The sequence below is a fragment of the Gobius niger genome (assembly GCF_951799975.1).
Source record: "Gobius niger genome assembly, chromosome: 9".
NCBI lineage: Eukaryota > Metazoa > Chordata > Actinopteri > Gobiiformes > Gobiidae > Gobius > Gobius niger.
This window is the reverse complement of record NC_136860.1, coordinates 21,064,964-21,125,911: the sequence shown is the minus strand read 5'-3', so window position 1 is coordinate 21,125,911 and position 60,948 is coordinate 21,064,964. Positions and strand designations below refer to the sequence as shown.

At 42.2% G+C, this 60,948-nt stretch overlaps 4 protein-coding genes across 7 annotated transcripts; all 4 read left to right on the top strand.

Annotated features, from left to right (window-relative positions):
* Positions 1-1,616: 1,616 nt before the first annotated feature.
* bcor (BCL6 corepressor) lies at positions 1,617-27,435 on the top strand. Of its 2 annotated transcripts, XM_079562424.1 has the most exons (14): positions 1,617-2,381; positions 9,352-9,427; positions 9,518-12,601; positions 14,104-14,160; positions 14,611-14,776; positions 16,080-16,394; positions 17,433-17,705; positions 18,727-19,037; positions 19,840-20,118; positions 24,227-24,393; positions 24,557-24,702; positions 26,043-26,120; positions 26,213-26,363; positions 26,442-27,435. In XM_079562424.1, exons 2-14 carry the CDS (start codon positions 9,425-9,427, stop codon positions 26,767-26,769), a joined length of 5,358 nt encoding a protein of 1,785 aa, XP_079418550.1. In that variant the 5' UTR covers positions 1,617-2,381; positions 9,352-9,424; the 3' UTR covers positions 26,770-27,435. The 2 variants fall into 2 exon arrangements, with proteins under 2 accessions (XP_079418550.1, XP_079418551.1); XM_079562425.1 differs by lacking the exon at positions 14,104-14,160 and having other exon boundaries at positions 1,618-2,381; positions 26,442-27,434.
* Positions 27,436-29,492: 2,057 nt separating this feature from the next.
* Positions 29,493-31,651, top strand: atp6ap2 (ATPase H+ transporting accessory protein 2). The gene is made up of 8 exons (XM_079562428.1): positions 29,493-29,643; positions 29,781-29,909; positions 30,010-30,105; positions 30,177-30,314; positions 30,392-30,445; positions 30,523-30,672; positions 30,742-30,861; positions 30,971-31,651. Exons 1-8 carry the CDS (start codon positions 29,623-29,625, stop codon positions 31,163-31,165), a joined length of 903 nt encoding a protein of 300 aa, XP_079418554.1. The 5' UTR covers positions 29,493-29,622; the 3' UTR covers positions 31,166-31,651.
* Positions 31,652-36,955: 5,304 nt separating this feature from the next.
* LOC306967409 (sentrin-specific protease 7) lies at positions 36,956-44,511 on the top strand. 3 transcript variants are annotated; one of them, XM_079562426.1, is made up of 23 exons: positions 36,956-37,118; positions 37,667-37,747; positions 37,886-37,945; positions 38,031-38,146; positions 39,450-39,668; positions 39,751-39,860; positions 39,944-40,044; positions 40,133-40,397; positions 40,484-40,596; positions 40,672-40,788; positions 40,881-40,914; positions 41,198-41,425; positions 41,716-42,116; positions 42,325-42,446; positions 42,718-42,834; positions 42,919-43,035; positions 43,123-43,218; positions 43,303-43,445; positions 43,519-43,574; positions 43,651-43,694; positions 43,775-43,843; positions 43,913-44,063; positions 44,150-44,511. In XM_079562426.1, exons 2-23 carry the CDS (start codon positions 37,691-37,693, stop codon positions 44,285-44,287), a joined length of 2,874 nt encoding a protein of 957 aa, XP_079418552.1. In that variant the 5' UTR covers positions 36,956-37,118; positions 37,667-37,690; the 3' UTR covers positions 44,288-44,511. The 3 variants fall into 3 exon arrangements, 2 of the variants coding, with proteins under 2 accessions (XP_079418552.1, XP_079418553.1); XR_013793187.1 differs by lacking the exon at positions 44,150-44,511 and having other exon boundaries at positions 43,303-43,456; positions 43,529-43,574; positions 43,913-43,949; XM_079562427.1 differs by lacking the exon at positions 37,886-37,945.
* Positions 44,512-45,873: 1,362 nt separating this feature from the next.
* On the top strand, positions 45,874-58,545 carry impg2a (interphotoreceptor matrix proteoglycan 2a). Its single transcript, XM_079562654.1, has 21 exons — positions 45,874-45,989; positions 47,191-47,357; positions 47,432-47,457; positions 47,551-47,583; positions 48,062-48,105; positions 48,351-48,415; positions 48,492-48,647; positions 49,163-49,221; positions 49,323-49,343; positions 50,469-50,677; positions 51,200-51,243; positions 52,170-52,338; positions 52,820-53,646; positions 53,873-54,127; positions 54,276-54,495; positions 55,055-55,265; positions 55,606-55,794; positions 56,575-56,776; positions 56,995-57,074; positions 57,163-57,225; positions 57,335-58,545. Exons 1-20 carry the CDS (start codon positions 45,944-45,946, stop codon positions 57,203-57,205), a joined length of 3,066 nt encoding a protein of 1,021 aa, XP_079418780.1. The 5' UTR covers positions 45,874-45,943; the 3' UTR covers positions 57,206-57,225; positions 57,335-58,545.
* The last annotated feature ends 2,403 nt before the right edge of the window (positions 58,546-60,948 follow it).

Below are 60,948 nucleotides of genomic sequence, written 5' to 3'. Positions count from 1 at the left end.
GTGTAAATAAATGCTATTCATTATAGGTCTGCATCGCGGCAGAGGTGCACAAGTAGTACTTCATTTCATGAGAAAGTACTGATCCTTGTGTTGTAACACTCCAATAAGCAAACATTGCTTGGTCAAATGATAACCAAAGTTTCAAAGGAAAAGTACTAATATAACTAATTATGAAATTCTACTAACTGTTAACAATAAACATTGTGTTTTACTCTGATACTCCTCACCACTGCCTACCTTACTGTAAACCTTACTGAAAACAGTGTTTTCTCAAACTGTAGATTGTTTTTTCTTTACCTGAAAGGCAGAAGTGGTGAGTCTGAACATATTAACAAAAATGGGGATTATCACCACTGTGGCAGTTACAACACTGAACCAAAAGAAATGTGGACAAGGCAGCGAAAGCTAAAAAAGACAGCAATAAAACGAATTGCTTCAAGAAATCAAACATTAACTCACATGCAGAAACAATAGATAATTTGTGTTATTTACTTCACCGCCTATTTAAAATAAAGCTTTACTACTTTGTTTCATTGTTTGATATACTTTCTTCATTTCCAAGATATTCTGTTTGGTCAAATCAGCAATATTTGGGAAGCCCTGTAAGCCAGCTGCAGTTGGGCTATTTGGTAATACAATAGATTGGATTTAGGCTACATGCATGTAAGGCTAAATTGTTGAGAAGTGTTAACATGATGGGGCAACAGAGAAGATGAGTTTCTTTCACCCAGTTTCAGTGAAGTGTTCTTTACATCTTACTATAGCTCTTGTGCCCTGTTTTGCCACGTTTCGTCATACATTAGATTTCATTGGCTTTGTCTTATTCAGTCAACTCGTTTTGTTACAATATTCACTGATCAAAACCACCACAGAATATATTGGAATAAAGTTTTATCAAGTGCAATGTCAACGTTACTTTTGGTACAATCAACGAGAGAGCAGTCCATCTCAAAGACTAAGGGAGTCTTAAAGAATAATGATTCTCGTGTATAACATGGTATTTTGGTTTGAAAATAACAAAATGTACAGGATATAACGTGGACTGTAGGTTGCAATGACTTTTAGCCCCACATATCGCCAATCTTACACGTACCCAGGCAGGCAAGCGCACGATATACGGCCTTACACCTCGGGCTGATATTCATAGCCGCCTATTTCACTGACATGGGAGCTTTAACAGATGTGCTCCAGCCTTGAGCTACCTCTCCCCCTCGCTTCTCCTTCGCATAACCTCCGAACGATTTACCTTATCTGTTTGTAAAAGACTGGCCTACAGATACAGTATAGGCTATAATAAAGGATAAATAGCCTACATAAAATAATAATAATAAACAAATAGCCTAGTAGATGCAACACTGAAAAAAACTTCATAATGCTTATGAACTTCCACAATCATTACATTTCATAGACTGACTATCTGTGTTTAAGTCCTACTATTCACATTTTCACATTTTTATCATTCTCAAACTTTGTTTGCCGATTCCTGTTCTGAGTCTCAGCCGCGGCGCGGTGCTTGCCTCTCTCCGTCTCTCGCTCGATCGCTGTATGTGTGTTTCTATGTGTGCGAGTACTCGCATGCACTTTCCGTGCACGAGCTGGAGGCTTATGGTAATTGCGGTCTCCCGACTGGCCTTCTGGGTAGAGTCTGCGCGAGTGGGAGTGGAAGCGAGTCGCTCTGTCTCAGACAGCGTTCATCCATTCTGTGTACGGCACTCCCCAAACAGCTCTGCGCGTCCTGACTGTGAAACGGGGGGATTTGCTCGAAGGGTCATTACTTTTTATGAGGCACGTAACGTCTACACGGAACCAGGTTCGGAATAATCTTTGGACGAGGTGCGGAATCCGCTGTTTATGAGGATATGGAGTGACTACGCGCGGGAGCGAGGGGCTTTTTCTGAGGACGGCGTGCTCAGTTCGAACCCAACATGGCGCTGCTGCGAGGTACGGCCAGGCTGAATTAATTTTTTCCGCGATTCGTCCGACCTTGCGATTTATAGGCTATTCTTCCAGAGGATGATCCACATTTTCACAGACCGAAGCAAACTCTCCTTTTGGACGTAATTGCGTGGTCATTTTTTGGTTTCTGCTCTTGTGCCAGAACACTTTTGTTGTTTTTGGAAGTGACACTAGTAGCATAATGAAAAGTGTTAATAGTCCCAACCAGAGTTGGTGCAAGACAAACAGCTTTAATTTGTGTTGTTTTGTGACAAGTGTATGACCTGTTAGACACTTTTCACTGCTTTTGTGTGAGGCGCAGAGAGGACGGTAAACAGCGTCTACGCACGGTCCGTTGCCCCCGTAGTGTTAAGTTGGCAAAACAGGGAAAAGACGTCAAACGACACAGAACGGACACTCGAGGACAGCGACTTTCAACTACAGAGGTGAGTTTTGTAAACAATTTCAATATATGTTGTCTTTGTGTGTCAAACAAAGGGCCGTTTTAGCGGTTCTGTAGCGTGTGCAGCCTATAGGCTATTGAACCATCCTCGGTACGTGCGCACAGAGTCGCGGAGATGAACGGCCACTTCTAATAATAGCGCATAGGGTGGTCTTTGTGCATTTCGGCGGGGCAGTGGCATGCGCTTGATAAATAACTTCGTTCACATAACGATCCCGTTACTGCGCGTGGTCCTCCCTCTGTTGAAATGTTAACTCTTGTCCTGTCAGATTCACGCCAAGGTTTTAGGGCTATTTGGGAAGAAAACCTCTGCCCACACATTAGCGAGCGGGAGCGTGCAGAGAATATTCCTCTATCGTGTGGTGATCTTTGCCGCTGTCTCCGTGTCTGTCTGTGTGGCGACAGGGCGCGCGAGAGAGGCTGGAGTGTAGGAGGGGATTGTGTGTCTCTGATAGGAGTGTGTGGGCTGTGTTCGTGCGCGCACACGGAGCTTCTGCGCTAAACAAGGTTACGGAATCCAAGCCTCGCCCTGCCAAAGGAAAGCGGAGCGGCGGCGCTGCTCCGCTTTTGCGCTGTTCCGTTTAATAAGAGGGCATCCCCAATTGTGCATTGGCGCGTGACTCTCGAGCTTTGTTTGAAGATAGTGGACTCTTATCAAAGGTGTGTGTGTCACCCTCCTGTCTACTTGAAGGAAAGCGCTCTGGCACATTGCCAATCCCGCTGCTGTCAGCTCAGGCGGTAATCCTGATCAACTTCGAAGGGGATCGCCTCTATTTCGATTTTGTAGATTGGCTATTGTAGGCACACATATGTGTAAAATTAAAATTGTTGCTGTCCATCGGCCCTTATATAGAGAGATATATACATATATATATAAAAGGTTGTTATGCAATGACACTGTTAATTGGCTAATTGACAGTCCAGAACTTTACTAATACCACGCCAAACCTATTCATGAATGTAATGTGAAGACCATTCTTGCCGCTGTTTCGTCGTTCGTACTTGGTAGCCAGTCTTTATGCTCCGTCTTTCCGAGCTGTGCGCTACTCTTTCTGTGTAGCACAGGGGAAACGTCTACTGCCGAGCTGCGCTCGGAGAATCCACGTAGAGCTTGTTAAGGCTCCCCTCCCCCTCTGCATCTGACACGCGATGTTTTTTTCCCCCCCACTCCTTTGGAGAAAGTGAATCACAAGACTTGAACACAGCTTAATCAAGTGATTAACTATATTATCCTATAAGTATTATTCTTCAACATGCTGTTTACTTTAATTTTATTGCGTTAAATATGCCACTTTTATATGTTTTAGGGCAGTAGGAGATATGCACAAAGGAGTTCCATGTAGGCTCCATCATTAAAACAATGGCTATGGAGAGACACAAAATGTTCTTCAACGATCTCTCATGATGACAGTGACGCTTCCCGTCCCGTCAAGCAGAGTTGTCTTCTCAGACACTACCCCGATCCAGTGCAAAGCTTGGCAGACATTTGCGAACGCGCGCTCTGGGCGATCGATGTACGTGCTATACTTGGTGGCCCGCGCTCTGACACTGACAATCTCCGAGGGAATCGAAATGCTTATTTTTTCCGTTTTACGGTCCATGACTAAAACTTACTGGCTATGGCTTGCAGGACGACACATTCTTCCAGTAGCCTAGAACTTTTTTCAAGTAACAGGCATTAAAAGTCAAATTGCCCACACAGTTAAAATAAATAAATAAATAAATCTTGATGTTGAACGGATCTGCGATCAGTTAAGGCTGAAAAGACTATGGACCGCGCTTTGCGCATCAGCTGTCGGTGTAGCCTTCTTCGGAATAAACGTGGGTCACAGAAAGTTTATCTAGCTGAAACTTAACTTCAGATGATGTGTTTTTTTGGGAATAGCCTATTAAGCTCTGCAATACATCTCCCAATAGGCCCATCATTTGTTTGTATTGGCAGACTGATTTACAGAGGGGGGGTTGCACCTGAAGGTACCACCAGCTGTGGACCTGCTGAGTGATATTGTCATGCTGAGTGAGGTGTGACAGTGGATGTGTCAGTGGGGCTCCGGTGGGGCAGTTTGGAACTGCGCAGCGTTTAAGAAATCAGCCACAGCGACTGCCTTCAAAATCCATTAACCTGCTGTTTGTCCGCTTTTTAACATGTGACGTTTGGGGGACGCAAGGCGAAAACCAGAGCGCTCATTAAATCGGGAGACCGCCTTGACACAGCAAAGCGTTGTAATTTTTGAAAAGTGACAACGGAGGATTGTAGATGATGATAAAGTGTCCTTTCGGATAATGCGAAGTATTTTTGCCATCTTCACTTCTTCCTCGCGCCTGAAAATGAAATAAAACAACAGGATTGCTGCCGGCACTGCGCTCAGTGGCAATGTGCGCATGAACAAAAGCCTCGGAACGACAGAGAGAAGCCGAGGAGAGATCGGTTTTCCAGGCGCTGCGCAGCTCCCCGAGGAGACGTCACGGTTTGATTGAAGCTATGCTCCGCGCTGGCCTCTTGGGACCTCGCGATGAAACGAGAATGTTCCCCCTCCCCTTCCCTCCTTCACACCACCCAGCGTCTCCCTCGCTCCCTCTCTGCGCTGAACAAAGCTTTTTGTTTCGACTGGAGCGCACAGATCACTTTCACCGGATACGTGCGGCCGTTGAGCGCTTCCCTGGCGCACAGATGACCTCTGCTCCTTTATGCATCACTTCTTTGTATTGATGGATATAAGTTGGACATTTCAGAATCTAAAAGTATTGAAGAATTAATTACCATAACGTCACTAAAACAGTCTGCCTCAGGCTACCAAACTGAAGCTCCCTGACCTCTGTGTTGGCTCTTTGAAAGATTGATAAAGCAACAGAATAATGACACAGTCTCTTCCGCACAGTCTTATTTTTAGGTAGGTAGGTAGGCCATTTACCCACAAATATGCCGCACACCGTGAAACTTCTCTATTTTAGGTTGTGTTATTTTAATGGTTTGAGTTGCAACATATCAATACCAAAACTGATAAATGCTGGAGTCCATGAGTCAGAAATATACACTTAACAGAGTAGGCAATACCTTTAACATTAAAACAGCTGCAGGCAAAGTAAGTAGGCTATCTGCTAATTAAGAGTTGGCTGTGGGCTATGTCAGCTGTAGCACCTGTTTAAAGTGCATTTTTCCTATAGTTTACAGCCTGTAGACTTTTCAGTCAATACAAATCCAGTCCTGAAGATTAGGACTCAGTGGGCAATGGCAAAAGAGAAGGCTATTAGCATACATTATGAGACGAGGGGAGTGATGTTTGTCCTTGAGTTTTCATAGGCATGGTTAGGCATCTCTCTTGAACTGTTCCTGTGGTTCTTTGGCTTGTTTCAGTCCTGGTCACATCTGGACTTGAGATGACCACCTCAAAAAGAAGTGAAAGTGGGACAAGCTGTAAAATATGTTGGGGTGGACTTGGGAGATGCAAGTGTTTTGGCCACCATGGAACCTTCTATATTTCCTGTTTAACACAAAAAGCATGGAGGGGGGGGGGGGGGGTTAACAATGTCAATCCAGCCTGATAAAACAACGGCAGTTACCTCACTTGGTTTCACTGAAATTGCTGATTTGATCTAAAACACAAAACATTCCCATCCCGAAAATTATTGCCATTATTGTACACTTTATGCAAGAGGTATGTAAATATTTATATTGCCTAGGCAACACTGAGAGTATGAAATTGTCTGATTCTGTGGGATGGGTTAACTTAATAGTCAGTTCTTTTGTAGACGCAGTTTTATCAATTACTGGTTCATGTATTACTGGTTCATCCATCACAGTTGAGTATTTTCAGTGATCCTGATGAAATGGATCTTTGGTTCCATAAGGTTGCACAGTCCTGCTAAAGTTGTAAGGCATGAAGCGATTCCCGACCTATAGTGAAGTAAAGAAAGTTAACTGGATAGCCGAGGCGAGGGGACATATGTGCGTCACCCTTCGATTACAATCAGTTACTTGGTGCCATAAAGAGCCATTTAGTTCTCATTTGGCTTGGAATGAATAGAGGCTGTTCAGCTGCGCCACCCGGGTCCCCGTGACAGCGTCAAGAGAAGAGGGAGGGATGGGGGGTCCTCACAATATTGCTGTTGTTGCTGAGGGATGTGATTGAAGCACGCGCCTACTTGTGCGCGTCTGTGCAGTGGCCAGGGAGGACGCAGAATCCTTGTGTGCACAGCTCGTACGCTCCTGTGTGATCTGCAAGAGACGCTAGCGCTCTTCAGTGCCGAGCTCTGCCACCTGCATTCAGTATGTCAAAGAGATACGGTCTTTGTAGGTTAAATTATAACTTTGAAGAAGTTCAGTGATTTTGTCAAGTTAGGCAACTTGTGTATTTGTGACCTGTGGTCGCAACAATGCCTCATAGTAGAGAAGTAGTCAAAGGTCAGCAGTTCAATCACAGCATGCAGTCGGAGTGTCCTTGGGCAAGACACTTCTTCCACCATACCTACATGTAGCCTATTATTTGAAATTTGTTGAAGTTTACTTTTATTTTAAATTCCCTGTATTTATCCCCATTAGCTTCAACAGTGCGTAGTGTCCTGTGACTGTCACTCGTGTTCCTTTGGCGCGCTCCCTCTTATAATGCCAGTTGTTAATGGCTTGAGGCTGCAGCGCTTTCTAACATTTTCCCTCTGCGCGGGCGTTCTTTCCCATATCGAGAGTTATTCGTCTTACAGCGCTCCTCTCCATCACACACATCTCTCCCACTCCCTTGTTCGTGCAGTTTGTGCGCGCATGCATTTAATCCATGTTTATCCCCATCCCACCCCAGTCGCTGCGGAGATTATCCTGCGTCACACTGCATTTTTTTGAGCTGATCGGAGCTATGTGCATCAGAGGGTTTGGCAAAGCTCCAGGGACAAAGAGTGAGGCCCTCCGCTAATACACAGTGAGAGCTGTGCATTTCTCTGTAGCCTAGCCTACAAGACCGAAGCATTAGTCCAAAACTGTTTTAGTCTCGACTCTGACACACAGTTTATTCTCGTATGACATATATATGTCATATCGTGCAAATGCTAATGTTGCTAACGTGGTCCAACCACTTAGACTTCCTAAGCCTGCTGCTTTAACTGACTTATTTGTCGCGCAAACAAACTCCAACAGTGTGTACGAGCCTATGGGCATTAACAGTGTTTCTGTCAACCATGTGTTTTTTTCTTTTTTAACTCACAAATAAGAACATTTAATGCGTATAATTCTGAAATGACACATCACATATAGAAATTAGCAGTGACACAAATTCCTCATCCTTTTTGTTTAGGGTAGGCATAATCTTATCATTGGCCTGCTGCCTACTCAATTCATCTATTACTAGCATAGTGGCCTTGTATAATCCTTTAAAGATTTGCCATGCTGCAACATTTGAACACTTTAGGTTAGTGTATGTGCTATCCTAATCTACGTTTAGTTGACTGTATATATAGCAATAAGTAATTTGGAAAATGCTGTCGATTTGTTTGGAAAGCACAGGAAGCATAATTTTCAGGGTTTTAGTCCTGTCAAATGCGGTTGATGTTGAAAGCAGACTGGCCCCATGGCTGGCTCCGGAGAGCTGGGGGGAAGGGAGCACTTGGCTAGGGAGGGCCCCGTAGCAAGCTGATTAATGGGCCTGGGGTCACAGCAACAAAACTGGCGCGGAAGTGAGGCAGAGGCGTTTCTCTGCTATGATCGAGCAGCGCTGGTTCACTAGTACGCACTGAGCTGAGGCAGCGCACTTTTACTATTTAAAGGTTTTTCCCTGCCATCCCCCACTAAACTCCCACTCCATTCCTGTCTAAAACCACAACTGGCTTACTAAATTACGTTGTACAATGACAAAATACAAAATATAAAGACTTAAGAATTACCTTCCTATACTTTCAGCTTATTTTTTAAACAAATTGGCATCCATCCATGTTTTATGTTAATTTTCCTTGTTAGACATTGAAAGTTAAAAACAGTTCAACTGGACATTTTTTACATAGTTGCCCTATGTTACGCGAGTCATCCAACTCACTTCTTCAAAGGGCCAAAGATGTTAAGTCCCATCAGATGTTATATTGGGTTTGGTGTTGTAGATTGCACAGTCACCAGGCAAGACATTTGGACATATTTAGACAACTATGTAAAAAATGTCCAGTTGAAATGCTTTTCAATGCTTTCAATGTTGCATCTACCTGGATGAGATCAATGTTCATAAGAATTTTACTTATTAGATTTGCAACAGTTTGTTTCTTTGTCTGGTGCACATGACAAAACCTGTCTGAATTTCTGTGTTTGAATTTAATTGAAGAACATGCAAACTCCACTCAGAAAGGCCCCGTCCAGGTGGGAAGCTGTGACGCACGAGCGCTAACTGCTGTGCCACTGTGTGTAGCTTCAATATTTATAGTGTTTACACGTCTTGTTTTGAATCAATGGTTCAAAATGTATAATTTAACATTGCCAACTAAATACCTATATTTGAGGGCCTTTTTTTTTTAAATTAAAAACATTTCTGAAAGTTTTTGTTGTTTGATTTGTACTTGTTGATGGTGGGCGGTAAATGGGCTCACACTAAAATGGTCTCTGATGTTTAATCTGCATTTGCTCCGCTGACTGAGGCGAGCACCGAGTAGGTCAAAGAGGGCAGAAAAAACAGTGTGCAGGGAACGTGACTGAATAGATGCGCCTCCACAATGCCTGTCTAGTCCACGGGGCGGGCAGGACTGGGATCTTGGTGAATAGGGAGAAGGTTGTTGAGCGCTGGTGACAGACTTGAGGGAGGGGAGCCCACTGAGTGCTTTCATCTCCACTGACTACTTCAATGAACTTGTATGTGTGAGCGGAAGGGCAGACGACCATAACGCTCTTTGTACTGTTACAAATGTTCCCTTATATTCATTAATATGATCGCAAACCACAAGGGTAACCTTTAAGTGCCAAGATATTAACTATTTGCTTCTCTCCTCAGGGCAACATCTGTTCGTGATGTCGAGACAGAAAAAAACCTGTAACTAAGACAAGGAAACCATACTGCTTATACCATGGCAAGTCATAACTTATTTTCATGTTTTCCTTAATTTTGTTTATTCTGTGAATATTTTCCTATAATCTATGCATTGTATAATTTGTTTTAGGTGGATGCAAGGTTAACACCCCTGGCTGCTATGGGGCTCGACCGTGGCGCCTTGATGCATGATGGTCTCCGCCTTCACAGTGGAGTAGTGTATCCAGGGATCAGAGCGCTGCCTGCTGACAAGAGTCGAGACACACCTGCTCTACCGCTTGGTTACAGCAGGGACGGGCTCCCTGAGCTTATGTACAAGTCTGATAACACACTGGACAGTCGTAAGTCTACAAATGGATATCTTGGCCTCTACAAGGGCAACCCTCCAAGTCTCCACAAGACTGTGATGGTTCCTGGCGCTGATGGGATGGGGTTGGAATGCAGAGTAGGACCTGGGGAAAAGCCAAATGAACTGGGCTTGGCAGGTGCAGGTGGCAGCTACCTACGCTTGCCTTGGCTCAGTCCCTACCCTGAAGCCAGCATGTACCCGTTCATGGAATCCTCCAAGTTTGCAGCTCTGAACATGTACAAAGCCTCTTTACTGAGCCAACCCAACCCCTATCTTTCCCAACACCTGGCCTATCCCTCGCTCTGTGCTGCACAGGGAGGCAACGTGACTTCAGCTGCAGCCCCTTCCTCAACAGAGAGGCTCTACTACATGCCACCATACCCCCCCTCCCCCATCTCTTCCCCCATGGGGGCCCCGCCGATGAGGATTCCTGCAGTCAGTGTCGCTCCCACATCACTGGCACACTGCCAGGACAAGGGGCTGGGTGTTGCACCGCCCTATCCACCCCAGCTTCACCAACTTTCCCCTCTTCCACAACACCACCAGGGTGCTCCAGACAGGGACAGGTCCCCAAACAGGAGCAACAGACCGAGTAGACCTCCCTCTAGGAAGAGTTCTAACAACAGCAGCACTTCAAACAATAGCAACACAGTTAGTGGAAGTGAAAATTGTCTAGCGACATCAGATTGCTCTCCACATGCTCCGTCTCGTCTTTCTCAACCTCCTGGTTTAACTGACAATTCTTCGGATTTACAAAGGCCTGTTGCTAGAGTAGGACAGCTGACAGTCTCAACCACTGACTCAGTCTCTGCTTCTTCTGCCCAGACCGTTTCTCTTCCTTTTTCTGTAACCAGCATTGCATCAGATCAGTCCTCTCCTGCTCGGCCAAGTCCTCACAAACCAAGGCAAAGAGATGAACTCAGAAGTCTGCCGTCTGAAAAAAGATCTAGTAGGTCACCTTCCAAACCCAATGGGGAAAGGCCAGCTCTGTTAACCAAAGATGCAGCTGAAAAGCCCCTGGACTTGTCTGGACGAATGCTGGAGTTTGGGCTTCCTCCAAATGGCTTCCCAGTTAAAATGGAGACCCTGGCATCAAGTGCACATGGTTATGGTTTGCCTCATAGCCGGGAGCTTCTAAAAGACAATATATCCCAGTCCCCTTCTTCACATGCTCACTCTGTGGTCAGCAGCACTTCTTCAAAGGTCTCTGAGAGGCCAGAAATGATTAGCACTTTACATTCATCTTGGGTAGTACCGAGTTCCTCTCCGCACACTTCAGCCGTGCCCACTTCTCCAAGGCCATATACTGAGCTGGGTTCTTCACATGACAAAAGCTCCTCTCCTGTAATCAAAACCAAAAGTCTAGAGAGGTCTGCCGCCCAGGAGCGTAGCTCTTCCTGCCCAAAGATGGGGGAGACCAATCGCACAGTTTCCTCCTCTCAAAATACAAACTCTTCTCATGGCTCCAGACCTCTCTCTCCAAAGCCAAGTAGTGAGTGGATCAAACAGACTCCCAACCAATATGACCTAATTGGACACCACAGAGAGGGCGGTGATAAATCCATACAAGCTGTAAAGAGGAGTGTGCCATCTCCAGAAGTTCTGTCATACAAGAGACCTTGTTTAGAAAATGGCCATCCCTCAGGACACTTGTTCCTTCCTCAAAATGAGGCTTATCTGAACCCCAGCTTGACATACACCAATAGATACCTCCACTACCCTATACCTGAGAGTATGGCACTGCATTCCCTTTCTCTTACAGGGAAAGGCCCAGTGTACCCCCATCCTGTATTGCTTGGAGGGAATAGTCTTTATCCAACACATCTGGGACCTAAACATCCTTTGCCCTACCATAACATTCCAGCTGGATCAGGAGGCGAATATCTTACATTTAACTCGCAAGAGATGACTCATCCCTTAATGCAGCCTCGTTCAGAAAAACTCCCAGAACGGGCCGATTCAAAGAGCAGAGTCCAGGAAAAGCCTCGCTCAGCTGCTGAGTGTGGTCACCAACAGCGTAAGAATGATAAAGACACAAATGAAACACACCCAGCAAGGTCTGTAAGAGAAATGGGCACTGAAGAACAGCAGTGCAATCAACGCAAAGCTCTGCCTGTTACATCCAGAGAAAACATTGTTTGCATTGACCTTGTCCACTCAGACACTGATATTGATAATGAGCCCTCCACAATTGTGCACCAGCACTCCTCCACTGAGTCTGTGACTAAGCATGACCAAAATCAGTGCTGTGAAAGTAATATTGGCTCTACAAAGACTGACTGTGACCACAATCCTGTTTCTCAGTCTTATTCAGACCCATTTGGAAAAGGTGCCTCTCCTAAACCAAGCCAATCTGAAAAACTGTCTGAAAACTCATTTGAGCCAACAAATGTTGCTCAGGACGCATGTCTTAAGTCACCTAGCGCTCCTGAGCAGGATGCCCAAGCACTAGACAGTATGGAGGAAAACTGCTCCAGCCCTGAGCCTGATGACCAAGATCAGAGCACACTGCGCTGTGCGCGCACATCGGGCGAGTGGAGCTCCAGAAAAGACAAGGGGCTTCAGAGCAGAGGTCATGCCTTTCCTCTCTGTATCGACGGGAGGAACGACTTGGACCATGAAAACTCTGCTGCTGAAAAAATGTTTGAGAAAGAAGACAGTATTGTGGATCTTGGCGAGTCTCAAGAAGAAATCGAGGAAGAGGAAGATGAGGGTAATCACGCATCTTCTAAAAACTGTCGAAGATCCAGCCTGGCAAAGAGAATTGCCAATTCTTCAGGCTATGTTGGAGATCGCTTCAAATGTGTGACCACTGAGCTGTATGCGGATTCCAGCAAATTGAGCCGTGAGCAAAGAGCATTACAGGTAAGGCCATTTCCATTGTCTCTTTGATACAATAACAAGACTGAGGTTGGTGCTGGGGTGTCGAGTCTGTAACGGATTAGGTCCAGGTGTTTTATTCTGACATTAGAAACCTCTTGTTAGTTCTAATGTTGACACACACACACACACACACACACACACACAAAACTATCTCAGCAAAGTCCCTTTTCTCCCTGGCTGCATTAGTTAATACGAAACTTTCGCATGAACTCATTCTCCATTCATAACACATAGAATAGTTCTGTCATGCTACTGTCCTAGCTAGCAGCTTGACCTTTCCCCTTGATCCATAATTGTCTTGGAGCTAGTGTGAGGTCGGTCGAGGGCCTCTCCCAGGGATGGCAGATCAAAGGTTAACCAGCGCTGCCATCTCTGTATGTTGATTAGTGAACAGTCATTGTAAAGGTTATTTCTGAGCATGCATGTGTGTGTGTCTGTGCGTGCCTGTCCCTGTGCAACTGCCTTGGGGCTAAGCCATGTGCTGAGTGTGCTGCTATAGTCTTTGAGCATGACTGGGGTTAGCCTCACGTATCATACTGCCTTTGGCTATGTTTAACCCCAAGGTGCATTTCAGCAAAGGGGCCATACTGTACTTAAAAAAAAAAATCTACTCAATTTAGGGGTTTTCTTGAGGTGTCTGCATGGCCCCATTTGCTGGCAGAGGTGGGTAGTGTAACCAAAATATTCGCTCAAGTAAGTGTATCGTTGCTTGACTGTAATTTTACACAATTGAAGTATAATATATTAGACCATAAGAAATGGATAAATTGATTAAAAAACATATTTTCTTACAATAAGGTACTTTACTTTCATATTTACTAGTGTAAAGTGTAACCATATATTTTACCCAAGAGTATTCATGCTTTAAAATATTCAAGAAGTAAAAGTAGAGTGATAAAACTGCTCTGGGAAGCACAAGAAATACTCGATGAAATGTACTTGAGTAAATATAACTGAGTACTGCCTACCTCTGTTTGCTGGACACTATTCACTAACACAACTAATTTCCCCCACCAACCTTAGTTTTTTAACCCACATTCGACTGTATGGCTATTGCAGGGATACTTATCCAGTCCAGTGTGTATAATAACATTCCTCAATGCTAAAGCTAATGGAAAAACATGTTGTGTGTGTGGCACCTGCTCAGAGGCAGATATGTTACTAGGTCGCACATGTTTCTTTGTTGTAACCACACATCGCTAACTGTGAATATGATATTTCAATGTGCGAAAGAACAGCTGTAGCTCAGAACTATTTGCAGCTGTATATCATGATGACGTGGTAATTGGACAGCTGAAATTGACTACTTGATAACTGCTATTCAGATCCTACTTTTACACATTTAACACATCGAGCCCCTGGGGAATTACATTGTGATTTGCTTTATTGTTTTGTAATGTTGTAACAAAAATATGTGGGTTAATAAACACATAGAAAAAGAAATGATGGACAGATATATTGAGCCCCCCATTCTAATTGCTTAGATGGAAGTCTTATCACAAGAGGGGAGTAATGTAAGTCAACCTGCAGCTAACTGGGAGGTCAGTTCTTTACATTTCTTATCATATCTGCCTCTGATGCCTCTCTCTGTCCCTCTGTATCACTGTACACTACTTCTCTTGCCCCCTACTTTTTTTCTCTTTCATTTCCTATTTGTGTTGTCAAGCTTAGATCTTTTAATTGTTTGATGCAAGAACAGATAAGGCAAGATTTGAGCCCCAGAGCGCATGGACTCACTGTGGTTGCTGTAGTTAACCTCTTAATGCTATGCTTTCAACTATCTGTCTCACCTTGTGTCCTGTGTGTGTTGTGAATGTTGGGGTCTGTTCTATATTTGTTATAATTTGAGCATAATGTCACATATAATTTGTTTGCTTCTGTAGCTGTTTTGGCTAGATTGAGGTTTAAAGAGGTGTTTGCTTGTGGCATGTGCACGCGATGAGTGGTTTTCATGATTTTCCCCTATGCATTTGTCGTGTGTGTGCGTGCAGCGAGCCATGATGCGGTTTTCAGAGCTGGAGCTGAAGGAGAAGGAGGGCGGCGGTGTTTGTGTGTCTGCCACAGCAGCGGCAGCAGGACGCGAGCTGGCAGACGGCCAGCTCAGAGAGCAAGTGCTGGAGCCCAGCCAAGGCAGCACCAAGCAGGGGGAGAGAGACGGTGAGCGGCAAACTACACACGCACTACGTAGACAAAAGGAGCACGGACTACATAGCTTCAGAGTCAGACAATCCTAAGGCAGGATCTCGAAAAGACATATTGCCTAGACAGACTTTTCACAAGCCAAGTGAGAAGGCTACTATTTTGTAAAAGCCATTTACGCGCCTTTGTACAGAGACTGTTGGCAAAGGTGGGAGGATAGGCAGAGAGCCACAGCAGGGAAAATGTGATGGTCAAAGCCGTTCAGCGCCTTATAACCGAAAGGTTGGTGGTTCGAATCCAGCTCTCGCAGGTGCACACTGTCCCTTCACCCACTTCCAGTAACTGCGTACGCTGGTGTATGAGTTAGAGTGTGACTGGGTAATTGGTTCTTTGGTGGAGAAAAAAAGCACTTTGAGTGACTGCGTAATGTAGATAGGAAAACGCTATATAAATTGAAACCATTTACCATAGTGTTGAAAAAAACGAATGGGAAGACAGCAAGTGGAGAAAGAAGAGACGTGATGGTTAGTGACTCTGGCTCCGAGCCCAGCAGTGTGTTGGAGCGAGACCGTGGCTGACGTGTAAGCCTAATTTTGGCAAGGACAGACACACGAGCACTTGGAAAAGGAGGGAATGCCACGGAATGGCACTGTGAAAGCAGCCACACTGTCACCATGCAGTTAATTAGCCAAGGGTCCTGTGGCATTTTGAATCCTCAATTATCCATTATCATTTAACAGAATTCACCTTTTTCTCTTTTTTTTTGCTTTAAAGTGTTTGATATGAATGGGTTTCAGCCACCTGACATTTTTTAGTTGTTGGTGCCATTTGAGGACTTTTGACCTAAAATATTTCATTTTGAATTCCTATTTGCAGCGGTCCTCATGTTTTAACACATTGGACCTTGGGCTCATATTCTTAAAACAATTCTGAAAATGGCGCCATTGTTTCTGGTTTTCTTCGTAGGCAACGAAAAGGGCCAGCACTGTCTGCCATAAGCAGTAAACAATAAAACCAAGGACTATAGAAAATGACATGTTTCTGTATAGGAGTTATTGGAAGGGTTCTTTTTGCAAAATTGTGAGTGGTTGGACTTTTATTCACACTAGAAAAGCTTTATCCCATCAAAGTTTAACTGCCCGACTTAAAAGTGGTCTGGCTTTAAATGGGCATTTTTTTTCCTTTGTCAATCAGCCATCCTTTTTTACATCCACCCTTGCTTTGTTTAGTTTATTTTTTGTCTGCATTATTTATATTTTTATGAGCGGCATTTGTTTTTTTTGCCTATGAGCCCTCGTTAATGTTTCTCCATTCTGCGCAGGTTGCCATCCAGCTTTTGGTAGCAGAGTCCCAGTTTTCCAAAAACAGGGTGGACAGAGAGAGCCTTTATCCCCGGCACAAGTGAATCACGATGCAGCCAGAAGCACCAACCCCTCCAGTATTAAAGATGTGAACAAGAAGTTGACTAAGGATTCCGAGAACCACTGCGCTCCGCCCACTTTGACATTGGTAAAAGCGCATCACGAGGAGAGGTTCGGCCCAGCTAGAAAACGCCCCAAGACAGATCCAGAGGAGAGAGATGGCGATGAAGTGGAGCGAAGGTGTCATCCCGAGAAGAAACTCAAGATTTCTCCCGGTAGGCATTGGCCAACTTCCTGCTCATACCCGTCCCGTTTTGCCCTCCACTCATCCCGCTGTGTACGCGTTCTTTCAATTATACCCACTTGCCTTCATTGTCAGCACGCCACTGAGCCGCTGTCTTCAAACCTTGTTATTTTTCTAATCTTTCCCTTCCTTGTGTCACTTCCTTCTCCTAATCAAATCCACCTTAAACCCACTTCGCCGCAACTAGCCCCCTCCCCCCTTTGCTTTCCGTTCACTGTCCCATCTTATGCTCCGTGTGGCAGCCAAGCTCGGAGAAGTGTTTAATCCTGCCTTTGAGCAGAGTGCGCGCGGGAAGCAATAAGAGGGACAGCGCGTCTCTCCCCGCTCTCGCTCTGCCTGTATATTTTCAGTTCTGTCGTTCCCGTACCCACCCCTCTTCAAAGCTGCTATTTTTCTCATCCTTTCATCTGCTTTTCTCCCTCATCTGTTTCAGTTTCCCTTTTTTTTGCTGGCATGTGGTATCCCGCTTGCTCTCGCTAGCGCTGGCAGACTAGCAAAATACCCGTCTCCTGTGTGCCTCCATTCTTTTTCCCTCCTGTTTCCAAATTTCATAGTATAGCTCCTTTACCTGGCTCTGGACTTTTCTTTGCCTCTTCTCTCTGTCAATTTCTTATAATGTGAAATTCATTGGTTGTTTAAAGCATTTGTCAAGCCTGCATTTTTCATCTTAGAAGTTGAATCACTTCAAGCTATTACATTTGAAATCACTATTTTCGAAGTTGTACAGCCGTCTTAATTATCACCAAGATCAAAAACTTTATATTTGCATCAATGTTGGGTGTCTTGCCCCAGAAACACCCGTGTGATGAGATGACCGTATGATCGCATGCACTCCAATTATTTCCTATTTTTGAAAATATTTTACTTATTATCCTTTACATTTGTATGTGTAGATATGTGTTCTTTCAGTCTCTTTAAACTGCTACATAAAGAAATTGACTAAAAAAGCTATACAAACTTTTTCACTCTCTGGACCGTTATGTGAAGAATATCGTCTTGTCTTTGCCAGATGGTCACACAACAACAGACGAAGACGACGACGACGAAGTTCGCAAGCTCAAAGTGTGCATCGAGCTCAAAGGACTCCGACTCAGCAAACCTACCACTGGCACGCCCTCACCCGATAGGCCTCAAGTCAAGCAAGAGCGTGTGTGGCACCAGAATAGGATGGTGTCTTCTGCCCAGGGCGCACACAAGTTCAGACACAGCGACGCGGAGGACAGACTCGCAGCGCAACGGGCCGAGATCAACAGGAAATGGGGCTGTGAGAAACTTCTCAATGGTAAGAATGAACCGCCAGCCGTGCAGGGTTCAGCCAGGGTTAGTGGAAGTCTATCTTTGGCACGCGTTTTTGCTTTCTTGTTGAGACATCTGTCATCACGGGGATTTCCCTGGCGCTTTTGGGGAAAGATGTTAGAGGATGAGATGTAGTCACTAGTTCCTCCTCTCTAGAAAAACTGAAATATGACTGTCTGCAGTGTTTCTTCCTCAGCTTATTTTTAGCTGACCCACGTGAAGACGCAAAGTGGTTAGTAAGATTTGCGTGGACATGTGTATTGTATTGATATGATCAATTCACTTTTAATTTCTTTTCTCTCACAATCAATTCCGGAAAAAGGAACAATGTGTGGTTAGGGGTATTTTTATAAAACCAGGGCTTTCCCTCGTTCATGTGCCCAAGCAGTGATTCAAACGAGAGGTTAGAAGGGAAGAGAGTATTGGAGGTTTAGTTTCCTGCTGAAGGCATAGGCGTCGATTGGCTAAAATTGTATATTGTAGATAATTGGTAGACGTTTAGGTGAATTCACACTAGAAACAGTTAGAGTAACAACACTGCAATGAGTGAAAGTTTTTTCAGGATTTCCATTGAGTTAAGGGCCTCCAGGATCATTTTAATGCAGCAGTGTGTTGATGAAGCATGTAGTTGTATATTTAAAATATATGTATAATGTATTGTTGTTGGGGGGAGGGGGGGGTGGGTTGGCCTAAATTGTGTTTGTGAATTAATATATAATATCTTTGTACTTTAGTTGTAAATACTACAAGAACTAAAAGAGGCCAGTACCAAATAGCTAATAGTGTCCTTGAAGCTGTGAATGAGTTTCCAGAAGACACAATGCTTGCGCTTATTTTTTTTTTTTCTTGCACGAACACGCCTGCTGTGCTCGCAGACAGCTCTGTGCGCTCATTAATAAACCAACAGAGGATGAGGGATGGCCTTGCAGTATCTTCCCATCCTCCCTTCCATGCGCCTCTCACACTATCTAGTGCTCACTTTGCTTTCCCACCCTCTTTCCCTCTAGGAGTTGCTCCCTCACTTTCCCCCGGCCCGTTAAAGGATAGAGTGCAACTGGCGAACCCCTTCTCAGGTGACCGTAGCCACAAGGAGCACAGGAGGGGCCCATCCTCCCCGAACCAGGAGTTGTCACAGGGAGGACTCAATCTTTTGAAGGCTCGTCGCCATAGTGACGCAGACAAGCCCAAGGGCAAGCGGCCGTGCAAGACCAAGCACACCAGTCAGAAGGAGCGAGAGCGGGAGCGAAAGAAAGAGGCTGCTCCAGGCAGTCCAGGCCAGCGCAGCGTCTCGGACCTGGGAGCTCCAGAAGAAGACAAGGTGCGTGTTGACTGATGTGGCTTTAATCATTTTAGAATAGATGGACATAGGAAATTCTCTCTGGTTTTCTAAAGTAGCAACCTGTAACCTGGCCAAGTGAGTCGTCAGTCTTTTTATATTGATGGTCTGGCGAGGATAGGCTTGTCTGGATATTTAGAGCAGCGGTTTGTTTCAGTATGCCTGTCGGCGCCTCTGATTATGCGGCAGGGAGAAAAGAAGGAAGTATGTTTACAATGTTTGGCAGGCCGCTGCAGCTTTGACCTCCTCGTGCCCTTACTGACTCCCCACGGAGAAGGACCACATGTGCACTAGAGTCGGGCCTTAATTGTTCAGTGTGTGTTGTCGCTGGTGTTTTGTGTGCGAGGATGTGCCGCGACACTCTTTTGTCAGTTTGTGAGCATTCCTGACATAACCCAAAACCCCAGAGCAATTAAATGTTACACGGTGCACATCACACTTAAGCAGGTAATGTAGTTTCCATACTACGAAGTTGTAAAGGTATAAAGACAACTGAAATGAGAGCTCTGTCCTGACGACAGACTTCACAGAGTTGACCACTGAGTTTTTGGGGTTATTTGTTATTTGGTTGTTATAGAAACCAATCTCAGTAAATAGAGCCACAGATGCATACTTTCTATGCAGAATCAAGGGCAGACAGTCATTAGGAAAACGGTGACGGTCATATCAATATTTTCATGTAATATATTGAATAGGAGCTTTTTTGATTCCATGTATTTCATGGATAAATATACCATGACGACCCTCCAACAGCGGTGTGTAACACTCATGTCTCTCTCTACAGTCGAGTGAACAGTCTGGTGTCCCCAGGAAGAGAGCAGTGTCTCCTAACCCATATCCCTGCTCTCCGGTTAAGCCGTGCTCTCCTGCTTTGCACTGTCCTCCATCCTTACTACCTCAAGCAAATGGTAGGGTCCCACCAACAGAAGGGGCTGTGACGCACAGGACCCCCCCTGCTGAGCCTCCCGCGCTGCGCCCAATCCCGCCTGAGGCTCGTCGGCTGATTGTCAACAAGAATGCCGGAGAGACACTGCTTCAGAGAGCTGCGCGGCTAGGCTACGAGGTACACTTGTAGTTCCGCGCTGCTCATATTTCACACCATACACAAGGCAATCTCTTATGAATTCGTTTTTTTTTTTTGGGGAAAGCTCTCCTGCGTCTGTGTTTTTGTTTATGCATGTCCTATTGCTCTTCTGTGTCACTTCTTATCTCCCCCTTCGTCTTTTGCTGTTGTCCACCACTCGCAGGTTTTCCGCTTTCCTCTTCCTCTTGGCGCTCTCTCTTCCCCTCTTTGTGACTCAGATTGTCGTTGGCCTCACTCCTCCTCCCAGCGAATGTGCACATAACGCATGCACACCCCACCCCCCTCGCCTCGCTCCGCTCTCACATCTCATTAATTTTCCGTGAGGCAAAGTGTGACACACTCGCTGGCACAGGGGCGGCGCGCACACACACGTGTATGCAGACAGCAAGGGTTTGCCGGATCATTATACAAAGACGAATGCTCGGTCTTTTCAGATTTTTATTTTTCTATTTTGCATTGCTTCCTCATCTTGAGCTCTGCGTGTGCGATTTGGACACATTTTACATATTGTTTTGATCCAAGTTGGACTAATGCCATTTGGTATTGTTCCTACATTCTTTCAATTTTTATTTGTTTAGAGTTTGTGATTGAGATTTTTTTTGTGTAATCAGTAATAGAGGCATCTTAACAGAACTCTAAATAGATGCTGTATCTTTTGTTGTCCATTAACTGGTTGCTTTATGATGTATGTTCACATTTATGATGATGAGGTGTGTTTGAGTCAGAGTGGAAGAGTGTGAATGAGAGGTAAGCACTGGGAGTATAATCGCGTTCTAATGGCCCTCTAATGTGCCGTGGTGACTGTGGTTAGCAGTAGTGGCGGCTGTTTTTCTCCCTCCTCCGCTCGCTCTCTCATTCATACACACACAGACACACCAAACAGCGCAGCAGCGGAGCTCACTCAGCCGTGCTGGAGAGAAGCTGGCTCGTCTCTCTGATTTATGCGTCTCTCGAACGTTTTTTTCTCTTCCATTCTCGTTTTTTTCCCCAATCCCCTTCGAAATTTCCCTTCCTGCGCCGGCGTGTGGGGAGGGAAAGAGGAGGAGAGAAAACCTGAGACTACACAAACAAGGCGCTGACCGCTGCGCAAACATCACCCCCCGCCTTCCTCCACCCCCTCCCTTTCTCTCTGCTCTCTCCCGCTCAGGAAGCTCGTCTCTCACTGCCTGTGTGTGATAAGCCTGGGGCAGACCCCTGGGGCTTCGCACACACGCACACACAAAGACGTGTGCTGCGAGACACACCAATTTATGCACAGAGCGCTCTCCACACACACGCCGCTCCACACAAATGCTGCTCCACACAAATGCCGCTCCACACACACGCCACTCCACACACGCACACACGGCTCCTCACTCGTGCACGCCGTTTCACACTAGACTAGTGCATGCCTGTGCTTAGCGCTCATACACACAGACTTCTGTCGATGTGCACAGCATCTATGCACTGTGCTCCGCGCACGCACACGCCTGTCGATGCACAGAGCGCTCGGCTCGCACTGGTGTTTCTCTGCCGTGAGCGCAGGGCTTATCGCACACAGGCAGAGATATGAGCGCTGGAGAGACGGCGGCACGTACGCGCTCATGTCTCTCACACTTTGGTACGTGCACAGAAAACCACCAGTTATGACCCAGTAAGCGCACACAGGCATCCTAACGTGCTTAAGTCCATATGCTGCACACAGGGATGACTATCGCTGCTGTCGCGCACCCACACAGGCCTGCACATGCAAATTCTCACTCATCTGGCGCACACAAAGCCACACACAAGCGGGGTGCCGCGGTAGCGTACGAGTACAGACCTGTGCATGTTAATGCACACCTCACCAGCATGTCATTTAACACACCGCGCTGCCGTGTTCTCCGTGCCCAGCCGACACTCTGCATATTTCATGTTCGTTTAGTTTTGCGATCCGTGACTATGCACATGAAAGCCCACTCTCTCTTCCTTCCTTTCTTGCTCCCCTTTATTCTCTGGCTCTCCCTCGTCTGCCTCACTTTCTGGGCATTTGAAATGGTAATGAGAAGAGATTCTGCGGATGTCTTCATCCTTCTTGCTCCTGCAGCTCAGGGCCTCACCATTTCTGCACATTGAAATCTCAGATAATGGTGCAATGTGCCAATAACGCACATATTAATAAGTTATGATTCCCCTTAAATGAGATTAAACAAAAGTAAACCCAGTTTCTTGGGGAAAACTATGATTGTACAGCACTTTTGTCTATCAATGTGTATTTATTGAATATACTGACATAGAGAAGCTCCTACAACGTACCTTAACTGACAAGTTAAAACTTTTCACTTTCTATGCTTCATGGCTAGAAGCTGCTATTTGCTAATGTGTATCAATTATTAATGCACTTTTAAACAATAAAATATTGCTGCAAATAGGCCAATTAATTATCGTAATTAATCAGCCTTATTGTTCAGTGATGTCTTTCTCATCTGGATTTATATATATTTATATTATAATGTTTCTAGCTAAAACTTGCTGCCAATGATTCACACCACGCACAGTTCCCGTGTCTGGGCTTGCATTTCACTGCCTAATATATGAGCGCTGCACAGGCAAATCCACTCATGTCACCGTCACAAGTTTCACTTCTCTACTTACTATGTGCAAGAAGGCAGTGCTGCAAGGGGTTAAATGTCTGAGTGATGCATTGATTGCGGACAAGCGCAGGGAAACATTCTGGAAAGGCAGATTAGAGGACGGAGGGAGAGGGGCCGCGGGGAGAGGAGGGCGTCTCATTTTACTGTGGAGCCGTGTGTGTGTGTGAACGGGAGGGAGGGGGGGGGGTCTGGCGCGAAGCCGGGGCTCTCGCGCTAAGCTCCTTGCTCCCTCCCAGCGATATTAAACACGGCTTTGGAGGTTTAGTGCAATGCCTTCTCTGCTGCCGTAACGTGCACATGTGCATAAACTCATCAGTACCACCAAACAGTGACATGCACGTCAAATTCTAGAGGCTGCAAGATTCTGCTTCTCCCAACCGTCAGTGTCTGTAACGTCCGTGTTCACTCAAGCGCACACAGTGGAATCCCTTATAGCTGATTGGCACTGATTGACCACAGTTGAATTGCCCACCCTGTAATCACTCTGTTGAGGAATGGATGTTTATTTTCCTCCAAGTTGCCTCTCAAATTTGTGTTGTTTCTCTTCTCTTTCAATGATCTTTTCTCTTTCATTGGTCAAGCTTCTGTCATTGTGACCTCCTCGATACAGAACCTCCTCCCCTCAGCACTTGTCTGTTGTTATTATCAGCTGCGGCCTGGAGGACAACCCTGACAGATTTCATCCTCACATTCATTTATCTGTCATCTGTTTGGGCGTTGCCTCTTCCCGCTCTTCGCCCTTTCTCTGGTCTGTCTTGTCTCCATTTCCTCCTCGTCCTTCCATTGTCCTACTCCAATCCTGCGCTGAAGAGGGAGAGAGAGAAGCAGAGCGAGGGAGATAAACACTTGGACTAGATGGCAGGCTAGAATTAGCATAGAAATGGAAGTTTGGAGTCATTCCCCAGGTTCAGATGAGTGGGTCTTCTCCCTCTTGCACAGGACAGCTGAAGGACTGTGGACAGTCCTGGTTCTCTCACAGGCCGTTGTATAATGTGGCATAGTTTATAGAATTGACATTTTGTTTTTCCTGGCACCTCTTTCTCGCTAGAAATGCTATATTACAAACTAAATGTTGTAACATACTTTTTTCCACACCAAAAGGCTGCTTGCGCTGTTTTCTCTACAGTATGAGCAGTCCAATAAAAACCAGTCTGACTACTAAGTGCTAGAGGCCCAACTGCCACAGCGTCTAACAGAAAGCCCACAAATGCAGACTCTTTGTCTCTCAGCCATTATTCTGTGTCAAAGTCCAGTAGTCATAACTGGCTGCCACTGTGGTGTCCATGGCCACAAAATTGTTCACTCATTGGCGTATATACTTGCACATTCTTGCTCGGATACATGTAGGTTAGGGTCAGTTTCTTCTTGGGATTTCAGTTCTATGTAGTGTGTAAGTGTAAACCTGCTGTTAGCTTTTGTTTCCGTCTCGTTCTTATTTCTTATGTATGAATGTCCCCTCTTTTTTTCTTCCCTAGGAGGTGGTGCTGTATTGTCTGGAAAATAAAGTTTGTGAAGTCAACCATAGAGACTACGCTGGTTACTGTGCTCTCCATGAGGCCTGCGCCCGAGGCTGGCTCAACATTGTCCAACACCTGCTGGACTATGGAGCGGACATCAACTGCAGCGCTCAGGATGGCACGAGGTAAGCAAAATCCCACACAACTTCTGACTGATAATCAGGTGATTATCAGTCCACATCAGTCCTTCCACAAACATTCATCTCTGCAATGGTGTGAATCCCTTCACTGTTGACTGTTTACTTTAATGAGAAGAGACTTGTTGACCAATCATTTATGTTTTTGTAGGCCAATCCATGATGCTGTGGAGAATGACCATCTGGATGTTGTGCGGGTGCTGTTGTCTTATGGAGCGGATCCTACACTTGCTACATACTCTGGTCGGGGCTTGCTCAAGATGACACACAGTGAGAGCATGGAGCGCTTCCTCACTGGTAAGAGCCATTTTTTATGTCCCAATATTGACTCAAATCTATGACAATTTGCTTTGCTTGGCAATCATAATGAAGAGTATCCAAATAATGACCTTCTTTCATTGGAGTTAGCAGTGTTAGATGTACAGAATTTCTCGTTAATCACCCTGGTGTCCCTAACGTAAAAATGCTTGAATAATGCTGTCCACAATCACAACCTTTCTGTATTTGATGTTTAACCTCAATTCAGCCTACTAATGCAAGTGCCGCCCTGTAAACTTTCCACCCTCCACTAGTCTGTCTGTGTCTGTCATCCTGTTTCCCCTCCGGTGCTGTGCTACCCCCTCCTCTTCCCTCGACCACCTGTTAGAACGGGACTCTCAGCCCGCCGGGGCGCGTGCTGCTGGCTCCGAGCTGCTCTTTCCGGTTACCAAGCAACGTAGACTGTTTGCTCAGCATACGCAAAACTCGACAGTTCAGGCTGTAGTGTAGCTGCATTTCAGTAAAGTTACAGTTTTGTTGTTGTTGTTTCTTTACTTATTCTTTTAGTTGAGAATTCTGCATGCATCAGAAAGAAGGCAAACTGCGCACTTAGACATCGCTAAGTACTTAATCACCTAAAAAGCAGGACAGATTACAAGAGCTGAAAGGTAGTAGTGCTGAAAATGAGCAGGCGAACAGGTTTACCGTAAGGGAAATTTATTATGTCAGCGGGTGGAGAGATGGCGCAGAATTTCGAAAAGGCAGTGTATGTGGATAGATCGATAGCTGCTGCACTGACAGCGCAGGAGAGCAAGGGGAGATTGAGCACCGGGGAAATGAGTGAGAGCGAGCAGGCGATCGCTGCCCTCCCTGCACCTGGTCCCACTCATCTGGAGGCCGTTAATCCCCCCCCCAAACACACGCCAGACGCCCCGCGCCTCGGCACTGGCACTAAGCCCAGATTTCATTGTGTGTGCGTGCTGAATACACACTTAGCCCTGGCCGCGCTGTGTGTGCTTATCCTGCGCCCTCTGCTTGTTTATTTCCAGCCTGGTTGATGTGTGTGCGTGCTACACTGTGCGCTTCTCGTTTGATTACTGGCAGCCGCCTCTAGCTCTGGGCTGAACTGTGCTAGCCCTATCCCGCTGCTGACTGTCGCTGCTCTCCCCCGTGGTACAGCCGTTGGCCCCTGACCATTATGCCTCCCAGCTCACTCCCAAAACATTTTCTCCGTTTTTCTTTCCTCTCCTGACGCACTGCCTCCTTCATTCCATTCGTGTAGGCACATTTGTCCGTTGAATTCTCCAAGGGCAACTCGATTAGCCCCGTCTGTTCCCTAGGCTCAATGTCTTTAACATGTCTTACTTCTCTCTTTACAGATTACTTTGCTGACCTTCAGGGCCGCTCAGATGATGACCCCGAACTTTGTTGGGAATTCTATGGCAGTGCTGTTTGTGGTGAGTACAGTTCAGCACTTAGTCTTGAAATGTACTTGACTTGTATTTTGAACTTGCACATGTTTTAATACCTAATTGTGTGTTTTTACCAGAATCTTCAGATGAGTGTGGAGTATATGATATCTTAGCTGATCCACCTGGCCCAGATGATGGTGATGATGATAAAAGAGAAGTTTTTGAGTTTGAATTCTCTGATAGACCTCTATTGCCTTGCTACAACATACAAGTCTCTCTCTCCCAGGGGTAAGTGTAGGTTGTCAAGTAATCATTGGTGCTTTTGGATTATTTCCTAGTTGCTGATTTGTGTTGATCCTGTTTTAGGCCAAGGAACTGGTTGCTCCTCTCAGATGTGCTGCGGCGCCTCAGGATGTCCGCTCGTGGTTTCCGACAGACCTTCCCACACATGGAGGTGGTGACAGTGGCTGAAGCGGAGTTCTATCGTCAGGCTTCTCTGTCACAGCTCTTCTCTTGTCCAGAGGAGCTAGAGGGCTTCCATTCAGACAGCAAGGAGCTGCTGGACCTGGTGGAAGACAGTGCTGAATTGGCTGCTCTGCTGGGTTCCTCACTGGAATGCTTGGACGACCGCTGGGACCATCCAGGGGACAAGTTGAAACATAAAATTAAAGTTGTTGGGAAGTTGGTCTCCTGACCCCTGGAGCACCTAAACACTGACCTCGATCCCTACGGACTGCAGTTTTCTCTGGAGCCAAACAGGGGTTTTTGATGCCTTATCCAGACCCTTCGTTCTGCTTTAGCCCTGTTCTGGCCCAGCACTGGTGCACTATTCAAAAACTATGACCTGCTGGCTGTCAGGACTGCTGATTGTTGTCTTGTTAACTACTTTGGGATACCACAAAGTTAATCGTGGTCTTATTTTTATAAATTAATATATGTAAGATTATGATATATAAAAATATCAGAGATTTTTGTTTCGTGAGATGTAGCTCATTGCTCGGCCACAATTGTGCACAGAACATGCTGTCTTTGGTCAGAGTGTGTGAGTGCAGCACATTGAGCATGCGTGTAGCTGTACAGAATAGTACTGAGACTGTGCTATTGAATGTGGTATTTGTGTTTATCAGAAGCACATGATGTCCTTCTTTTTCCCTCAGTCTGGAGCAGTTGCTTCAGCCTCTGGGGATATTTGGTTGTAACTTTGGTTCAGATTCTGCTTCCTGTATATTTAACCGCATAAACTTGTTTGTATTGTAAAGTTTTAAGACAATGTAGATAAACCTTTTGCCACTGAGCTTGTATATAACATGGAGGCAACTGCAGTAAAGTAATTTTGGTGTGTTAATTTGTTTTAAATTTGTAATTAAAATATCTCATAATTTGTATTTATATTTTACAAAAAAGTTGCTTTAAAAATAAATATTCAAACGGCATACCAGACTGCGTCCTATCTTATTGTGTCTCTCCTAAAATTGCCGCGGATACGTTGCTTTAACGCTCGTAAACCCGTAAAAGAAACGGGACCGAAACGGGTCCTTTACTGTGTTTACGTCCAAAGGTTTCGTTATAGCACGAGCGTATACTGCCACCTCTCGGTATGTTATAAATACTGCACGAGTGCGTCATGAAAATCTGGCGGCGCCCCCTCGGAGCTTAGTATAAAGTTCAACAGATAAATTATCCATGACTATACTGGAACTTCTTTCAAGATATTGGATTGTTTAGACAATCGGGAAAACAAAAATCAAGGCGCAATCACTAAATGGCCAATTTCCCCAAAAGTGAAGGAAACTCATTTTAAGTTAATAACTAATGTTTACCCTGTGAACCAATTTATTGAAAGATTTAAGTTTGATGTTGGCCATGTACATTTTGCAACCAAGACGTTGAAACTATAAGCCATTTGTTTTTTGAACGTCACTATACAAAGGTTTTCAGGAATTATTAATCTAAAATTGGATTAACCTTTTAGTGTCACGTGTTTCGTATTATATGGACAAATTGGACTCTTCATAATCAAATATCATTAATATCATTATACTTTTGGCCAAATATCATATACACTGCTGCAAATGGAGAGGAAATATGCTCTTTCCCCTGTTTTATTAAGTAAGTAATTTACAGCTCCCTAAGAACACTAGAGTGTTAAAAAAAAATGCACGGACGATCAGCCACCAATTTCCAAAATTGCTCTTATTCTAAGGAATATGCTCCGAAATAATCTTTATTTTGCTAAACGCTTTAAATGGGTTTAAATGTGTTGTACGCCCCCTAGCGTTGTACTTACGTAAGTACTTTCATAGTCTCTACGAGAGTTTGTGTCTTTTTGCTTTTGCTATAATAATAAAAAGAAGAAGAAGAAGAAGAAGAAGAAGAAGAAGAAGAAGAAGAAGAAGAAGAAGAAGAAGAAGAAGAAGAAGAAGAAGAAGAAGAAGAAGAAGAAGAAGAAGAAGAATTTTAAAGTATTTAAGTATTCCATTGATTTCATTGATATGCCCAACTAAACTTGTTACCTTGGTAGGCCTAAATGATGTGATGTTGAGACTAAGAAAAGTGTGCAATATGATAAAAGAAAGTGAAGTAAACAATTTTAAATAAAAAAAAAGAAATCTCATACGCGCGTGGGTTCATGCGGAAGTGACGTCAGAGCAGGTCAGCTGATCTTTGCTGAAGGAGAAAGATGTCGACGGAGAACTGGCTCAGGATGGAGGCTGTTTTTACCTCTGTGGTCGCCCTCTTCCTTATTGCTTCCAGCGGTAAGATTCCTGCAGTAGGAAACACAACACTCATGTTCAATGCGCGATCGTTTTATTTCATTGTAGTAACATTAACGTCGTCTCGCCGCCTTGACGTCTTTTAGCCGCTGCTGTCAGTGGACGTTAGCTTCCGCAATTACGTTACGCGAAAGCTTAATTCATAATATAAACCTTGGTGGTTAATGAAATGCTCAATGTTTTATATTTTACATCGTGTATATACATTGCATACGCGCTCAGTTTTGGTATTTCGAAACAACGGTCATCTGACATCTTGCTATGGAAGACAGAATTTACTGTCTAACGTTATACTAGCTAAATGTTAACCATCCTCTCTTGGTCTGCAGTAGTCTAGACCTCCTTACTACATTTTAAAGTGACTCAGGTTTTCCCTATTTGTGTAATATCATGTGACCCGTAACTTCCTTTTTATACACCCTCAGCTTTAAGTCACGAGTGTGTCTTTTGCGTGTTGCTGTTCAGACGGTAGTGTTAATTAGTTGTAGCATGGTGGTCTATACTTCCTGGCTGGACAATATATGTGGTATATTGTACAGAATTTCTAAAACAGGATTGGAAATGGGGACGCACTGATGAATCCTGCATTTTCTATTGACCACATTACTCTACAGTTAACTCAAGCTTGTCTCATCTGCATTATTGCCCCTGGCCCATACACAGGTGTACATGGAAACAGCTTGACGGTGCTGCAGGCTCCTGAGTTTGTCTCCTTCCAAAAAGGTGATTGGCCAATTTCTGGAGAGAAGGTCCCTGACTTGGTGGCTTTAACTATGGGCTTTTCTGTTCAAGAGGTAACCTGGAGTTTTTCATGAATTGCTTGCATATTGCTCTTAAATGTGTTTGTGCAATTATAATTACATTCTTCCTCAAGTGACCGACATTAATGTAGTAGTCTTGAATAAAATACTCTGGTGGTTCTTTTACCCAGGAGCTATCCTGGCCAGGCCTGATTGCTGGCCCATTATTTCAGCGTCCCAGAGCAAATGTTCTGGTTGTTGTGAGGGGTACAGATAACCTATCACTGACCCAAAATGTTGCCAGCTACCCCTTGGAGAATGTAAGTCCATAGTATTAAGACAAATCCACATTTATTTATGATTTACATAGGTCTCACTATCGTCTGTAAACCAATTATTTATTTTGCTTCACTGTTGCAGGCCGTGCCATTTAATTTGGATAATGTTGCAGAGACTGTTCACTCTCTGTTTGCTGAGGACACTCCCGTTGTGCTGCAGCTTGCACCCAGTGAAGAAGTAACATTCACCAATTTATTCTATTCCTTTACATATTTTCCAAAGTGACTAAATATTGTTGTTTTAATCAGAGGCTGTATATGCTTGGCAAAGCAAACGCTGTGTTTGAAGACCTGCCAGTCACTCTGCAGCAAATCCGTGCACGTCTCTCCCAAGAAGGCTCAATCCTGGCGTCTTTGCCACTGAACTCTCTCAGCAGGAATTCAGAGGTCAGTTTACATTAATCACATACACTGCATCTCTGCGCTTTTAAAAACTAACCAAATTCAAATTGTTCATTCTACAGGCAGATTTGCTCTTCCTATCAGAGGTCCAAGTACTTCATGACATAACCGCTTTGGTATGTAGACACTATCATCTTTTTTTATTTTTAACTGGCTTGAATATCTGAATGTTTCTTTTTCCCTTTAATATTAGCTACAAAGACACAGACATTTAGCCAAGGACCATTCTCCTGACCTCTACTCGCTGGAGTTGTCTGGCCTGGAAGAGCTGAGCAGGGTCTATGGCAAGGACTCGGCACAGTACAAAGATGCTACTGCCATTCTTTCTTCCGTCTTACAAAAGGTAAACAAAGGGTGATCTCGGAGCACATGAATAATTTGTCTACATGCTGATCGGTCTTTGTCATTACAGTTTGCAGACGATGTGTATAGTCTCTATGGCAACAGTGCAGTAGTGGAAGTTGTGACTGTGAAAACCTTTGAGGCGCCTTTGACCAGAAGATCTCGCTCTATTCTGGAGTCAAAGCAGATTGTACGTAAAACTTTCTTTTATTCTAGTATCTATTCATTGTATTGTCATTTGTGATTAGATTCTTTGTTAATTTCAGTTCCATTAAAACATTTGTTTGTTAATTTTATAGAGCAACCCTGGAAGCCCTTACAACCTGGCCTATAAGTACAACTTCCAATATGCTGTTGTGTTCAACATTGTGCTGTGGCTCATGATCGCTTTGGCTCTTGCTGTGATTGCTGTTGCTTACAACCTCTGGAACATGGACCCAGGATACGATAGCATAATCTACAGGATGACCAACCAAAAAATCAGGATGGACTAGGTTCTGACCCTTGTGTTTCCATTATACTCCCATTATCCACCTTGAATGTTTGTAGTGTGTGAGGTACTGTCGGTAGGGTAAGATGCGCTTTCAAATTTGTTTACACGTGTCCTTGATTCATGAAGTTCATTGCACATTAATGTATACACTGCAAGAGGAGAGCCTTCATTCCCAACAGCTAGCATCATTCCGTACCCTCTTCCTTTACTACTTGGTCCACCAGTGACGGCAACTGTGTTTTTATTGGTTATTGTATAAATATTGTAATGTTTTGAAGAAAGAATGTGTGCCTGGTTTCTGTGATGTGCTTGTCTGCTGTAAAAATAATAAGTTATAAATTATGTGTATATATTGAATATACAAAAGCATCCTATTGAAGATATTACTTGCTGTTGTCCTATTGTGAACAGAACTGTACAATGCTCATACTTGAGGAGTAGGTGTTTCAGGATACTAAATTAAAGAGTGATTGCCTGTTTTGAATTGCACTGAGCAATAAACTTCCATTCACTTCATCTTTAACACTAAAGTTGTGTTTTTTGCTGATAGCGAACATTTACTTTAATGTATGAATTAATGCTTCTTTTTTTTTAGTTGATTAGAAACAAAACATTTATTGGGTTTCATGAGGGTGCGTGCCAAATGTGGATAATAAGATAAGACTTCTCATTGTGGATTAGTTGAAATCGACAGTGAACGACCCATTTGGAGAACATTCATAAGAAAATGAAAGTATATGGGGAAACTGTCCTATTAAACAGCCATTCGTGGGGTTTCATCATTGTTGTAGCTTGATGCTGTGTTACTCAAGTCTTACTGTGGGTTACTGTATGCACATATAGCAGTAATGAGAGGCTGAGACGGTCAGCTCGAGCCCGGTGGTAGTTTGCTGGTGGTCGGACCATTTACACAACAGCATATTATAATAGCACCGCCTAGTGGTCGGTCACAGAAATGTACTGTTTACTTTTTATTAGGTTGGCCAGATCGGGATGGATAAAAATGAGATCATAATCGAGTGCTTGCCCAAATTTTCAAGTAACGATTATTATAGTGAGAAAATATTGTGATTTTACGATTATTCACGATTATCAACCTTATGACCAGATAAGAAAAAAATGCTATTTTTAGTTTTTTCTTTTAAAATGCTTGAAAAATTTGTAAACATTTCCTGTTTAAAATACAGGGCACAAAAATGTACAGATTAATGCAAAACAATACTACATTTTACTTTATTATGATTATGATGATGATTATTATTATGCCACAATCTAGTCTAGGTTAGGTTTTGTGTTATTAAAGCTTTTGCGCCTACTTAATTTGTTGCCAATTGTTTTGAAAACATAAAAGCTTACCCCAGGAACGCTTTTAAAATCTTAATTAGTATTTTAGTAAAATTACGTATGGCACATGCTGGGGTACCTGACATCTCTTTATTTGGCCCAAACTCGTTTCTAGCTTTCACAATCCTTCCTGCATGTCCGAATTGTTCAAGCAAATTGTTTATATGCACATTTCAAGCCTGTGTACAGCTTGGAGCAGTGCCAAAGTGAAAAAGGACCATCCCCAAAACAAATTTCACAAATTTAGATTCTATTTCTATCTCCTATCACTCAATACAAAAACTAGTTGAAGACCCTGCAACAAGGTCTGTTTTTTTTTCTGTGTTTACAACATACTGTGGTGGTAAAAAACACATTTACTTTACAACGCCAAAAGTTAGGAAGGCTACTAAGCTTTAAAACAACGGAACTTGCAAAGTATTTCCTAAGTTTTCCGACAACATTTCTCTACAAAATGACTTTTACTAATGCCTTATCATACCTTTTGTTGTCTTCATGGGACGTGTACTCCATTAGCCGACAAGCACCCAAAATGCGCAGCTCTGGCGTGGTCGTGCTCAGTCCGTGATCCGAGAAACTGCGGCGGGTCTTTGTGGGCTTATAGCCGGGGAAAGCTGCGTGATCCTCGGGCTAGCTTTGAGCCACGGTCCGATCGAGCCCCGGCGGCCGCTGGATTCCGGTACGGCTGATTCCCGCTTCCGCTGCAAAAGTTTTTCATGTGAAAGTGATTACAAGTGTCTGCGATTATATAAATGTCCTTACTTTTACCTTGGTCAGTCATTTGCGGATAGAAAACAAACAGTTAAAACGTTTGATTGAATGGCACGTGCGCCATCCACAAGTTCAAAATGTAGCTAGAGGCGGGTCTGAACAAGTAAACATGTCCCGCTGATTGGCTGTGTCAATCTATTATTGTTATTATTCATTATTAATATATTATTTATTTCAAAATATGTTTTATTGTTGTTATCTTGATACAAAATATTTAATTGTTCTACTTTTCAGGCCTACTGTTCTGAATATAAATGCATTTTACACAGCTTTTTTTTTCTTGTCTTAAAGTTCTGATTAGATCAATAAAAACATTGGAAATAAATATGATATTTTTTATATTATATGTATTGCTATATTTTTATCATGATTTGAAGACATAATTAACCAACTAGTCAACTATGCTGGTGGCAAAAACAATAAAAGCAAAATAGGCTTAATTATAGATTTAACACTAATAGAGAGATGGAAACGGAAATATTTTAAAGGACTTTTAATTTGTAAGTCAGAGTGCCTCAGATCTTCTTTTTCCTTTGTTTATCAAGTTTGATACCTGATCTCTGAAGAGCACCTGAGCCTACTTTTTCGGATCTACTGATGCACTCACGTTTTTCTGTAATATTTTGGACTCCAGTCTTTTCAACTCAATTACACTGGAGATTCTTACAGTATGATGTGATGCAAAAACAGCTTGGACTCTTCATCTCTCTGCAGAAGGTGCACGGCATAATATTGGACTCTGGCGCTTCTCAGTTTCTATCTTGACCAGCATAGATTTTCTGCTTACAACTTAGTGTTGCCCATCCTTAGCACAGAAGAACCATTGACGGTCAGAGGAGCATTCTAAACTCCTGAAATCCACCACAATCCTTTGTCTTCTTCTCCATAGAGAGATTGATTTGTGTGTGTGTGTGTTACAAAGGCCATGCAGCACCTCACTCATGGTATAAAACAATATAATAGTGATACCGTGTGCAAGAAAGTGGCACAACCGTCTTATTACTAGATCCTACAGATTCCAATCAAATGTTTCTACACTACAAAAAGTAAATATCAAGCACTTCTTTAAATGACTTGAATTGAGAAGATTTATCTTGATTTGAGCGGTTTTCACTAATTTATACATTTTTCCTGATTTAACCAAGATCACTTTGCCTATTTGATGACAAGACAATCCAGAGTACATTCTACTCTTGGTGAGGGCAGTTCTCTGAAGTTTAGATCTAATATCGATTTATCGTGTCCCAAAACAAGAAACAATTTCTGGGCATCAAAGGCACCAAGACAACAAGTCACGGCAAAGGGCAAGGATTTCTCATATCTCCATAGTTCATCTTACAACCAGAGCGCTGTGTATTTAAAGGAAAAGGTTTTGCACATATTACACAAGTTAGTTAATGCACCTTCCCATCTCCCAAAAATCTTCAAAAACAGTATTGCACTCCTCTCTAACTGGCCTTGTACTCTCCCTATGGCCATAAAGTGCAGTTAGTATTGTACTCTTTCATGATGTATTGTGTAAATGATTGCCTCCCTATATGACGCTCACAGGACAGACCAGCTCAATAGCTTTTCATATCACTGGGTTTGTCATATAGTCACTGAATTTGACTGAGCGAATAAGTCATCAAAAAAAGGTTATATGATTTATGCATTTAAATACAAAATGAAGAAATTCAGCATTTAGGTTACAGCTTTCAAATAGTGAATTCGACAATAACATTTCTACAGACAAACCAATCCTGCATTTGTTTTTGCTTTAGTTCTGGTTCTGGATTGCTCTGCGGTCATTACTCTAAGTGATCACACTGGGATACCTAGAGGGAATATGCACCAGGTATAATGAATGTCATCAAAGGGACGTGTTAATATGGCGATGTTCCTCTGCAAATAGGCTATATTTCATTTAGGCTACATGATGATATCTGTGGAATAATGTGTTAAATTGATACAGATACTTTGTTTTGTGCTGTAAAAATCTTTGTTTGTGCTGTTATCGTTTTTGAGATATTAATGATTGTTTTATTGGTCAGATCTAAGGTCATCAGTCACCCATTCACACTCCAAAGTACGCAGACACTGGAGGAAGTGTCTTGCCAAAGGACACAACAACAGTATGCACAGGCAGGAGCCGGGATTCGAACCCCCGACCTTTCGATCATGAGATGACAAGCGCTACCAACTGTGCCACTGTCGTCCCCACAGAATGTCATAGGAGACTTCCGCATCCCAAGAGTAACGCTGCTCGCGAACAACATGTGAGTGCAAATAATCAGATATCCCATGTATAAAATATACAGACGGGTATCATTCTGGATGCCAGGCCCGAGTCCCTAGCCACCAAAGCTATCACTTTACCGGTTGATTTACACTCTGTGGTCAGAGCATAAAGGCTAGTTTATGTAAATATTTATGATAGCCTATATATTTTAGAATATACCCTATTTGGGTAATTTGGGAGATTTGGGTAATGACCGAAAGGACAAGATCAGACCGCAATGAGTTTCCTTCGCAGGGTGGCTGGGCGTAGGCTACCTCAGAGATATAGTGAGGGGCTCTGTCACCTAGGAGGAGCTCGAAGTAGAACCGCTGCTCCTTCACGTCGAGCGGAGCCAGCTGAGGCGGCTCAGGCATCTGTTTCAGGTGCCGCCTGGTCATCTCCTTTGGGAAGTAAAGATCTTCTTCTTCTTCTTCTTCTTCTTCTTCTTCTTCTTCTTCTTCTTCTTCTTCTTCTTCTTCTCCTTCTACTACTACTACTAAGTAGTAGTACGCTGGAGGGACCATGTCTCTGAGCTGGCCTGGTGTCACCCCAGGACAGTTGGAGGATGTGTGTATAGTGAAGTCTGGGCATCGCTGCTCAGGCTGCTGCCTCCACGACCCGGCCTCGGATAAAGTGGAAGAAAATGGATGGGTGGATATTCTTTATGTTAATTAATGGATACCTTTGAAAACTGTGCCCCTCAAATGTATAAAAAATGGCCAATAAGCATTTATTTGAAACAAATAAACATAAATTTGAGTTTTATGCTCCTTTCACAGTCATATTTGATGATTTTTAACCTTTTAATTAGCTCAAACAATATCACTTATGACCTCTGACCAGGCAAAGCTCTGGGCCCATCCTGCCATCCCAGCAGTTTGGCTGCTGTATTTCGATATTTGGCTTAATTTCATTAAAATACGCCATTTTCATTCAAAGATATCAAATTAAATATCAGAAATGAAAAAAAAAAAAACAGTCTCAAAATCATCTTGCGACCCACATTTCCCCAATTCCGTCCCTACTTTGGGAACCACTCTTAGAGTGTCATGTAGCTAGTGTAATATTTTCATCTGGAGGTCAGAAGTCTGTACAACTCAGTGGGAGAGACACAGTTTTGGAAACAAATATACAAATAAAAAATCTACAAATGTTGAACCTGCCTGTTTTTTTGCTTTTTGTTTGGCTGAAAGTCCTTTCATTTAACCAATATAAAGCATAGCCTATCAATTTGAATATTGTCACAATATTGGACGTTGGACTTTGCGACATTTAAACCAAGCTGTAAACAGCACCGTTTACAATGCTTTGATCTTTATTTGCAGGCATTTGGCCATCCGAAAGATGAAGTAGGCATAAACACACTCTTTTTGCGCTGACTATATTGCCCGGTAGATGGCAGCAGTACAGCAGTACGGTACTCGTCGACTATAACTCAAAAAGAAGAGCCTGCAGCTCAACCATGTTTTAATCGAGCACAATTGCATTTGGCGCACTGCATGGCTTTCCTATAAAGAAACCTTGAGATTATAAGTTTGCTTCTTCGCCTTGTTAAGAGCACAAGCAGCCCAAATTCAACGTAAGTTTTCTCTCCAAGTTTATACAAGTATTTTTGAACATCTAGCATTGATGGCTAGCTGTGTGCTAACAGGCTAACATGTAATGGGCTACTTTCGTTTTTATATTCTACTTACTACTTACTACTTACTGTCCTGATAAATTATGTGTCTTTATGAGTTGAACTTTAAAGTTTTTGCACACCTATCTCCGAAGCGATTTGCTCCTGGATTGTTGAGTGTTTTGTTTTGTTTTTACACGGGGACTCATTGCCCCCTTTCCCAGAGGCATTGTTTTTGTTATGTTGTGTTTTTTTTTAGTTACGCACCCACTAGTAGCGGATCATAATATTAAAACTCATGATGCAGGGTTACCCTTGACTATATTGTTGTTGTTTTTTAAGCTATAATACGACTTAAGAAATTGGTGACATATTTTTTTATTTTTTTATAGAAGCATTTCAATCCCTAATACCTGTTGCTATTGCGATTATGACCCTGTCGACTATTACTTTCTCCTATTTTAAGACATCATTAGTTATTTTAAAAATGTATTTATGTATTTTTACAGGTTAGGGTTTGCACACTGAGGACCATGATGGAGAGAAAACGAGCCTTAACCATTCCATTTGCTCTTGAGAAGGACAAATTAGTGAGTGCCCAGATTACACATGCTCTTCTCAACGAATATTAAACTCTTACAGCATTATGTGACTTGTTTCATCTTGCATTTATTGTTTTCATATATTTAACATGGTCATAACTAACACTCATTCATTGTCAACATTAGATAGAGAACCCACTCAGAATCCCCACATCATACCTTGAGTGTGAAAGATTTGAACAACAGGTGAACTGACTCATCTGCTCAATTACAGCAGATCATTCTTGTGCCCGACTGTTTATAACATACTTGTTACTTTTTCTTTTATAAGGTTTCCTGGACTGCAATTGCCGGCCATAAGTCCAGACGACGTGATTCACGACACAAAAATGGAGCAGTGATGTTTGATCATAACCATGCAGCTATGGTTAGGTTGGGATTGGCAGTGTAAGTACACTTTAATTAGTAGCCAAACAATATGTTGTTTGTTATTGTTAGATTAGTTCCAATTTAAAAATGTTGATATTTCTAGGACACGACATGAATGGGAAATGGTGGTAGATTTATTTATTTTTGGATGGATGGATGGATGGATAAACTTTATTGTCCTCAATGAGGAAATTTGTCTTGGGCTTGGGCTTGGTTTTTACACATTTAATCCAAATAGCCACTTCAGCGAGCTGGATTTTATACATACTTTTATACAGATGGTACCGTCCTACTGTAATGAGTTGTGGTTGCCTGTTTCATATGTAGCAGATTGAAGCAGTACTCAAGTAACTCATGCCCCTAGAGGCCATAAGTGCCACTGCAGATGTCGTAGCATGTTGCAGTTTTTTACTCATTAATTGTCCTTGAGAGTAAATAGTTTGCTGAAAAGAAAAGACAAAGGGAGAGAGGGATATTGTATATCCAATTACACAATGGAGATCATTTTTTTCACTCAACCTTGGCTGTAAATACTGTTTAAGTGGCGCTAGCCCACAGCTAGCTTTGCCCGTTAGCCTGTTAGCTTCTCCTTCGTGATTCTATTGGTGTGTATTGCACCTCTGACCCGGTGCAGGCAAAGCAGCAAGGGTGGTTTTCTGGCCAGAGACACCAGGGAGAGGTGAAAGACCCCAAATCATCCCATCAACACTTGTATTACCTCCAGAGAGACTAATTATAATAATAATAATAATAATTATTATTATTATTATTATAGAAATTATTTATTAAGGTAAACAAGTTACTTAGTACTGCTTTAAAAAAAATCCCTCAAAATATGCTTGAAAACCATATTTTTGATAAATTCCTGTCCAGAGTTAACTTATTGCCAAAAGGCTATAAAGAGAGTACAATCTTACAAAACCCTTCTAGGTCAGTAAAGTTTGAAAAAGATAAGCCACAAAGTTTCAGTGAGTAAAAATGCTATTGTTAAGTCCTGGCCATGAGTTTATTGTGAATTAAAGATTCCTCGCTATAACGCGGTTCACCTTTCACCTTTTTTTAGAATGTAACCCCCGCGAGGGAATACTGTAATGTTACTGTTCATTATAATGGTGTGCTATGCAAAGTCTTCACAAGGTGGAGCCATTTTTACACAAATCAGCTGCTGTACTGGGACTGAAGCTACTAGAAAGGCTCTTATCATGCCTACTCCAGAAAGTGCTTATCTGCACCACATAACATGGCCACTCCCAATTTCAGCTGCTGCACAGTTTGACGGCCTTGATGCTGCCGTGTGTTAAGTGCCTGTTTGATCCAACAGGAGGAAGCCCCGTCTGATTCTGACAGATGTCCTGAAGACTGACGCGGGCAAGGTTTACATGGAGAAGATAAAACGGCGCCCAAATGGGAAGGAGAGGAGAAGTCGTGGCAAAGATCCCCCCATAGTCTCCAGGGACAGGCGGTCCAGTCAAACAAAGAACACAAATTTGCAAAGCAAGAGTCCACCACCTAAGATCAAGCAGAGTCCCAACACATCTCGGTAGGACAACTGTAATAATTGATGGGAAAAAGGTCTCGCAAGCAATAAACGTGTCTGTATGTCGTAATGTTACATAATTTAGATCAAGTCCAAGATCTTCAAAAAAGGCACACGTTGAGAAGGAGGAGGATAGCCAAGAAGAAGATGATGACGATGACGTGGTATCTGGTGAAAATGGGAAGGTTGAACTTGGTAAGCAAACAGACTTGATACTGTATTTTTGGTCACAATATTATCAATTAGAACTAGTAATGTTTTTTTTCATTTAAACTTAGATTGTGGATTGTCACTGAGTTGGGAACAAGAAAATCATTGCAGTTTATCTAAATGTAAGGCCAAAGAGACATTGAAGGAACCAAAAAAGACAAATCAGCAGGTCAGATGTGCTGAGAGCCTCCCTTTTCTTTGATAATTGTTTGTAATTTCAAAGATTTTTACATTCACATCTTGTTATGTTTTTACAGAAAAGGAAAACAAATGACACATGTTCAGAGAGTCCTGAAACAGACAGCCCCAAACGCCCCAGGGCGAGTGTGTTGCGCCTCTCTGGAGTTGTGAATATGGATGGAGAACCCACCCTTTTTCCAGAGAAAGAAGCAGATGACAAGGATTCGAAAAACACCGATACTGGTATTGTGCAGTTTACTGTGGGAGGAGATGTAGCAAATGCAGAAATCACAACGCCTGTGCCAGAGGATAATGGTGAAACCACTGACACAGCTGATCCTAGTAAGACTTGATTCAATAAAAGTGTATTTGCCTTTAGCATACATAAATCAGTTGCATAAATCACTCAAATCATGCCTGTATTTCAGTTGTTCTTTCCAGTGATGAAGAAGACGGTGGAGAAAAAATGGAGAATCTGAAACCTATCTCACAGAAGCCCTTGTCCCCCCAAGAGAAGCCAAAAGCTGTAGAGGATATGCAGGTAGGCTGTACATTATTGTTCAACCTCATGTTCTTGAATTTGTATTGCTCAAAGGCCTATTTTGTGTGTTTTTAGGTGTTTCAGCTACCTGTGAATGATCAGTGTGATTCAATGAAAGAAACTTGTTTGTACTTGTCCTTTACATCCCTACATTGTGGACCGTACCAAGCAAAGGCAAACGGGGACATCCTGGTATGTTCTACTACATAAATGGTTGTACCTACAAACAAAAAACAACAAAATTGGTGATTTAGATTTCTTATATTATTTGTCTTTTCATTTAGATAACTGATGAAAATATAATTATACCATTAAAAGGTAAGTGCACAGATATGTGGTAGATCATATTCATCTATCAGGGGCCAGATGAACTCTGACCTCTTCCTGCTTGTTTTCATCCGCCGTGTGTCTGTCCTCCTCCTGTGCTTCCAGCTTACTGGTCTATTTTTTCTTGTAAACTTTCACCTCTGAGTGAAATCTCCACTGCGGAGAATTAAAGACACTTATCTCATTAGATCTGATTGTTTCCCTGTTCAAAAATAGTCTCCTTTGTAATCTGATCAAAAAATGTGAATTAAGTTACTTTTTGTGTTTTCTTTAGATACCAGTGAAGAAATGGATTTAATGCTAACACTTGAGCGCAAACAGCTAAAGCGGTACAGTGTCTGGGAAAAGCATGAGCTGGCAACTTTGAAATGTTTTTCTGATGGAAACAAAGCATTGTTACCTGCTGCTGGACTGTTGTGCTGTGTGTCAGAGGCTGCAGCAGAGGGTGTACAGTATGACCTCACTGAACTGTGCGATAAACAGGACAGTCCTTTAAGCACTGGTAAGATTTCTACATGTCTCTTCTTTAAAGGGAATTTACCATATGGATGCAAAATTAACCAATTACATCAGAATGAACATAAAATTCTTTTATTATTCACTTTGACGAGAAGCAATCTGTGGTCTTTTGGGGTGGAATGGGATCGAGGAAGAAGCTGCCTTGTGTTGATTAGGCAGAACTAATACTTATTAATCTATAATCAGACAGAGTTTGGTCAGTAGTAGTGTTAGGTTAAAGTAGTTCCATCATAAATATTGAACCTATTTGTTATTATTCTACTGTTTTTACAGGAAAACCTAGCCCATTCATCTTGATCTTTCTACAAGAGTCTTTAGAGGGTATAGAGGGGGCTTTTTTGCGTTCCCTCCTGGACATGGACTGTCTCAACTCTCTTACTCAACAAAAAGCCATAGAGGACTATGATCAGGCAGTCATTGGCCCACTTCTGTCTTTGGAGGAGAGTTGGGAACTTATTAAATCAAGTGGACTGGATCATCACTTGCTTCAGTTTCTAGAGCAAAAAGGTGACTGCACAGTCACTGACATTGAACGTGAAAGCACTACAAACAATGATCCAGACATTGAACCGGCCAAAGAGGCCGTTTTGGAGCCAGTTAAGGAGCCAGAATGTGAAAAGCCAACACAAGAAGAAGCAGACCAGCCTAAAGAAAATCCTAATCTCTCCTCTGAGGTTTGTTAACAGAATAATTGGCATGTAGATGATGTTTTGTTGTTGATTTGGTTTGAACAGTGCATGGGACTTATGCATGTAAACACACCACGCTGGATCGTAGCCATGGGCCAATTTCTATCTGTTGTCCCAGTCGCACATGCAAACAAACTTATTCACACAGGCCTATTGTACATGTTTTTAGTTTTGGCTATCTTTCTCTTTGCAGAAGACCGTCACTGAGCCTGCATACACCTTGTGCCATCAGCGACTGGAAGACTCTTATTCTGTGACTATGTGTAAAGCCGACTCCAGCTGGGCCAAATATAAGCATCAGGGACTAGCCCGCAGGTCTGTGTCTGCTTTCAATTTGGTACAAAAGAGTCACCACTACTTTTGCAATACCCAAGTCATAAGAACAAATAGTGATTTAAAAGTCCTTATTGTGTATTTTCTGTTTCTGAACATTGCTCTCAGGTAGCAACATATAGACATTACAGAGAAATAGTAGAGGAGAGTCAGCATTTAAAACTTTGCAGCTCTTAAAACCCAGAAGTAGATGCATGCGAGAAAATGGCACATGAACGTCCTCTCACTGGCAGACTCTGTTTCATCTGTTCAGGTTGATCCAGTTTCCTCCACCGCCGTTGAAAGGTGGAATCACAGTCACAATGGAGGACCTTCAGTGCCTTGACATTGGCCAGTATCTCAATGATGTCATTATCGACTTTTACCTCAAGTAAGACCTATTGTAAAAACTCTAAAGCTTTTGTTAGTCGTTCACTAAGTTTGCTATTATTAATTCATCATTAATTCTTTCTAGATACCTTCTTCAAAATGCCTCCAAGACTGTGTTTCAACGCACACACATCTTTAGCAGCTTTTTCTACAAACAGTTAACCCGGAGGGATAACGCCAGCGAAGGCGGCAATAATGAATCGTAAGTCAAGTTATTTATATGTATAATGTTTGTTAAAGTAAAAAAAAAGCATTTCAATTCATTTTTTCTTTTCTTTTCTTTATCAAGATGTCAAAGACAAAAACGGTACCAGCGTGTTAGGACATGGACGCGCCATGTAGACATCTTCTCAAAGGACTTTATTTTTGTACCCGTAAATCAGGAGTAAGTCGATTAATTAAAAAGTGCACTGCTATCAATCAATTATGCCTAAAACTAATACATTTAACACTGATTTTCACTTTTTAGGGCACATTGGTATTTAGTCGTTATTTGTTTTCCTGGATTGGAGGAGCCAAAAACCGAATCATTGTCTCAGAATCAGGATGAGGTGCAAGGATCTGAAAGCCCAAATGCAGATACAGTCAACACAAGTGAAACCACAGAGATGGGTACGTTTGTAGTTTGTCATTTATCATTGAAATATTATTTTATTGTGTATGACCAAACATTGGCATTGCGTAGGTCTTTCAAGTCTAAAAAAAGAAGATGCTCTGAAAGATCCCGGGTCTGGTTCCGTGGTAAGAGTGTGTAGCTGAGAACATGATTGTTTCTGTTGTTATTTGGGTGCTAACAGGTTTGCTGTATGTTGTTCAGAATTGCACTGAGCAGACTTGTCAGAGAAAGACTACTTTGAAGAGGTGAGTGCACACACATGTTCATATTCTTCAATATTACAATAGTGTTACCAGCAGTTAGTCTCATCACTGTTTCTCTGTAGACCGTGCATTCTTGTGATGGATTCCCTAAAGCGTTCTCCTCATGAGCGGGTCTTCAAGCTTATGCGAGAGTAAGTGCTTATTTAATGTCATGATCAGTACCTTTACACAGATGTTCTGATTTACACACGTGTCATCAGGTATCTGCAGTCTGAGTGGGAAGCACGGCGTGGCTCATTGCGGGAATTTGGACCAGACCAAATGGAAAGCTCAAATTGTCAAGTCCCTCTTCAGGACAACAGCAGTGACTGTGGCCTTTACTTATTGCATTATGTTGAAAGTTTTTTGAAGGTAACTTTTAGGTTAAATGTTTTTGGTTCCCTATTTTAAATATAAAGGCTGTGTAAAAAAAATCTAACTCAAATACATTTTTGCAGGACCCTGTTGTGCACTTTGACCTCCCTCTACATTTGAAGTTTTGGTTCCCACGACATCAAGTTCGAAGAAAACGAGAGGAGATCAGAGATCTGGTACTCAAACTCTATCGACTTCAGAATATGGACATTAAAAGATAGAGACACCTGTATTCATCACAGTGGTCCTCATTCCTGCGGCTTTTATAAAGATCTGCTCATGAAGAGCAACCCGTGAACAGAAAATGTTTCATTTCAAACAAAGTTGTATTTTTTTTGTCCTTTAAAACAAACAACACTAAATGACGTGGAAAAAAACAAACATTTGTTTGAATTTGGAAAAACTACATAGGCCATAATGTACAGTTCCCTTTTTATATGTTTTTTATTAGAGCATTATTTTAGATATTTATCAAATAAAATGAAGATGAAACCTACAATCAATGATGCAACTGTCTTTTTGGCATGTCAGCCCAAGTATTGTTAACAAAAGTATATTATTTTTTTAAAACTTGTGTGACGTAATTTTAAGTTGAGGAAATGTAAAAACTGAGTCATGAGTGAAATACTTATTCCAGACCTACATACACTTAGTATTGAGAGAAAAACAAAAGGCACTGGCTAAAGAAATATACAATAGGTTTTTACTGTCCAATAGCTCTTTTTTTTATGCAGAAATGCGCCCTTGATTATATCCATATTAATCTATGCTATTCTTTCAAGCAAAATAGAAACTCCCACTAAATTTTATTTTAAATAACACAATAACATTTGAAGAGGCTTGGGGTCAGAGGTCAGCTCTACTCTTAAGCCCTTGACTCTCACTGCTATGTGAACCTGAGAGGATTTGTGCTGGCGCTCAGCTAAACTCTGCACTTCTCCAGTCCTGTCCATAATCACTATTATTTCTGGGTCCATGTGAGCGTCAGGTGGATTGTCTGGTGCTGAAAGCTAAGAATAGTATAATGTGTGAGATGGATTTATGAGTTTACCCAGAAACCTTTACCAGTTTGCTCAGTACCAATACACATAAATGTCATAAAAGTCCCATTTTTAATTTGCCATCTTTTCCCATTGATGTCAATGTACAGCACATCAACTCGCCCTCGCGAGTGTTGCCCTAGTAACTTCTTGGTTAGTTCCTGTTAAAGGCTTAGGCTCAACAAGATTAGAGAGCATTAAAAAATCCTCCAGCTCTTCCAATGGCCATCTGCTTCCTTACCTGAGATGCAAGCTGTCTGTTTTACACCATGGGATACACCTCTGCAGAGACGAGGCAGAAAGACGCTATGTGATTGTTAGAGTTAATTATGCCCATTTTTGGCTGTGTGCTAAATCAATTTTAACTCCAGAACAATGCCAAGCGATGCCAGCCTTTAAAGCATCCACATTGATGTCTTGTGACTTGAGAAGAGGCTCTCATCATCTGAATCCGTTTCCCAGTCTTTGGATCTAAATCTGCGATACATCACGGATTTAACATGTTTGTTTTACTGTGGAGATTTGCTTTTATTCCTATTCTAATACCGGTAACTTGTTTCGTCCTATCTGTGGATTTGAAGACAGGTACGTATTTGCATGATATGAAAAGACGTCTTGCATTGGTTTGTCTTATGTGTAACATTCTGTCTAGATGCACTTCTGGAGGGTTCCTCTATGGGCTATCTAGGCATACCCCAGAGTCAAGATCATGGTGTGCATCATCGCAGTTTTCATGTATCGGCGGTAAAGGAAACCAAAGGAGCCCATGCGGTTTCTGTACGCCGAAAACGTAGCATCCTTTTCCCAAGTGGTGTCCGACTGTGTGCTCAAGAATCGATGCAGCAAGTTGTTGCAAGTCATCTCAATTATTTTAATCTAAGAGGTAAGATCTAATTATATATGTAACATTATGTACAGTAGGAACCAGATGTTTACATACACTTTATAAAAAGACACATTTGCATTTTTTTCCTCACTGTCTGACATGGAAGCAGAATTACCTTTTAGGTCAATTAAAATGAATAATAATATAATAATAATAATAGAAAAAAAGATGTCTATTTGCTAAATGCTAGAAGAATGAGACTATGAGAATTTTCTACACGGTTTTATATTACTGTTTACAAAACCAAAATTTTTACATACATTACGTTAATAATTGGTAGCTTTGCCTTTAAGCTGTATAACTTGGGTCAAACGTTTTGGATGTCCTTCTACAAACTTCTCACAATAGTTGGCAGGAATTTTGGTCCATTCCTCCAAACAGAACTCGTGTATAAATTTGTAGCCACCTTGCGTGCACATGACTTTTCAGCTTTGCCCATACTTTTTCAACTAGATTGAAATCAAGACTTTGTGATGTCAGACACTGAGAAAAAAATGCAAATGTGTCTTAATAAAGTGTATGTAAACATCTAGTTCTCACTGTATGTAACAGTTTCAGAAGATCCCAAAGTAGTCTAGATTCTAGAGTCTAGGACCTAGACAACTGCTTTGTTAGAATGTCTTTGTGGTCAGCAATACACATTTTGTCTGTGAATACAATGCCATTTTTTAGTGTTAAGAGGGATACGTTAAAAGGCGTGTGTGTATATTTTTGATGTGTTGCAAAATGTTCAATGTTCCACGCTTGCACAAAAAAAACTTTGGATGGCTTAGTGCTTGAAACAGGAGCTGTAATGCATATGTGTTTTTCATCAGTGAGGAGGGTGCAGCGTGAGTGAGTAGGCAGAGATCGCGGTGTGGGTGAGATGTGGAGTAACTCAGGCTCGATTGAGACAGTGAAGAAGGTGTCTGCTATTGTGAAATGTTTAGATTTGTTACATAAGATGGATTTGAAAATGACCATTGGGCCCCTGGGGACATGGAGACAGTGTTGATTAGGGAAAGTGCTTTAAACATATGTCTGGAAGCTGACTTTGGACCGATGCCCAGTCGACTGACTCAGGAAAAGCAGTTATGTCACTGCAGTCAGTGACTATAGGCCTTTGTTTCTCCTAATGGCTTGCATCCGTTTGGGCATATTCATCTCAAGACTGCATGTGAGATTTGTGAATTTGATGTCTAACGTTTCGTTTGATCAGTCTGCCAGGAGGCCATTTGGGAGGCTTTTAAAATCTTCTGGGACCGTCTCCCTGAGCAAGTCGAGTATGAAAGCTGGATGAAGAGGTGTCAGGAAGGCACTATCACAACACGACAAATTGGCAACTACTTCAGCCAATCCGATGAACACCAAGCTCTGATTCAAAAGGTTTGTTCAACTGCTATTAAGTATTCATTTGGGGGAAAAGACCTTAAGATCACTTCCCCTTTTCTCAATTTCAGAAGATGACACTGACAGGTGTGAAAAGGTAATATCAGATATATTATTTTCTTAAATTCTTATGATGCTTTGATACATGTCACATATGTGTTTGCTGTGTCATTTTTCCTACCATCTGTAGTGAGCCCACCAAGTCCTGGCAAACTATGTGCAGGTAAGGTTTTCAACCTTACCTGTTCATACTCTGGATTCTTTGATTTTGACTTGGATAATACTATATCCGAGCGCTCTACGTATTTGTTACAGTTACAAAATTAAAAAGAAACCATAAGAAACCATAACATTCTTATATATACTTTCTGAAAGCACACACCTCCTGTTTACAGTGAAAAGACGCTTGAGATCAGACATCTTCCAATTCAAGTCAAGGCTGGGGCGACACCTTTGACCTTGAATCAAGAAGTTACTGTACAGAATATGACTTTGACCAACACTTCACATCACATTACTGCAACTAAAGTAAAATAACCTCATAACTCCTGACATTTTATTCAACTATGGTTCCTTTTAAATTGTAACATTGTAATAGCATTGTTAGGCATCCAAATACTTGACACTAACTATTTAATTATTATTTTCAAAGGATTCTCTGTTGGACAAAATTGATTGACTTAAAATTCTTGCATTGACAGCACTCCAACCCCGGAGACCGGCCAGTCCGCCTCTGAGCCTAGTGGTGAGTAACACTTATGGCCAGTGTTGATGTAGCTTTGTCAGTAACTTTCTTGGTTGGTCATTTAGACTGACTAACCTAAACCTATAACCACTATTTTGTGGATCTCTTTCTTTTGTTGTCTTGTTAAATGTTTAAATGTGTAAGTACAGTATCATGGTAGTCTGATTTTTTTCCCCAAGATGTCACTGCAGACAAACAGCTGCCTCTGAACTAAATGAGAAATCCTTTTGCACTTCCATTTACAGATAAGGATGACACAGAGAGAAAGGTAGAGGACGTTGTCACTGTCCTTGAGCCAGAGGAGAATCCGGTAAGCCCACCCCACATCCCCGAAATTGACTTAACACCATCTGTTTAAATATGGCTGACGTTTCATTATGCCTCAGCTGGACAATGACATCGCTTTGGGGGCACCTACGCCCATCGTCTTGGAGCAAGTGGTGGAGCTGAGCATCCTTTTGACTGGGGAGATGTTCAGCGACGAGCTCAATAACCCGGACAGCCTTCCGTATCAAACACTTAGTCGGCAACTTACTGAAAAGGTCCTTGATTCTTTTTAAACTTTGCCTGGCTCCCTGTCTATCCCGGTTAATTGCCTAGAGATGGATGCAGTGTTAGTTCGTTCTTGGGGAGTTTTATAGACGGATTAACTATATTCTGTGGTCCCAAGAGCACATGGTTTTGGTAAAAAAAAAAAAAATGTCTGGAAGCAGTTTTATGATGCGTCTTGGGAGTAAAGGAAACAAAGTATGGCTACTATCAATAATGAATGAGTGACGTGCCTTGTAATCACAGATGAAACTTTTATTTTCTTTTGGCTTACCAGCAGTCTGCAATCTTCCTACAAGTTTATATCTGGTGTGACAGACTAAGTCTTACTAGTCTACAAGATTGCATAAAATAGGTTGTCTCTAAACTGTTTGTCAACTGCCTTCAGTGCGTAGACCCCAGATCTTAAGATTTATATTTATAGTGTTCAGTGGTATGATTTTGAAGGCATTATAGGTCATATTTTGTCATTACTGTGATGCTTATATCCTGTTTTATTTTGTTACAGATAGAAGATGCTTTGGAGGACTTACCAGGATTTAAAAGTGTGTCTGTGATAGATTTTAGGTAAATTATTATTATTATTATTTTTAATATATACTGTAGATACATAGATACAGCATAAAATACATTTTTTCAATATGTATTTTTTGCTTTCTTTTGAATAGACCACATAAAGATGCACTGGGGTAAGTTTGAAGCCTTAAGTGTGACAGATTGCCATTGATTAGTGTTCCAAAGTTCACTGCCTTCTTGTCCCTATCATGTCCTGCCCTTAACCCCGCAGATCCACACCTGGCCTTGCTTATCCAGGGTAGTGTGATTTTCTGCGGGCCCCGTCCTCGCGCCTCCGCTGCTCATGTGGGCACGTGTGAAGGTGTCACTAGTTGCCTATGTTAATGGTATTAGAGTGGTCACTCAACTGCTAAGTGAGATTAGGACAGGTCCAACCGAGCGACCAGATGCACCTTCCCAGAGACGATTATCGTGGCTTTAGGTTTTCCACAGACTGCCGCAGGAGAAGGGGAATAGGGAAAAAAGCAAGAGAGGCTGAGGTCTTTTCTTCTTTGGGAGCTAAAAAATAATGGTTTTCCTGATTGCCAAAATTAGAGAAAACATATTAAATATAGCAAACACATTCTGTAATACGTTGTAAAAATGTAAAGACAATAAACTGCATTGTTAGAAGTGTCTGCTTCTGGTAAATGCAGATCACTAAGCACAGTTGGACCATAGTTCTTTATAGCCATACGTAAGTGAAACAAAAGAGGAAAAACTGGATTTGCCTCTGACTGTGGTCGACTGTATGCTGTCATTGCTCAGCCAGAAAACCTACAAAGTAGGTCAGAGTCGAGGACTCCCAGTCGTCAAATAAATGCTGATAGATGGCTTTTTCCCATGTCTAGAACCTGAGGTTTCCATGTTTATTATGATGATATTGATCATCGTGCTGACTCTGCTTTTTTCTGGCCTATACAGTTGAGCGCCTGCGTTCCAAGTGGGACTAAATCACCCAAGTCATTAGTCATCTGCAAGTGCTCTAAGTCTGATGTTAAATCAAAGTAGCATCGAAGTGTTTTTTGTCTTCTTTGGAGGGCTGCTCCTTTATAAGACATTGTCAGTGTGTATTTAAGCAGATGTAAGGATGTTAAAATGTAGAGGCTCGTCTATTGCATTTTACTACTGGACATTTTGGTTTGAACACAAATGGTATAAACTTAACTTAACAAAGGTTAAGGTGTATTTTATTGTCACAGTAGAAAAATGTGTTGCTTTTGTTGCTTTTGACTAATCCAGTGAGTGACTGTTTTCAGGCTGGATGGTGTGTTTGTGCACTACGCAGTCACAATCGTGGTGGCTGGAGCAGGAGTCACCAATGAACAACTGGACTATCTAACTTTACAGTCCAATCGGGTGGAGAGCGCTTACAGTATGATGAGGGAGCTGCCCACGATGGTGTACACTATCAGCGAGGTCAAAAACCTGGTGACAGAAGCCTTGCAGTTTGGAGAACTGGAAAGTGGTAAGACGTGTAATTTTAAGTACTCTATTGTCTAATTCTTTTGTTTAATTGTCACTGTAAACCTAAAGGTATTGCTCCAACTGGAGGACATATATCTAAACAGATATATTCATGTTAAATTAAATTCTTGATTTGATTGATCTATTGATATTGGCATCCAGTGTGTATGTACTTGTGTGTACAAATACACTGTCTTTTAATTTATACTCTGTTTGGTGCAATGCTTACTGCTCAGATATGGGTTCTGACACATGTAAACATGCTCATGTACTTTCATATGGACAACAAATGTGACCGAAATTCAAGGTTTCTTCTTGGAAAAGATACATTTTATTGTGATAACCAATTATGATGCTACAATACAGCTCTGGCCTTTGTAGAAGTGGTTGATGTGAGGTCAGATATTAAGTGATCATAAGCGATCATGTAATCATGTAATGTTAGAATAGACGTAATCAAAGCCAACTGGGCACATTTAGGTAGTCAGTTTGTGTTAATCTGTTCCTATTGCTGGTTCCACAGTGTCTGAGGTCCCAGAGTCTGTCAACACTGAAGACGGGCCCACGGTGAGTGCTATGTTATAACTATCCTAACAGAAACCGCTCTCCATAAATCACTTCGCTTTAGGCAGAGCCGACAGCAGCCAGAGTGATGCTGTGGTAACTTATGTTATGGCTGTTGATGCTGAACAGACCAGACCAGTGCAGGTAGGGATGAGTGCACCAGTGAGGATGAACTGGGGCTTTCAGGATTACTCTTGCCATAATAATCCACTGCTATTTTGGGGATGGGTTACCGTTTGCCAGGCAGTGAGTGAGCTGAGAAGTGATACTACACATATGTGCTCATTCAAACAAGCACCACCGCCATCATCTGTCTGCATCGTTTTACTCTTTAACTTGTGGCTCGATTCGGCCCTTTCTTTGTAATTACAGTTTGAATAGCAACAACGCTGTCTGCGGCTTTGCCTTACAGCTCAGTCTCCACTGTGATTAATAGGACTCATTACATGAATTGGGAAAGTTTTACAAACTCCTCTTCTATAATTGATTCATAGGCACGAGCACAGAGCAACTGTGCCACCAAAGCAATTGGCCCGCTACTGTTTACCTCAGTCTTTCAGACTAATTTGGCTGAAATTGGAGCAAAGTGTAGAACTGATTTTTACCACAACATACGTCAACATTTGCAGATACAGTATATACAGTGATAATTTGGAGAGGTGTTGCACGGATCAACATTACAAATTATTTTTCCAGTAGTCAAGACTTTAATTTTGATGTTTATAGATCAACTACATGGAGACGGAGAGAGAGAGAGAGAAAATATGATAAATTAGCTTTCACGTTGAGCAAAGTTTTGAGTCGTAAACAGTTAAGCCAGGCTTGCGCTCAGACTGTTCTTTACTTTTATTGTGTATGCATGTAATAAACACATTTATCCCTACAATTAAAATGTTTGTGAAATATTTGAAATCTCATTTACTCTGCAGGTTGAGTCAGAGGACGTAGAGGCTCAAGATATCGAGGAAGTTAATCCCCCATCAGAGACTTTTGAGATCAGCACGGTGGCTACAACAGGAAATGATGTTGTTGTTCTAGAAGAGAGCGCTGTGGTGCCTCCTGATGTTCTTCTGACCACTGCTGCACCTGCATCTGGCAGTAAGGATGATGTCCCCATTTAATTTTTGTGTCCGTTTAATGTTCTCTTGTTGGTTGCACTTAACTGTACAATATTGTAATAGCATGGAAATAGCATTATAACAATGGGATAATGAGAGACCATGCATTTTGCAGCCATGTCTCCTTATCACTATGAAGAAAATGTTTTTAATGTTTGCTGATAATTTACACTCTTTATATTGGGTTAGTGTAAGGGTTAGGAATAGTCATATTAACATAGAATAATTGAAGAATGTGTCCCGTTTCCATGTGATAATCATAACTTCCATGTGATTACTATTATTTACATCTACATCTACACTATTCGGTACCATGCTACTTCTATAAGATCACCATGCCATTACTGTGCAGTAAAGTAAAGCGCTACCCTTCAATCTTTCCACCGATTTAGAGAATTTTCCGTAGACGTTGGAGGTAGCTGCTGGAAAAGTAGAATTATCTCTCATATCTGTTTTTCCAGGCGTAGTCGAGGAGGGTCTGTTGGTGGAGGACACTGTGCAGACTCCGGACATCGAAAGCCTTCCAATGCAAAAGCCTGACATCATCACTTTGTCCCAGCCACCGGACACTGAGGGCTCTGGATCAGAACCAGAACCCCTGGGTGACCTGGTGTGGACTCCTCCAATAGAAACAGCGCCTATTGAGGAGACTGCTCAAACTGCAGATGCCACTGTAGATACTGAGGATGAGGAAATGGGAGAAGTGAAGGTGGCTGATATAGTTCCAACTTTGGTGCATGTCCCAGCTCTTGAGCAACACAATCTAGAAGAGATGTTGGAATCCGAGGTTGAGGCAAAGCTTGAAATCTCAACTATCACCACTGAAACCATTGAGGAGGAAGGCTTGGCTTCACTTGTTCCTGTGCCGGAGGTTGTTGACCTTGAGGCAACGCAGCCTGAGGAGGTAGAAGTAGCTTTACTGCCCGTCGGAGAACTCCCAGTGGAGAATGTTGTAAAAGACGTCTCCCCTGAAGATGAGGAAAGCACAAGTGTTGTGGTGCCTGCTCCTGATGAGGCTGCGTTCGAGGAGAGTGAAATAGCAGTAACTGAAGAGAAGACAGAGGAGCCTTTAGTGTCAGTTGAGGACATCCCTGAGGCGCCTATGATCTCAACAGAAGATCTTACGGAGGATGGGATCATACTGGTCAATGTGGAGGAGACGGGTCCAATCAACTCAGCCCAGCCAACGGCACTTTCTCCTGAAAAAGAGTCCCCTTTTACACGTATCTCTGAAGTCAACCCTGCCTCAGATGTGCAACCTGACATCATCATCACTTCTACTGTGGAGGCAAGTCATGTAATATTCTCTCAAGTCATGTGGCACTATAGCATACTTATACCTATTATTATGTATGCTTCAACTGATTTGAAATGGCCATGAGTTTTAAAAGTGGAAGTCTTGGTTGTTCTCGTGGTTATTTTGAAGAAATTGGGAACCTCTGCTTAAATTTGCTTTGCTCAATCTTGCCTTGCTTATTTCTTTGAAAACCTCTACACTTGTTTGTCTCCCTCAGATTCAGGCCTCTGATGTGGACTTGGATGAAGAGCCGGGCTTTGAGGTGGTAATAACGCACACAGAGGAGGGCAGCACAGGGTTACCCTTTGATGGACATGGGATAGATCACTCTAGTATCGCCATGCCAGCCAATCCAGGCCGTGCTCTCATGGTGTTCTTCAGCCTGCGGGTCACCAACATGATCTTCTCAGAGGATCTCTTCAACAAAAGCTCTGCAGAGTACAAAGCACTGGAGCAGCGATTTCTCGAACTGGTAACCATTGTCTGCTAATCTACCAAAAATAAAGTTTTTAAGCCTCTAATTGCCCAACATACCCATTTTAAATTCTATGATTATTATTACATTCTTTCAGTGTTGTTATATTTCTAATGTGCTAAAGGTATATCTGAATATTTTGTAGCTTGTACCCTACCTGCAGTCCAACCTGAGTAACTTTGAGAACTTGGAGATCCTCAACTTCAGGAACGGCAGCATTGTAGTCAACAGCAGAATGAAATTTGGCAAGCCGGTGCCGCGTGAGACTACCACCACAGTCTATTTAATCCTGGAGGATTTCTGTAACACAGCCTACCAGACTATGAACTTGGCTATTGATAAATACTCGCTGGATGTGGAGTCAGGTTAGTTCCCAGTGATGTACTAATGTAATCTGTGTCCAATAGCTACTGCCAGATGTGTCTTAGAAAGTGAATTGTATTGTTTTACAACTATAACAACCTTAGACAAGTGAGTTCAGGGGAAAGCAGGTGCGAGATGTCTGTAATGACTCTCCACAGAGGTGAACACAGGTCACATCAGCTGGGATCAGATAATCAGGGCTTCTCTGGACAACATTCAAGTTGGCGTCATTAACTACACTTAAACAGTGTCTATACAGCTGTCACACTATTTGATAGCACTTTCTTTTCTTTAGCTCGATCTCAGCTACAGGCCTGACAAGACACAGTTTAAATATATTTAGTCTACCGTAAAAGCCTCACTCAGATAGTAGTCATAATAACATGGATCTTACCTATGCTTCAAATCTTTGAGAGTCATAATACATTATGTCTGTATCACACCCCAGGGTCTTTTGTAATGTAGCTGATTCTCCTCAGCAGACACATCTTTATTTGGTGATTGCAGCAAGTTCATTTTGTTTCCTTATTTAACTTTTATAAATGTGCTCTGTGCTCTTAGGGGACCAGGCAGACCCCTGTAAATTCCAGGCCTGTAATGAGTATGCGGAGTGTAAGGTGAACAAATGGTCCGGGGAGGCAGAGTGCGTGTGTAACGCCGGGTACTTCAGTGTGGACGGCTTGCCCTGTCAGAGCATTTGTGAGCTGCAGACCGACTTCTGCCTCAACGATGGCAAGTGTGACATCATCCCTGGCCAAGGAGCCATCTGCAGGTGCGTGACTGCAGCTGTAACAATCTCCCAGAGCCATTACTTTATATAAGATGACTCAATAAATAAAATACCTGCCAGTATTGTGCACTGCTCACTTATTGCAATAAGTCATGTAATGTATCACAGGTAGAGAATGAGTCACTGTTTTACATTTAATTGAAGTATAATTGTAATATTTTAATAACATTTCAGCTAAAGATTTGCGTTCTGTATAGTGGAAATAAGCTGTACTTGATGAAAGTGTATTTCATCAAAGCAGGTTTATGCCACTGTGAATAAGAAAAATGCAGCATTGCATAAACTTTTTTTGTTTTGTTTAACCAACCTGTGTCGATGGTAGATGCCGCGTTGGAGATAACTGGTGGTACAGAGGAGAACACTGTGAGGAGTATGTGTCTGAGCCGCTCGTGGTGGGAATCGCCATCGCGTCTGTGGCAGGCTTCCTGCTGGTCGCCTCTGGAGTCATTTTCTTCTTAGCCAGGACTTTACGAGACCAGTACGACAAGGATGAGTCAGAGGACCCAATACGGTGAGCATGTCCTGTGCAAGTAATGTTATTCAATTGATGTGTAGTAAAAATTCGAACTATCCACACCTATACCATTTCTGTAAATAATCCTTTTTTTATGTTCAAAAGGAGAATTGTAAATGTATAATGACTTTTTTGATCTCATAATGGGGAAGATAACTTGTTAGAACAGTTATGCAAGTTAATGCAGTTATGCAGTTAATGCATTTATGCATTCAAAGAAGGTAGTAAATATGCAACTAGTAATAATAATAGAATAAAGGTATCTTAGCTTCTTATGTGCACTTCTTAGATATCTTATCTTATAAATAAAAAAACTTTCAAATAAATACAGTTTGTATAAAGTATTATAAATAAAAAATATATAATACTAGGCTGTGCAAATAAATAGATTATATATGTTTATCGTCTTAGAGGAGGTGACATTTGGATAGTATTTGCATAGACAGTGTTTTCTGTCATGGAAAACAATACACTATAAAATAGCTCATAATTCAATGTTAAAACCGGTACAGCACTTGTATTGTCAGCGGGTGTCCACCTTGCGTGTCTGCTGATCTAATTACTGACTCCAATGTGCTGTTGTCCCGGTCAGAATAAGGCTTAACAACTTTATAAGACAATGCGCTCTGTGATCTTATAGTCTGTCTTTGGCGTAAACAAAAGGAGGTCACAAAAGTTTAAGAGGCCAACAAGTATAGCCACAATCTCTGCCAGCTTGTAACTTTGCCAATCCCACCCAAGTCTTACTTACTGGAGTTGCTCTTCTGTCTTGCTTAGTCAAGTGGAGAGTGTGCCATCTATGGAGCGGGCCACCAAGTACAACCCCATGTACGAGAGTGAAGCCACCACCGGGTACAGTCATTACTACCGCCGCTACCCGGACGTCCCGGTGTACAGCAGCGCCAGTGCTGAGGCCTCGACGGACTTCAGCAGTGAGGAGATTCGGCACATTTATGAGAACAGCGAGCTCACCAAAGAGGTATTTTTAGTTTTCAATTAAATAAAGAATAAACAAAAGCTACACTTTCTTTTTACTAAATTAAACAGTGCTGGAACATTAACCTTCTGTCCTTCTAAGCAAGAGTTACCATGACGCTTACTTGTGTTTGTATCTTCAAGAATCCCAGTGCTTCTGAACTAGACAAGCCAAGACCTAAATTATTATGTTAATTTCTATTCTGATATTTCTTTTTACAGGAAATCCAAGATCGGATTCGTATTATTGAACTTTACTCCAAGGACCGACAGTTTGCTGACTTTGTCCGGCAGCATCAAGCGTAAGTGAAGCTCAGTCAAAATAAATACAGGAAGTTTGATTGAGATAGTAGAGAGTTTTACAATAACACATTTCTTTTTTTCTTATAGTGTCCTCGATACTCGGAGAGAAAGCTCGTCTGCCCATACTTGAAATCTCAGAACCAACACAAGGTTTTTTTTCTTTTTTATCTGACAATAAAAAAGTGCCATCGTTATTCAAGGTTTTAGATCTTAAAAATGTCCCCATGACACTGAATTGTGATTCTTTTTTTCCCCTCAGTTGAAACCTGCGATGCTTCCTGCCAGGATACCTCTGGACTCTTTCCTCTTTCCTCTGTGCCTTCATTTGAAAGTGAGCTGTTTGTGACTACTACTGAACCATTTGCTGCTCTATTCTGGACATCTTCTTTTCAGAGGAATTCTGGACCACATCCTTCTACTTGAATCACTTTCACACATAGCGCAGTTTGTTCTTTACATACTGGACTTAAACCTGTGAATATTTGTACATTGTTGTAGAAGATGTCTTTTTTTTTTAGCACTGACATATTTATACTGTATAGGCCTTTTCAAAGAGCATTTTCTGGAGATATGGAGGCAATGGTGCTACATAAGTCAATTGATCACGTTAAAATTAGCACTTACAGGTATTTTTAAGGAACTTTTATCCATGATTAGTGCTAGATTTGTGAAGATATCATTTTTGAGGAGGCCAATGACAGCCACGTTACGTCTGTGTCTCGTGGACGATACCGGGTTTCTTCCGTGCAGGCATTGTTTCTGCTTTCTTAACGGGTAGTTTGATTATAAGCGTTATGTGTTTGAGAATATTAGTAGCCTTTAAAAGAGTGGAACAAAAGTAAGTGGTGACGGCAGAAAGACAGAGAGCATGAACTGTCTATAGCTCTGGGATTTAGAAATAAGTGAAAACACATTCTAGTGGAAAAATACTTCGGGGCAAACCGCTCATGGATCTGATCAAATCGTCTGCATTCAGATGCCATATGTAATGCAGAAAATTAAAAGGACAGGAAAGATGGTAAACAACTTTTGCTTTCTTGGAAAATCCGCCTGCTTGTCAAAACTTACAAGAAGACCAAAACGCTCTGGCCTTTGAGGACTGTGCTGGCCATGACAGTGGGGTTCAAGCTGCAACCTTGAGAATCTGAATGTTTTCTCTTTCTGTTATGCCGTGTTCCTCCCTTGTCTTCTTTGGATCCTCGCATCTGCAGCACATTACAGCCTGCAGGAGGCTGTGTTGGCGACCGGCGTGTCGGTCAGTTTCTGAAGGTCAAACTCGGATGCGTAGATAATATCTTAGCGCCTTGTTTACATTACATGCTTCATTTCTGATCGCTACACAAAGGGAAACACTGGCCAAAACGGTGTCATGCCTTGTGCAACCTGTGTGTTGTTCTTCAGCTACACTTTTACTCTTTCATAATCTCAACTCAGTCATGTAAATGCATTTACGAGAACAGGCATTTTAAGGATGTGTCACACATGTGCTCTCATCCCTTTTTTATACACCGTTTGTCAGTCATACTTGTACAATAATAAACTGTTTTGTATAAAATGCAATTGTAGTTTTTTTCCTTTTGAGTGATATATTGGCTTCTTCCACTGTGCAAGGTGTTTAGCACCAGAAGGATAATCCAAAGAAGATTAAACTTGGTGAGTATGGATTAGGATCGTCTGTGGCCATGACAGTTTCTAAAAGAGCATGGAGCAGTAATTGGCCTGCGTCACACTCATGTGCCAGGATTTGTCTGTGCCAATGGAAGGTCAGTGTGTAAACATGTTCAGGAGGCACATTTCAGTGACAACATTAGGTGCTGTTCATTTCTGGAAGTGGATTTATTGCTTTGACATATGAGGTGGCAGGATCCTTTACAATATTAATCTTAAGCACATTTTTAGAAAAGGTCAGTAGGAAATGTTGGTGTCAATCCAAAATGGTTGTTGAGGAGGAAAAAAAATTGGACTCAAGGATTTTCTATTTAATGGTCTGGTTTGGAAGTAATACCTTCGGAGATTTTAGTGGATATACTGTAGTTGGGGAGCACAGTGGCACAGTGGTTCAGACTTGCCTCACAGCAAAAAAGTCCTATATATTTGATACTGTTTGGATTGTGTATGTTCTCCCCATGTCTGAGAATATTTCCCTTGACTCAAAAACTTTGTGCCGGTGGGATACTATAGATGCTGACTCCCATCTGATCCATGCAACTTTGTTGTATTTCTAATGACAAATAAAGCACTTGAAGTTACGGATCTGACCCATATTGTTCCAGAAGCATCATCTGGTAAGGGTTTGTTGCTGTTTCAGCACCATTTTCTCAATTAGACAGTCTTGGGACATGTTCCACACCAGGAAATTAATCGCATTTGCCCCCATGAAAATTTCCCGTTTCTATTGTAGTCGAGGTTGTCAACATTTTTTACAAGAAAGGGTTGATTGATTTAAGGATGTTTCTCTTCTTTTTCCCAGGTTTTTTCTCGGTTTTGAAAAGAATCATAAGACTGGGTTACACACAAACTGGGCGACCATTTACTAGGGCTGGGACAAAATATTGTATCCTATCGCTGTATATCAGTATATCAATACTTTCAATACTTGTGTTTGGAGGCCTTTTTATCATGCTCTTGGTTTTCTAGAAACAGCACTTTGTGTTAAAGGGACTAGATGCAAGTTAGTCATTTTATGCTCACTACTGCCACCTCAGGTCTTATGCATAACTGCATGACAGCACTTCGGACCGAATCAGCACCTTTCTGAGTGACAGTGCAGGATTTTAGAGGCAGTTGTGGTGAACAGGTCTGAGCTCATTCTACACATTAGGACATGGCTGGAACATGTAGGGGGATGAAAATACTTAGTTTCAACATTTGTAGCCTCTTTATAGTCCCTTTAATGCACAATCCTAACACTTCATGAAAATAATAAATGGGATTTGGTATATAAAACACATGACTGTTTTCTTTTGAACGCAAACATATTGCTTATCATACAGTAATTACTTACTGTGTCGCAATAAGTATCAGATCGGCCCGTGAGTATCATAATCGTAGTATCGTGACAAGAGTGTATCGTCACAGCCCTACTATTTACCCAATAGTTGACAACCTCAACCATATTGCTACAATCATACTTTGCTTTGGTTGAAAATGTAAGATGTTCAGTTAGATATGGACCCTTTCTAGAGTTACACAGAGCCATCTATTTTAATTTAATTTCAGTAAACACAATATTATTTAATGCATCCCTGTTTTATGTGGGGCTTTTCTTCCTAAAAAACTTGTGTTACCAATTTATTTTACACTTGTCCCTGGAGTGAATAAGGACAAGCTTCCATTCAGTGGGAAATGGTTCCTGCAAACTCACAGGTCGACACTGTAATGTTTTCACTCTGCATGAGGAAGACTTTTGGACCAGGGGAAGGGAACAGATGAGGCATTCATATCCATGGAGATCCCACAGTGACTCCGGAGCAGGTGGGAAGAACGTTCGCCGACCAAAAAGAGCATCTGCCTTTCACTCAGTGCAGTCCAAAGTGCTCTCCGTATAATTTGTGGCAATGTCCGTCCCCGTGGGTCCAACCTTTTGGAAAGTACATGGAAAATGAAAAATGATGAAAAAGTGATCGGAGAATGTGACTTGTTGAGCCTTTGCAGAGTTATAATAAATGAGACATGCATTTGGGTGAGGTTCATGTATTACCAATGACAGGTGGAGCACCATGTTCTAAAAACACTTTTCACTTTTCCTCCATATTTGTGATTTGGGACTTGGGATCCCAACAGTAAAATTTAATTTGCTCTTGTAATTCAAGGGTCTACAACATTGAATTGTTTTTTTTTCCCCTGTTGTAATTAGACGTCATTTACCAGTGT

What these genes read in the sequence shown, in the direction of transcription:
- bcor (XM_079562424.1), top strand. An exon ending in GAAACTCAAGATTTCTCCCG is followed by an intron (nt 16,395 to 17,432) that starts GTAGGCATTGGC and finishes TGTCTTTGCCAG; the next exon opens with ATGGTCACACAACAACAGAC. An exon ending in CTGTGAGAAACTTCTCAATG is followed by an intron (nt 17,706 to 18,726) that starts GTAAGAATGAAC and finishes CTTTCCCTCTAG; the next exon opens with GAGTTGCTCCCTCACTTTCC.
- atp6ap2 (XM_079562428.1), top strand. Translation starts at nt 29,623, where the DNA reads ATGGGCTTTTCTGTTCAAGAG. An exon ending in CTCTCAGCAGGAATTCAGAG is followed by an intron (nt 30,315 to 30,391) that starts GTCAGTTTACAT and finishes TTCATTCTACAG; the next exon opens with GCAGATTTGCTCTTCCTATC. An exon ending in TTTCTTCCGTCTTACAAAAG is followed by an intron (nt 30,673 to 30,741) that starts GTAAACAAAGGG and finishes TTGTCATTACAG; the next exon opens with TTTGCAGACGATGTGTATAG.
- LOC306967409 (XM_079562426.1), top strand. Translation starts at nt 37,691, where the DNA reads ATGATGGAGAGAAAACGAGCCTTAACCATTCCATTTGCTCTTGAGAAG. An exon ending in GTGAAAGATTTGAACAACAG is followed by an intron (nt 37,946 to 38,030) that starts GTGAACTGACTC and finishes TTCTTTTATAAG; the next exon opens with GTTTCCTGGACTGCAATTGC. An exon ending in AGGCAAACGGGGACATCCTG is followed by an intron (nt 40,789 to 40,880) that starts GTATGTTCTACT and finishes CTTTTCATTTAG; the next exon opens with ATAACTGATGAAAATATAAT.
- impg2a (XM_079562654.1), top strand. Translation starts at nt 45,944, where the DNA reads ATGCAGCAAGTTGTTGCAAGTCATCTCAATTATTTTAATCTAAGAG. An exon ending in TGCTGCACCTGCATCTGGCA is followed by an intron (nt 52,339 to 52,819) that starts GTAAGGATGATG and finishes CTGTTTTTCCAG; the next exon opens with GCGTAGTCGAGGAGGGTCTG. An exon ending in GAGTCAGAGGACCCAATACG is followed by an intron (nt 55,795 to 56,574) that starts GTGAGCATGTCC and finishes TGTCTTGCTTAG; the next exon opens with TCAAGTGGAGAGTGTGCCAT.